This window comes from Euphorbia lathyris, chromosome 3, assembly GCF_963576675.1.
Source record: "Euphorbia lathyris chromosome 3, ddEupLath1.1, whole genome shotgun sequence".
NCBI lineage: Eukaryota > Viridiplantae > Streptophyta > Magnoliopsida > Malpighiales > Euphorbiaceae > Euphorbia > Euphorbia lathyris.
This window is the reverse complement of record NC_088912.1, coordinates 40,354,329-40,426,417: the sequence shown is the minus strand read 5'-3', so window position 1 is coordinate 40,426,417 and position 72,089 is coordinate 40,354,329. Positions and strand designations below refer to the sequence as shown.

Here is a 72,089-nt window from a genome sequence, read left to right as displayed (position 1 = left end):
AGCACTGATTGAAGAACATCCCCAGCAAAAACGATCACTTCTGACACGGAAGATGATAAGTAAGAAAGCTTAAAGTTTCTGTAAATAAAAGCAGCATTTTGAATATCAAAACAACTAATCCAACACTCAATGATATATAAGGAAAGTAAGACGGAATAACTAAAAAAACAAACAAATAAAAAGTGAGATTTCTAACACAACTTTCTTTTTAAAAAAAGGTAGAAAATCAAACTTGAGACCTTACTTAATGAGAAAGAGCATTAACAGCATGAACTCAGGGTAGCCAAAATTTTAAAAGTTTTAGGGCTGGCTATTTATTGTATTTGGCTCAATTCATACTAGTCATTCATGCTATCTCAACTTGAAATGTATTGTATTTGGGCCAGTTCATCAAAATGTAGTAAGCAAATATGCTTTTTGCTGCTATGGTTTGCAATATATAATCGTGTTCTAACTTGTGTAGGCATGAGGGAGTGGACTTGTGTAGGCATGAGGGAGTGGAGAAGCGGAAAAGGAGGAAACCGAAGAATAAAGGGAAACCCGGGTAATTTCTTGATGAACATCTTAATTCTCTTGTCTGCCATTAATATTAACTATCCATAATCATGGAACTGGAAATTCGGGTTCCGTCATGGCATTGGCCAAACAAAGACTGTCAATGTATAATAAAGATGTGTAATGACCTGCCCTATAAACAAATGAGAGAAAAAGTAGAAGAGCTAATTGTTATATTTTCTTATATTGTCTTATCCATTTGTATACTTTTGTTTTGGATTTGGTCTAGGGATTGTAATTTCTATAAGAGAAAACCATGATACTTTAGAATATCAACATTATGAGAAGTAATTGATTGAAAACAAATGAGTGGCTGTTCTAGCTGTTTCAGACTGGATAAAGTCCTACATTTTCTAGTAAAATACACACCACTCTTATGCTCAATAAATATGAAATATCCTCTCTACCCGAAATATGCTTTACTAGATTTTGGTTACTGTAATTTAATCAAACATCAGTAGTTTTAGATGTACAAAGCAATGGAAGAATTTTGGGTGCACATATCGAGGAAAGTAGCATTTATGCAAAGAACATTAACTTATTAAAAATCAATGCATAGGATATCATTTCTTTCTAAATTCACTTGGAGACTCGTCTGTTCAAATCTTCTTTTCATGATTTTTACAAATATTCTTCTACATCTATGGTGCAGTTTCCTGTGGATCGTTTGCACAGTCTGCAAATGGAAGGATTGGTGCAACCGCTGCTGTTTATACAGCAGTTATACTGTTTGAGTTGGCAATGAATGCAAGCAAGGATCTGAAGGTAATTTTTTGGAATTTAAACAAAGATATACCATTCTTGTTTAGCTAAATACACAAGGAACCCTCTGAACTTGACCTAAAAAACCGGTTGACCTCTAAACTTTTGAGATATTTTATTAGCCTTTTAAACTTGTATAAAGTCTAAGCAAATGATTAGTTGAATATTTAAGTTTTTATGGGAGACAAGTTGTGTTTGGAGGAAAATATAGTCTTAGACAGTATATTGAACTTGTTTAAAGTTGAAATTTAAAGGTCACCTATCAATTTATTAAATTATTCAAATGTTCATATGCCAAAGAACACAGAAAAGTTCAATATGTGCACACAGAAATAATATATTCTCAAACTACCAAGTACCAACCTAAAATAAGAAGTTATATATTCTCAAACTAGCAAGTACCAACAATTATCTGACGAGCCCCTCCTACTATCCTTTATTTTGCTCTATAACGTTAGTACCATTTTTGTATTCCTTTCAATGGGAATGTTAGAATGTTATGTTACAAGAAATTGATTTTGTTGGACTGTCGAGTTAATTACATTTTTATGCATTGAATAATTGAATGCAGGGACAATGATAACAAATCAATTTTTGTATATATATGTTAACAAAATAATTGACTAGTACTATTAATTTAACATTTTTAATTATTTAGTTTTAATATAATAAATATATTTAAATTAGTATAGAATTAAATTTTTTTACTTTCTCCTGATTTGTTTGTATTTTAGATTAACATATTTTAGTTCCTAATGGTCGGCTCTGATGACGCTTCTTAAATTTTAATGGTCGGCTTTGATGACGACTTTCTACTCAATAATGGTCGGCTCTGGTGACGCTTTCTTAAATTTTAATTACTTCTCAGTCCATTTTCAACTTGGAAATGTCTATCAGCCCACCGAGAAGAAGGTGCTCGGTTGTTGGCTTTCCCGTGTTCCAAGACAGCTGATTCTGAGAAGAAGGCATAGATTTTAGGGTAAATTTCAAATAAAACCCGTGTGGTTTTACTAATTTTTAGATAAAGGACTGTGGTTTACTTTTTGTCAAAGCGGTGATTGAGGTTTTCAATTTCAGCAAAATAAGGACTTTTTCAATTGATACTATTAAAATTACCATTGACGATTTCAAAAATGATATATTTTAAGAACTATTATTCTAAGCAACTTTAATTCTTTAACTTTTTTATTTTGAGATTATTTAGATGATGTTTGGTAAAGAGAGAGGAAGTTAATGTTTAGAGAGAGTTCAAAAAAAGATGAAGTTCCATAGAAAATATGACATTGAACAACTTTAATTCTTAGAAAAATTTCATTTTTAGGTCGTTAAAGATGGTTTTAATAGGATTAATCCAAGTGCAAAACCTCAATCCTCGTTTTGACAAAAAGTAAATCACATTCCTTTATCTGAAAATTAATGAAACCCACCCTAGATTTTAACCTCAATCATCCACTTTTGTGCCAAACCTTAGGCAGTCATTCGTTGTTCCACACCGTCATCCCATTGTCACAGATTAAGTTATTAGTCGATTTTGAACTCGATGCCACATTCCAAGGATAATAGTTTGCTCCTTGAGACACTGCAGTTGGTTTCTACATATAAATAAAGTAGCTAATTAATAATTGTTTATTAAAAGAAAAATTAAAATATACTTTATAAAAATTCTCCATAGTTCCTTGTGGATGGAAAGAGAATACCAGCATCTTTGATAATATATCAAAGCTTGCCATGGAAGAACAAGTTCCTTTCCTGTCAATTTCTCATGAAGCATGCTTCTAGGGTCTCGTAAGATGGAAAGATTCTTACCTATGAAGCACGGACACTTCCCCGGGGTTGCCGTGGCCGAGTCGGACTCGCCGGACTCGGGGACTTGACGGGGACACGGCGGGACACGGTCGGACACGGCGGTGACACGGTCGGAAAATTGGACACGGACGGGGACACGGCGGGACACGGATTGGGACTCGGCTGGGGTACAAAAATTTAAAATTTAGGGTTTTTTTTTAAAATTTTTAAAACATTTAAGGATTAATTATGCAATTTATAAAAATCCTAAATTATAATCTCAGTATATCACAGATTAGGAATTATGTCTTCTCACCTGCGCAAATCGCGATTCTTCCTTCTCCCCCTCGGATTGAAAATCGCTGGGTTCTTCTTTCTTTCTCTCCTTCCTGCGCCATTCTTCCTTCTCTACTTCCTGCTCAAATCCTGGGTTCATCTTTCTCTCCTTCCTGCGCAAATCCTGCGCAACATCACGATTCCGATTTCCTTCTCCTGGGATAATGACTTAATGACTTAACTTATTATGAATGTTTTTTTTATGGATTAGAGAATGATTTATTTGTGATTTAATAAGTTTTTTTTATATATTTTTATATCTAATATATATAATTAATTATATAAAATTTGCCGTGTCCCCGCCGCACCCGTGTCTCCTATTTTCTAAAAATGCCGTTTGCCGTGTCCGCACCCGTGTCTGCACCCGAGTCGGTGCTTCATAGATTCTTACAAGAATTTATACGACTGAAAATGTCGTCTGCAGATTCATATAGCAGCTGATCCAGCTCTGGCCCTTCATTAACTCGTATTTTTTCACCAAACATATTCTATCAGTTTTTTCTAGCACAAACATTTTTCCCTTGGGTTTTACGTGTGCTTGTATATTCTATAGAAATATTACCTCACTATCCAAAGCTTGTCAACCTAATTTATGTTAGGAGTTTGGGCGGAGTCAGTGGTGGTTGTTAGGGGTGCAACCGAGTCGAACTGAGCTGAACCCTAGGTAGACTCGGCATTGGCTCGTTAATATCTCGAGCCGAGCCCTCTCGAATCGAGCTTTGACCGAGCCGAGCTTTGATCGAATCTGACCGAGCTTTGACCGAACCGAGTTTTTATCGAGCTTCTAACGAGCTTTAATCAAATTCATCATACATGCATAGAATAAGTAGCATAAAAAAATAGAAAAGCCTTATAACATACTCCATATGAGTTTAAAATATTTATAAAAAAAAGCATGTTTTTGTTGAGATTATAAAACAGTATATGGTACTTGTGATCGGAAAACACAAGCTCGGAGAAAAATTTCAAACAATGACATATATATTAAACTTTGTAATGTATTTTATTCCTTATCAAAACCTAATTGTCTCCTAAAAGTCTCAAATTTCTAAGTTTTTTTGTATGGGTTAAATCTTATTTGATTTGTGATGAAAACTAATAATAACTAATGAAATATATATTAAATATATATAATGAAATATATATAGTAATTAAAAATAATCGAGCCTGCTTGCGAGCTTTCGAGCCGAACCCGAGGAAGTTCGGACTCAGCTCGTTAGTGCTCGAGCCGATCCCGAACTCGAGTCGAGCTATATCGAGCCGAGCTTTGATTGAGCTTTCACCGAGCCGAGATCGAATAGTTTACGAACTACCAAGGCTCGCTTGCACCCCTAGTGGTTGTTGCTGGAAGTAGACTTTTGCTTCCTTGCTCAATGAGTTTTGGATTAGACTCTCCGTTTATGGGGCTAATAATGGAGAAACATTGCACGTGAAAAACTATAATAACAATAGAAAACATAAAGAAGAATGCTAAAGAAAATACTATCTATGCCCTTGATGCATTAAGATCATTTGCAAAGCTCCACACTGCTACTGCTTTCTTCCCCACACGTCTCGTATAAGCTTTAAGTCCATTCGCAGCAGAAGTCTCAAACTCTTTCCAATTGCCATTGTGATTCACATGTTTTGGATGAAAGAAAAAGTGAAGACAAATCATACTAGAGGAGAAGATTAAAAATAGCTCTCTTTTAATTAGTTGTTCGGCAAAACAATAGTAACCGAATTTACGAGAATCAGCAAGCCTTACCTTGGCTGTTCGGGATCGTTTTCGCTGACGACATTCTGCAATTAGTGATAGAATATCAAGATCTGCTGGTGCATGGACATCTTGACATGAATTTTGTTCTGGTATATTATTTATAAGTGTTCTTTAGGTATATGTAGCAAGTGAAACTAGACTTGCTCTTTGGCTATTAAACTTTTCTAGACACGTTAATCGAGAAGATCCACTTGCGTTGGGAGCGGTCCCCTGTATATACTACGACGATCAAGTTAGTAAAGGGTGTATAGAGAAAGTCCAAGTGCTTGGTGAGACAAGAAGTTACCTTTGTCGATGCATTTATAGGTTTCCCTTTTGGCTGGCACTAGTCCGCATGCCCCGGGCCTCTAGATGGACATTCTCTAGAGGTAGAAACACTCGTCCGGGCCTGATGGGCGTCCGACGTAGAGGATGGAGATCGATAGCACATGAAGGAGGGATCTTCATTTGCTTCATCAAATATTATTTATAAAATTAAGATCATTAAAATTCTTAAAGTTAGATATTGATTTAATTTTTTAATATTAAATTTCAAAAATAAATATTAATAAATACTAAATGAATATTAAATAGAATATTTAAATTATTAATATATTTAACTCATTTAAATTGACGGCTAGTAGTAAATGATCGGTGCTTTGGCAACCAATGGATTCCAATGATATCTTGTTGTTAATGGTCATTATAAACAACTATTGTCAAAGCTCAATCAGACTTTTAAAAGACCCCAATTATATAAAAGATAAATAATAATTTGAATTTTAAAAATAAATATTTAAAATAATTTGTTAATAAATATTAAATAAAAATGCTAAAATACACAATCAATATCAAATCTCTTCTTTAAAAAGCCAGTCCTTACCTTTGTCCCCCACATGTTGAAGCTACACTTAAAATTACAATGAGAGACCTGCAAAGATTTTACAAATTCATTCATATTTATCAAATTAAAAACTCATGAAGTTATTATTATTAGTAGTAGTAGGGAGCATATATAATTAAGTACTATATATATAGTTTTCAAAAAAGTACTACGTATATTTATTTTTTTTTGGCTTAAATCACTGTTTGATCTTTAATTTATACAAAATTGTCATTAGATCCCTAATATATTAGGATATTATATAATTTGGCATAACTTTTATAATTGATTATATTTTAAAGGGTTAAGGTGCAAAAATACCCCTAACGTTTTGGGTCAGGAGTAATTTTACCCCTAACATCTAAAATGGTATAATTTTACCCCTAATGTTGGAAGCTAAGAGCAATTTTATCCCTAACGTTGATAAATTGTATCAATTTCAAACACTATTATAAAACACATAAATTTTTGTTTATTATTCTGCACCAATTACATAACAGTTCGTTCTAAAAAAAGGATTTCATGTTTTTGATAATTTAATAATAGAATTTGAGATTAATATTTATAAATTCGGTGAATTTTTTGATTTTTTTTTTTTTTTGCCTAATTCGTACAAAAAGACAGTATATTTTTTTTTTTTTTTTTTCACATCCCAACGAATGTTTGTGATTTGCTACTGAAAAATAACATACGTATGAAGTGTAGGTAACAAGATTCATGACCGAGAAGGCAGTTTGATGCATTATTTTCAAATTAACCTAATTTATTAACGTTAGGGGTAAAATTGGGCTTCCAACGTTAGGGGTAAAATTGCTCCATTTTAAACGTTAGGGATAAAATTGCTCATGGCCCTTGGCCCTTGGTCCAAAACGTTAGGGGTATTTTTGTACCCTAACCCTATTTTAAAAAAAAAAGAGGTCTATATATTCATCATAACCAAAACCTAACCCTAACCTAGCCCCCTCTCTTCTCTTCTTCTCTTCTCCTCTCCATCTCTTCCACACAGAAGCCTCACTCCTCTTCCATCTCTTCCACACAGAAGCCTCACTTGCGAATCGATGGACCAAGGTAGGTTTCAACTCCTTTTGTACTAATTCATGACTGTTTGTGAGTGATATGTTTTAGACTTGTAGCGGTAAATACCGCATATCATGCTGATTTTTCATATTCATCGTGGAATTTTTTTTTCTGTTTTAGACTGTTGTGATGAAATATGGGTTATCTTTCAGGGGAGAAGCAAGAGTTGTCTTTCATAAAGACATCAACTCTTTGGCAGTTGATCGAGTCGCTAGAAGCTTTCAAATTCCCGCCACAAGAACCACATTTCAGTCCTCTGTTGGAAATGGACGAGATACTTCGTGAAGGATGGGCCTTAGGTCATTCGGTGAACTTTGTTGGCTTGGTAGAGAAGGTGTCAGAGTTGACAATTGACAAGCCTAGAAGCGTTTTTGATAGTTATTTGGAATATCTTAGTACGCTTGAAAAGCATGGATTTGATGTTGAGGCAATGGTAGCCCGAATTAACAATTTATTGTCTCTCAAAATTGGGGAAGAATGAGCAATTTATTGTCTGGTGGAAGAAGAGAAATGTAGGTGGAGAAAAAAGGGACCAAAGTTTCTGAAAGTAATAAAACAAGAGTTTGTTTTGTGTGTTGTTGTTGTATTACATTTATTAATCCTCATATTAATAAAAATATATTATAAGGTTACTGAATTATGTTGCCATCAACAGTTTAGTCTTTCTATTTGTTTTAACATTTTTCTAATTTTTTTTATGTAAAAATATTGGTGAAACAATTAAGTAAAATGTTCAAAAGTGTTTTGTTATTTATTATGGACGATTTTGTTCTAATTGTATTATATTTAGATAGTTCCCCTATCCGTTGGAGCACAAATTGAAACAAATTTAATTTCAGCTTATGTTTCTTTTAAAGAGATGAGAATGAAAAACTCACATTAATAATGAGAATGGAGATAAAACCATGTTTCTTTTTTTTCCCAATATCTCCCCCATTAAGAAGATATGAAAAACATACCCACTAAAATATTCTGCTGGCTATATATTGCTTTAAAATAATGATCTTTGGTGTTCATTTACTGAGCTTGCACACTGCAGTTTAGAACTCCTGTGCATCAAAAAGAAAGAAAGAACACTTGAATTAAATAACAGCCATATTGCAAATATTGGCAAGTTTCTCTACCCAAATGAAACCAACCACCTCTCTCCCTTTTCAAGATTTCCATCAATTCCCAACCCATTATCATCATCAGAAAATACACATTGGCCATTTCTATACAAGTCCTTACAAAAAGTCCCACTTCATCTTCATTTTTTGACACAATCAACGAATCACATCAAGCCCAAAACTTGAAAATTTATATCAAGTAGAAAGTCTCTAATGTCGGAGAACCTAGAAAACCAAAACCAAGACCTTATGTTATGCATACAAAATATACTTGTGAACAATCATTCATATAACTCAATTTTATAGACATTTTCTCAAATGCCACTCCATTTTTGCATACTAAAATACAAATATACCCATTTTGTTAAGCCTTGGAAAACATCTAGAATGATTTATGAAGTGTCATGGAGTGAGTTTAACTTTTTATTTTTTAAACTTTAACAGAGGATTAAAGAAAATAGGTTGCAGATGCTATTTTCAGTCTTATGTTGTAAAGGCAAAACCAAAGTTAACACTTCAACTATCTATCAACTTTTAAAAGTTTCAAATCACCTTTCATTTTTATTTAATTGTATTCAATAATCTTTCTAATAAATTTTCAATAACTCTATTTTTGCCCAATTACATTCAATAACCCCAAAACTTCAACTGCCCAATGAACTTTCAAAAGTTTTTAATTATTTATTTAGTGACCTGCTATCTACCGCCCTCTAATTCCGGTTCACCGCACCCTGTTGACCATATTGCCCTTCTCATTATTTCAAACAAGGATTTTGAAATTTCCAAATCCTCTTTACTTTCTTTCTATTTTCAAAAAACCGAACTAAAACGACATGACACCAAAAGTAGGCAAGGGCAAAGGATACATGGGTATTGCGGTAAGTTTTTCCGTTCAAATAATTAACGAAATCATGATTTTTACCTACGAAATCGGAAGAAAAAATTCCAGAAATCGCACCAAACGGGTGCGATTTACTGGTTCCACCTACGGTGGAACCAGTATGCGCCACGCGTTCCACCCCGCACGCGTTTGGCCCTTTGGCCAGGTGGTGTAAGCCACCCGCCCAGGCCAAATACGGGCCAAATTTTGATTTTTTTTTAAACAACTGTACGGACCGGACGTAGGCAGACCCGAACACAAAAAAAAAACAAAAAAAAACGGTAAATTGAATGTAATAAATAAATAATATTACAGGATGAGGCGGGATCTGGCCGCAGACACACGTCTTCACGTGCTGTTACTGCCTCTGCTCGGCGGGAGCGGACGGAGCAGCAGCGGTTCATGGCGGACGCCCAGAGGGCACATGCAGCACAGGCGGAGCGTGACGAGGGACAGGATGAGGCGGCTGATGTAGAGATGGACGAGGATGACTCTATGCCTCGTCCTACTTCTGATACTATCCCCATACCTTGTGGCGTCGTGACGAGGGGTCGAGACGGACGATTTTCTTCTACCGCAGGATCGTCTTCTGGTAAGGGAAATTTCAAAATCTGCTTATTTTTATTTGTTTTAATTAGACCTGGGCATGGGCCGGGCTGGACTGGGCCCGGGCCGGACCTGTCGGGCTTTTAATAAAGCCTGATGAGCCCAAGCCCAGCCCAGCCCGCAGGAAATTTAATCGGGCTCGGGCTCGGCTAGGCTCGGACCTGAGATATGAATCCCAAGCCCGCCAAGCCCATCTATATATTTAAAAAAATATATAATTAAATTTAAAAAGCAATAGACCCAAAAATAACAACAGTTCAAAATTAAGCTCAAATTACATTACTATCATTCTCAATTCCTTTTTGGACCCAAAGTACTATCATTCTCAATTCTGTTTTTGGACCCAGAGTTAAACGCAGCAAACTGTTTTTTTTAATCATAAACACAGCAAACGTTAATTTTTTTTTGTTTATAAAATTATAATATAAAAATTATAATTTATATTTATATAATTATATAATATATTATAAAAATATATAGGTGATATCGGGCCGGGTCGGCCCGATGTAAAATATGTAAAGCCCAAGCCCGCGCATTTTTGACGGGCTTATACGGGCTTGGGCTGGGCCTGAATGCTTTTTTATGTGTCCAAGCCCGGCTAAATGGGCCTGGGCCTAGGCGGGCTCGTCGGCCCATGCCCAGGTCTAGTTTTAATCGTGATTATTGGAAAATATACCAAAAATTTAATGTAAACCGTTTACTGTAATTTCAGGTAGCAGCAAGCGCTCGAGGAGTTCTACAGAGGATGACTGGGTTGTGAAGGACCCCGTACCCGGGGGTCCATTTGATGGTGTTGTGATCCCGAGCTTTCTGGGACATGTTGCATGTGCTATCTGGGCCGATCAGGATTTGGGCGTCCTTAGGTGTCATACCAGATCAGGGTATTGCGCGAAGCTGAGATATTGGTACAGTTCTTCTTCCAGGACGATTCAGTCGCGTATCGAGTCATCTGGCATGTTCCATTTACCTGGTATTATGCATGGTCACATAGATGCTGCTCTGATCACGGCATTTGTAGAGCGGTGGCAGCCAAACACGTCATCATTTCACATGCCGTTCGGCGAGATGACCATTTTGATGCATGATGTGTGGGAGATATTGCGCATCCCCGTAGATGGTGCCATGGTGACTGCTGATGCGAGTATTGAGGAGCTTAAGGAGTGTGTGATGGATTTGTTTGGGATGACTCGGGTTGAGTTAGATGCCGGTCACTATTCCTCTGTTGGTATACGAGTCGCTTCCGTCATGGAGCGCTGTAGAGGTGATCGGATAGCCGAGACACAGGCTATCGCTTGGACGTGGCTGATGCTCGTTTCCACCTTGTTCGTAGACAAGAGTGGTGACTGCATTCGACCTTCTTGCCTGCTAGAGGTGCAGGACCCGGCAGCTGGAGCCGCTGGACTTTCTTGGGGATCGGCTGCACTAGCATATCTATACCGTCATCTTGGTATTGCTAGCAGAGAAGATTGCGGGCAGATGACGGGTTGTATGACATTGCTCCAGTCCTGGATTTACGAGTATTTTCCTTGCTTCAGGCCACATCGAGAGGCAGTTACAGTTGACCCGGATCTTCCTAGGGCTTCAATGTGGCCATCTATATCGATGGAGAAGAGCGATGAGCGGCTAAGAGCATTTCGTGCCCGGCTTGATGTGTTGACGGCAGATGAGGTAAATTGCTATATAATTCTAAATATTGTTCAATTAAAACAAATTTGTATTACTCGTATGTGTTAATATAATTTTATACATCCGTAGGTGATGTGGATGCCGTATAGCCCTGGTGCCGTTACGGGAACCCCGAGGACGTTATATGCTGGATGGATACGATATCGGGATGTGATTGAGCCGTACATGCCGGGGAGATGCCTTCGACAGCTTGGATATGAGCAGTGCATCCCTACACCGATATTGCGGCCTTCGAAGGCTGTGCGTCCCTGGGCCAGTTTGAAGTATAGAGTAGATGTGCCAACTGTGATGGTGCAGGATCTTTGGGACTCTTTTCCCCAGTCGGCCGTGCTTATATTGTCTGCATTCACTCCAGCACGTACTCCATCGGACTGTGAGGATCAGTACATGCATTGGTACACCCGTCACTCACACCCTCGTCTACTTCCAGAGATTGTTGCACCCGGTCCCGATTGTTTATACTCGCTCGAACAGTGAGATTGTAAGTCATTTTTTTTCTTTACTGATCTACGAATATGAAATGATATTTAATGAATTGTGAAGTGATATTAACTCTGGTTATTTGTTTTTTTTCTATTGACAGTGGGTTAGTCGTTTAGCTACCTGGGGTGAAACTGTTTTGGATCACATGAGTCATCTTGACGAGGATGCTGCGACTGGCTATAGACAGTTGTTGGAGCAGATTATGGGTTCTTGGCATTTGGCCAAGTGATTTATGACTGTATTTTAGTACTATTATTAGTTGTTGTACGATTTATATTTCGACGTATTTTAGTACTATTATCAGTTGTACGGATTTCAGAATTGGCTTTTTGGTATTTTTAATTGTAGTTGTACGCTTTATAAGGTTTGGTATTCTGGTATTTTTACATAACTTGTAAGGTTATGTAATGTTTACAGGTGAACTGTAAGGTTATGTAATGTTTACAGGTTAATCTGATGAATTCTGTAAGGTTCTGTAAACATTACAGAACCTTACAGAATTCATCAGAATTCACCTGTAAACATTATATAACCTTACAGAATTCATCAGAATTCACCTGTAAACATTACAGAACCTTACAGAATACCTGTAAACATTACAGAACCTTACAGAATTAATCACAATTCACATGTAAACATTACAGAACCTTACAGAATTCATTATAATTCACCTGTAAACATTACAGAACCTTACAGAATTCATCACAATTCACCTGTAAACATTACAGAACCTTACAGAATACCTGTAAACATTAAATAAATACTAATATCCCCTAAGTTTAGCCAATCTGGTCAACTGTGCCACTCTATCCTCATAAAAGCGCTCCCATCCTACAACGCTTTGACCTCGGTGCCGAAACCACCAGTATATTATAGGGGGCACCGGAAAGTTAGGCGATAAATTTAAACGTATGTAGTGATGGCAGTGAGTCCCTAAATGAGCTATACATATCTCACGTGCTGGTCTTGTAGCAGTGGATGCGGCATACAAGGGTAAGATAGTACCACACAACGCTAATGTGTCCCCACCCGAGAAGCCGAATAACATGAAAGCAGCATTATACATTGTAGCAACCGGCCACAAGTCATCCCAAACGAGCATCCAATAATCCGGTGTACAACCCGCACCGTCCCAACTTACCCTACGAATAGCTGCATCAACACTTTCAACAAACACTCTTTGATACAGACAACGGTTAGCAATTATTTCATTTCGAATGTGATGCCTAACTGTCTGCCACGCTTCTTCGCTACCAAAAATGTAACTTGCAACCGTACGGAAACCACAATTTCCATCACCTACAACGTCGTAGTATGATTCGACATATGGTTTAATTATGCCAACTATTTTATCGGCATGTACGAAGTCAGAACCATAATACGTTTTTCCATCTGCATTCATGTATATTAGTGTAAATGAACTATATATTGCAAAACATTTACAAAAAGAAGCTAGGTTTATAAAATAAACATTACCTGATGAGGCACCATTATGTACCGAGGATGAAGAGCTAATTCTGCCACTTCTACCACGACTCCTAGATGAACTATTAGAACGAGCCCGTCCACGACGAGTTTCATTGTATTCCCAAGAACTCGGCATACGTTTTGTGGATTGGCTCGTCTTAGGTCGTCCTCTGACGTGAATTTTGACATTGGGTTCAGTGTACTGAGCTTGATCTGGGTGTAGTTGATCATGGATAAGCATTGAAATATTACGCATTAGGGCTGGGTCGCCTTTCGAGACCTGGTCCACCAAGGACTTAAAATATCGCTGATCCTCGTTCAGATCATTACACCCTGCATTTTCGTCAGTGTGACCAGAATTGATTAAAAGTGTTCTCCAAAACACATGAACACTGATCATTTCGTCCAGAACACAAGCTCGTTTAAGCTCGCATGCACATGGTATCTGATGCGAGGTTCTCAATACACAACTGTAACGCACGTCCACTTCATGGCTCAACCCTCTCATGCGCTCTAACTCTTCATTCAGCAACTGCAGGCAGTAGTGAGAGACATTGAAAACCAGGTTGTTTAATGGCCGTCCGGTGAAAGTGACTGCTTGACGAAGCCGTGACTGCTCAAGCATGTACCTGAGATGAAGACAAAATTACTATTACTTAGTGAAATGATACAGCCATAAATGCAAATTCCTAAATTGCAGTAGAACAAACTGCAAATACCTTATATTAGTTGCTTGTGATTCAATCTGCTTGTGAACCTTCTGCCATACCGTGTCGAGGGAGCCAGTTGCCGTATTGAGCCATTGCTTTAGACTAGCATGTTCGCTCTCCACTCGATAAGAAGTTGTGTTGCCAAAATGTAGGAACTCCTTTGTCCAAGCAACAACAAACTTCTCCTTATGCACCAACCACGTCTCCTCAACATACGAGATAAGATTTTTGTACCTACTCATCTTATCCTTCATCATGCTAAGATTGGTCTCGTACTCCTCAGTGGTTAATGATTGTAATATTGTTCTTCATCTGCCATTCTTGAATTTAGAGGCAAGTCCTTTATCTCCCATGATTCTATACACCTGATCTTCCACATCCTTATTTATATGCCAAGTGCATATCAAGTGCGCTGCTTGTGGAAAAACTTCTTTGATCGACTTTAATAACCCAAGCTCCCTGTCACTAACAATAACGGTCGGGTTAAGATCAAAGCCAATCAAAATCTTCAGCCTTTGCAAAATCCAACGATAGCTCCCTTTCAGTCTCGTCTTTAACTATAGCATACGCTATCTTGAAGTTGTTATTGCATGGCGTCATCCCCACAATCTCAACAAATGGCATTTTGTACTTGTTTGTTTTGTACGTTGAATCAATGCCGATGTACCAGTGGTAAGTCTTGAACATATCAACTAACTCTGGATGTGCCATGAACACATGCATTATCACACCTGAATCAGCTTGTGTGTAATTGACATATTTGTTCTCCACAGCAATATGGTAGAATTGACTAGCCAAGTCTCTACCTTCAAACCCGTCCTTCCTCATTTTGTCCCTGTAATTATATATGTGTTTAATTACAGAGTTGTCTTCTGGGTGTTTTTCTTTAACTGTTGCTAAAATAGCACAGGGCTTTGCTTGAGCTGAAATCATATCACGCACAATTTGTTTAGATGCGATACTGAGTCCGCTCATCTGCCGACTTCCCTCTGGATACACACGCATTGTATGATTATGCATTCTAGTTAACCCAGCCTTAGCTTGTATCCCCCATCCAGAAAGGTCTGCACGTTGATTGGCTTTAATCTGAAATTTACAGCGGCACGCTTTAGTTTTACTTTTTCTTATTGCAGGATCTTCATCAATTCTCACAACACCTCTATAGCGTTCACCCCGTGAACATCGCAACAGCTTCTGTTTTACCCCCATGTTTGTGCGAAGATATTACAATCTCAAACCCATTCTGAATAGCTATCTTTTTTGCCCAATCAATAGCATCTTGACACGTAGGGAAAACGGTATCCGTTATGAAACGCGAACTATAATCAATGCTATCGGGTTTTCAATCTTCTAACGGTACCTGAATATACAAAAAATGCATATTAGGTTATCATAATTTACATTAAAAATAATGCAAAATATAGTTCGGGGCAATTTCTCCCCCGCAAAAAAATAATTCGGGCCAATTTCGGCCGAAATGGTCTGAACGGGCAGGCTGCCCGTTTCACCGTGGGTGGAAACGGGCAACGCGTACTGCCCGTTCCGTAGGTGGAACGGGCAGCGCGTACCACCCGTTCCATCGGTGGAACGGGTGGCGCATACCACCCGTTCCATGGGTGGAACGGGTGGCGCATACTGCCCGTTCCTTAGGCCGAACGGGTAGTTCATCCGTTCGGTCTAAGGAACGGGCAGTATGCGCCACCCGTTCAGGCAAAATTCAACGAAAAAAAAAATTTAAAACTCAAAATTAACGTTTTTAATAATCGTAATGTTACCTCGTGTTCGAAATCATTATCTTCGGGAATGCTTGGATCCATTTTTGTAAAATCCGAGATTTATGTTCGGGAGAAAAAGGGAGAGAGTTTTTAAGGTTTTAGAACAAAAATCATGAGAAGGGCAATATGGTCAACAAGGTGCGGTGAACCGGAATTAGGGGCGGTATATAACAATACCCTTTATTTACTTGACATTTTATTTTTGACATTTGAAAAGGTGTCCCATTTTTTTGCATTTAAAAATTCTATTAAGAAATAATGGGTTACTAAATGCAATAGAGAATCATTTGAACTTTTGAAAATTCGATGTTAAAGTTTCAACCTAAATATACGTTTTAGTGCATAATAGAAGAGGTGTATTAGTCCTTTTTATTACTTTCTAGTCGAGTAAGTGAATGAACACGCATTGGATACAACTATATGTAAAGTAGAAGAAGAGTTTGATATAATAAAAAAGAAAAGGTAAATCTATCATTAAGTGAAAGAAGTAGCATGCGCAAGCTAAGTACATAAGAGACTCATTGACATTGTACATGAAACCAACTATAAAATAGAGTAACATGTTTCCAAGAGTAATATATATATATAATCTTGATCAATAATATGATTTGGATTGTGATCAAGAAAATAATGTGGATTAAGGCTGCACCAATGAGGAGAGCAAGGCAGGGCAAAAAGATGAAAGAGCTCCCTCATTTCTGTAAAGTCTGGAACAAGTTACCCATTAGAAAGCAGCTGCTGCTGCTGCCACCAAAAGCACAATGTAATAGACTAACCCTAATTATTACAGTCATTGTATGCATCTAGCAACTCCATTTGCTTGTTTCGAAACATCCACCATTTCTTCTTCTTTTTCGTCTCATATATTGGCCAATCTACACCAAAACAGAAACAAAAAGGTCACAACTTTTCCAGTCTGCCAAAAACTCATATGATACAACAGGTTACATGTCGCATTCGAATACGAAAATTTCTTTCTAAAGCAAGCCCTAAAACAACAAAGCTTCTTTCCTTTTTATGAAATTCTCAGTATTCTTACGTTCTATAAGCATTCCAAGGGGGAACTATTTTGCTGTTTGGACCCCTATCATCCTCAGTTCTTATTTCACTCGTTTAATAAGTAATTTTAGCCCTTCATTTTCCACTTTTCAGTTTCACCGATGAGATTTATAAGGATATAGACAATAATATTATACAGTAGTAAATTGAAGGCATGTGGAACTGATACAATTCTAGATTTACCTCCTCGTGAAAATATGGAGTTGTAGTGCACCTCTGCCCAGAAGCTTAACAGAATTACTGCACAACAAATATTAACCAACAAAATTCATATCATATATCTGAAGAATCATTAAAAACAGTTGGAATATGAAATATAGAGATGCTTCAGGAACAAATTAAGAAAAGAATATTTGACCTATCATTACTAGTCATTTGAGCAGGTTATTCACCTCTTATGCAATAATATATTATCTCAATTTTACACATCCTGATCATTTCATACGGCAAATGGTGGATTTTCATACAATCTTCAAAGCAGTACCTCTTTTCTATTGAAAAAGACCCAGGATAATGACAAATGGGATCATTAATGGAATAGAAATCAGAGATAACATTAAGAACCAAACTAACTGCTAATTCAGTAATAATGACTTTTGGAGTTAAATACAAGTTGCAGCCATAGTTGTTAAAGGCCCACTAAGGCACTAAGGGGTCCTGGAGCCTAGATGCAAGGCTCAGGCGTGCGCCTGTCAATGGAAGGTGCAGAAAATGAAAAAAATATTAGATACAAAATCTAATTATAAATATTTGATAAGTACTCTAATAGTAGTTAAGGCACAAGTATGAGCTAAAAAACACACCTGTAACCACACAAACAAGACAACCAAATAAAAACATAATATTGAACGTCAAAGACACCAAGTGTTAACAACAGAGCCTAAGATACTAGTACTGCAGCAGACCTCTGTTGGTTTCTTGTGTCACACGGCAGAAGGAGCTCCTCTCCTTTACGTCTCTTAGTCTTCTTCCCTCCCTTCTATTTTTACATCTCTTCTTATTCTTTTTTACTTAGATCAACAGTTTAGATTTAACTTTACTAAATAGGATAAGTGGTTGAGATAATCAACTGGAAAAGTATAAAAATAATGCATGTGGTTTGCCCAATTTGCAAACAGAGACCCATGGTTTAAAATTTTGCAAGTAGAGGCTTGTGGTATGTTTTATTTACAAAATAAAGTATTTCAAATTAACGGTTAAGTTCTAATTACAACCAAGAACATATTTATCTTTAAAAAAATTATTCGCACATATCGGCAAAACACATGTCTCCCAAACACACAGCTCCCAAAATCGAAACCATAAATCATATGGTGGAATTTTTATGTTTTTTACTAATTTGACAGTTTATTAACTAAATTGATATTTAAGTTCATTTTACACGGAAACCAAATGTTTTTTGTTTTCCTTTGCCCTTAATTTTAATGAGAGCAGTAAAAAAATTAAGAACCTAATCATTAATCAAACGCTGAAGAGACGCGAGTGAGGAAAGCCCAGGTGAGGTGCAAAAGGCGAAATCCTTCTCAGCCAGAGCCTTGCCTAGGATTTATTAGGCGCATGACCTTGAGCCTCACTCAGGCACGCCTTTAACAACTATGGTCACAGCAAATCAAACTTTTATGAGCCATGGATATACCGGGAAGACAAGTAACTCAGTTCTAAAAGATAGATGAGTAAACAATTTATATGCAAGGACATCAAACAAAATAAATGGTCTTTCCTTAGCATTCTAAATAAAGAACATGGAGTCCATAGTGCAGAATCATAGGTTTTTGTACCAATTTCTTCCTACTTGATGGATCATAGGCAGAAAACCATCGAATATTATAAGAGTCCATGACAAGGAAACTAAATGCAATCTGATTGGTATGCCTTTCAAACTCAAATTATAATTTCGTTCAGAATGCTACTTTTAACAAAGTGCAATTGCTCCCGAAATTCTCTCCAAGTGAAAAATAAAATAAAATAAAAAAATCTTTAGAACAAAGTTGATTACTGTACCTCTTTTTGAACGTTGAACATTTGGAAGGATCTCAATGTAGCAAGTATCCTTGAAAGATGTAATAATGATTATCTTGACACCATACTGCATCAAATTAATGGCAAACGTTAAACAGGAATGTCCACAACAAAGCATCTGCGAGGTCTTAAGCCCTTAGAGAATTGTTGCCATATTTAGATCATCGGATCATAGTAAAAAATAACTCATCAAACTTCATAAACCTGTACAGTTTAGCAGTAATGTCCTTCATCTATCACTCTTGCATCCCAACCATTATCACTGATTTTTAGCTGTAATATCCTTCATTTATCACTACTACATCATTGGCCATTGATTTCAACATAGATCTTCACTTAAACAAGGGAGAACAGAGACCAATATGTTTATACATATAAACTAACAATCATCATCTTTTAAAATTGATTCGACTACTGCACAACATTTCTTTATGGAACAGTGAATCATAAAGTAGAAGTGAGTTGATCAATGTACCACACACATTCCCCCACAGAAATAATTATCCCTTAAAGCAAAGAACTAATGCATCAAATTAGTGCATCTCAACTAGGAATTGCAACTGAGTAGAGTACCCCTGAAAATAGCCCCTCCCATTCCCATGCCTGTTTAGCAAATGTACTACGCGTCCATCCAAAACTCGTTTAAAAATGCATCGTCAATTCCCTTTCTCGTCCCACTTAATTTACAAATAACAGTTAATTAACCAAACCCATCCTATTTACCTTATATATATAATGACAAAGACATCATTCCACAAATCTACATAAAAAATAACAGAAACTTTCAAATCCAAAAATTATATCTAAAGTTCTAAATAAATATAATAGATAATTCAATCACAACTAGGAATTAAACCCTTTAACACAACACTTGAAACCAGGTTTGAGTTGAGGGTACCCGAGGGGTATTACCCATATGCGTCTTGGGTTTTTCTTTTGCCAATATGAATCTTGTCTCATACCCCCTGCGATATAGGGTTCAAGTAGTCCCATTAGGGGTGGGTAGGAGAGAGTACCCAAAAATACCAGTCTAGTTGACATCCACAATCTCAAACACTCATCTTAGGTAGAAATTATCTGATAATTTAATGCTAGTAACTCGTTTTCCCTTTCAATGAGCAATATATACTTCTCATAGCCAGTTAAATATTATGAACGAAATAACAATTTTGCAGAAGCATGTAAGCCCTTAATTGCATAGCACTCAGAAGTTTATGAGGATGGTGATATAAAAGGGAACAAAGAAAATGTAACATTTTTCAAATGCTGGAATCCGACATTTGGAATGACAAATTGCAAGTCAAGGTACCTATAAGAACTACAAAATAAAATAGCATCGTAGAACAATTAGAAATTATGAGGAGAAAAGGTCTAAGACAAAGGTTTCTAAAGCATACCGAGTCCGCAGCAGCCTGCAAAGTGACATGATCACCCCATTCACCACTCCTATATTAAAAAACATTACAGCAAAACCAAGATCAATTTTTACTCCAAACAAAATTAACAAGTTAATAGAAAGGAACAGAGATATACATGGACATCTTCTCCAAATAGTCACCATAAGCCATGGGAACATAACCCTCGTATGTCTCAGGATACGACTTGAGCTGATAATTCATTGGAACACAAGCCCAAAAGCAATATCATTGGTGAAATTGTACCGAACCGACCAACGAATTTTCAGTAACAAGAATGGCTAACCTGATGTACAACTTGTTGTCTCACAAATTCATGGTGCTCCGGAGTTAGATAAAATTGGTCTGAGAGAGCACGAAACTGGAGACATCATTAAAAATATCAGATGTGAAAAGCATACAGTGACGCACAAAAGTATCTAGCAAGTACTCAAGCCACTTAGAGTTGAATCTCAAGCAGATAATAACTAAAGTAAAAGAAACATGATCAAGAGAAAATATGCACATACCAAAAGAGAGAGCAATTTTTTTTTATATCTTTCACAACTATGTAACTCGTTACCATTTAAAGCTCAACAGAGGCCATAATATCAAGCAACCAAATAAGGGGAAAAAAACTAGTTCGAGCATTTAATGGAATGAAACTGCTAGACGCAAAAGAATAAATGAAATATGGCATCAGCTTCAATTTATAGAAATGTTCTATTTTGTTTGGATGAAAGATTTCAAATGAAGAGATTTGGCTGCATAATTTTTATTTTGCAATTGAATTCTATATGATTAACCAGATTCATGAATTGACATTGATTTCATCAATGTGAATGACCAGTTATTGTAGGCTGACTAGAAATGACAGCTTCTTTCAGGCATTCAATTATAGACTTACAATTATCAAACCCTATCTTCATTTAGCATTCTTCTTCCCAACGTCAGCAATATAGGTTCCCACTACATTGATATGAGACTTTTTACTCGGATTTGATATCATATCATGGCAAAAACATGACAAGTGATGCACATAACCATCAAGCAACAAAAAAGAGGAAATCAAATAAATATTTTCCAAAATCTTTCAAAACCCATGGAAACATACACAAAACACAAAAATATGTATTGCCCTGTTATATATAATAATATTCTCTATCATACAGCCATCTAAAATGAGATGTTGCAGGTGGAATAGTGAAGTTTATGAAACAACCACATGTTCAGATAAACATCTCTTAGGCTGACCACTTCAAGCAAACACTATAGAACAGGCCACATTCATAAGTGAACTCCAAATTATTCTCGCAACAGGGATTAAATCCATATAGTTTTTCAGATATTCTATTACGTACAAGTTAGGAATTTACTAAGGAAGGAAACTAGCATCAGTACTAGTCCTGTAGGTTAGACGAGTATAATTATAAATACAAGGGGCTGTATGTTTTTGTATAACGAAACTAGAAGAACTCTTTTCTTCAAAGACTTCGTGATATTCAAGAGTGGTTCCAACTCAAACAACTAGGTTTTCTTTTTCTGGCCATTTTCTGTTTTTCCTAGCAGCACAAAAGATCATTATGTCTGAAATTTCTTCTTCCAATTCCACAGAAAACTCTTCACAACTTGCTAATAAGCCATAATTAGTACAAATTACCTCTACTCAACTAATGGAAATAACTTCCCGTGCTGATCCCAACCTATCCATATGTACAATCGTGGTTGTAGAAAAGACTGCACCTGATAAAAATGATGGAGAATATGCCACTTGGGAACGCGTACAGGTTAATTCTATGGAGGATGAAATGAGAGCAACTCAACCGCCAGAATACTTATCAGCATATACTCAGAAAAATCAAGAAAGAAAATGATATAGAGATCAAGATTTTCAATAACTTTTTCATCAAAAAAAAAAAAATATATTTTCAATAACTTTTTAATGGTTATAGTAGGACCTTGATTTGTTTAATGAGTACGACTAGGAAAATCTAGAAATGGAGCTCATTATCGACAGCTCCTTCATAAATTTTGTTTTCTTCCAAGTTTAGTGAAGGGTTACAAAAATTGTGCAGGGGCCACTTCCATCCATGAATTTGCCAAAGTAAGAGAGAAGAGAATAGGAGAAAGGCAATGCTGGGAAAAAAGGTGACCCATTCATTCAAATTTAGTTACAGAAGTAGTGGTTATAAGGTGAACATTTGCAAACTTGAGGACAAGCAGGATGCTTCTTGTGATTGTACACTTGAGCTCACAATCTCCGTTAAATTGCTGAGAACTTCATGGAAAACTAGAAATTTGGAACCTGAAAAATTAAGCTAAGAGCCTTCCATAACTGGAAAGAGATGATGTTTTACTTTTACAGATGACCATACCTGAATTTAATTATTTAATGCAACAAAAAAATGATGTTGAAAATTATGCAAGGATTTCCAGACAAGCTAAGAATCAACTTGAAAGTTAGATTGATATTCTAGGAACATAATGCGAAAGATTGTTTTATTGAGACTTTTTTTGACCAAAAAGGAATCAACATCAATCTTCTTCTAAAGACACCCTAACAAAACAGTCTAACTTAAAAAGAAAATTCCCAGCTTTCAGAAGTTAGTAGGGAATTAAATGTTCCTATCAATGTTCCAAAACAAGTTTAGGGGCAAACTGTTTCGGCAGCAGCATACTTGACAAGTAGAATCACTTCTTGTGTTCTAAATCAGGAAACACGCTCAAAATGTTTCACAAGTCTTCTTCCCAAAACAAACTTGTTTCAAATTTTACTTCTCAAAGTGTTTGGATGTACTGTGTTTCTCCATACACCTGAGACACATATCAGCCAAAGCTTGATAGTAGAGAGGAGTACAAAAAATTTTACTCATTAAGTATGCATCTAATCGTAAGGGTATTAATTGTTCTAATCCTGTCACATTAATAATAAACATATAGAATAAAAATCCATGTCAACATGAATATATAGTTTATTGAACAGTGAGCCCTCTTAAGTTTTAACCAAAATACATCTTGAGGGGAAGCACGTAAAGGCAAATGAAACAAATTCTAAAAATTCTGTACAACTAAATGTTAATCCGGTGCCAAAAGTATCTCAAAATTTACTGTGGAAATACATTAAAGGGCGGCCCGGTGCACTACGCGTCCCCGCTAAGCGAGGGTCCGGGGAGGGGTCCCACCACAAGGGTGTATTGTGGGCAAGCCTTCCCCTGCCCTTTTTTTTTTTTTTGGCAAGAGGCCGCTCCTATGACTCGAACCAGTGACCTCTCAGTCACACGACAACAACGTTTACCGTTGCACCAAGGCTCACCCTCACTGTGGAAATACATTACAAGGTGAAAATCCTATAATAGAGCTAAAGTATATACAAGAATGCTTCCTCATTGTAGAGAACAACCTCTCTTGGCACAAGATGAATCCCAACCCCAAAATCCTGATCCTGAACCCAATACTCTTCAACCATGTGGTTCTTTTTATCTTTCTTAGCCTATATTAAACTTTGCCATTCCAAAAGATGTTGGTAAGTCAGATAGTTTATGTTCCCATAGCCAATAGGAAAGGGATTCAACCATGTGCTACACATCCTATAGACAAATATCTGTCCTACAATAGGTTGTCAAGTAATTGTAACACCTTATCTCAAAAATTTCAAACTTATCTATCCCTAGAAACATCAAAGCACTTGAACTGATTGAAAAAAAAGTCATTATAATAGATGAGGTGCAGGCCCTTATGATTCTATTTTTTTTAAAGCATCAATTTACCAAGGAGGAGAAGACAGTTGGATAAAAACGGTCCTTCACTATTAAATGTAGGGCGAATGGTTTTCTAGTAAGATAAAGAGCTAGATTTGTTTCTAAAATGATTCACCAGACTTATGGTACTCCCTCCATTCCATTATATAAGTCATTCTAGGGTATTTCACACAAATTAAGAAATATATTGGTTAACTAAAAAAAATTCTCTCTCATGTCACTATTGGGCAATAAGCATTGGAATATTAAAAAACACATGTACCAATACAAAAAATAATTCTCTCTCATGTCACTATTGGACAATAAGCATTGGAATCCTAGAAAGACTTATATTTTGGAAAAAAACTCAATTGCTAGAATGACTTATAAAAAGGAATGGAGGGAGTAACAAATATCATGAGACTTTTGGTCCATTAACAAAGATTGATTCCACCTGGGTTCTACTCTCTCTGGCAGCAACTTTTAATTCACATATACATAAATTAGATGTAAAGAATGCTTTCTTCAATAACAACCTTGAAGAAGTTTTCACGGAACCTCCACTTGGGAATGAAATGGACTAAGCAGGCTGATGATGCCTATATCCATATATAGACTCAAATATTCTCCTAATGAATAACAATCTTGAATAAGTTTTTATGAAACCTCCACTTGGGAACTGAAAGAAACCAGGAAATGCTGAAGTATTCAGGCTGATAATGTTCTTATATGGACTTGAACAATATCCTTATGTGTGGTTTGAAAGATTTGGAATGATGTGAAGAAGTTGGGTACAACCAAAGCCAAGATATCAATACATTGTTCTTTAAGCATCCTCATGAAGGAAAAAAGGTTGTGCAGACTCTCTATGCAGATGATAATGTCCATTGGAGATGATAGTGAGAGCCAGAAAGATTTAAAAGAAAATTATAGTTAATATATTTGAATCAGAGACCTGGATGAATTGAAATATTTCAGGGAATGGAATTTGCAATCAAGAAAGGAACTTCTTGTTTCTGAAAGAGAATATGAGTTTGTTTGGAGAAACTGGAATTTAGGGTGTAAGTTGTAGAAACTCCATATAGTGAGCGAATTTGAACAAATGGTAGCTACAGAGCTAGATTTCTGTAGGCAATTTGATATATTTGGTTACACCAGACCTGATAATTCCTTTTTTTGTTAATATGGTGACTGAATTGATTCACTCTCCTAAATGAAAAACATTAGGATACTGTTTTGAGGATCTTCTTCAGGTACCTAACTGGAACTCTTGGGAGCGATAATTATCTGCCAAAATGAGTCATTTACAAGTGGAACTCTATGATGTGGATCAGGTAAGTAGCAAAATTGACAGGTGCTTAAGTTTTAGTCCCTTAGATTAGATGCTATAAAGGTAGGAAATCTTATAAGATGGTGGAGTTGAAACAAAGTGATGTAGCTCGAAATAGTGCAGAAGCAAAGTTCGGGAAAGCTACTCCTGAGATTTATGAGGTAATTTGATTTAAGAGGATATCGAAGATTAAAAAATACCAGTTATTCAAGTCCTAAAAGTTTGTGACGAAAAGGTTTGCTTCTGCACATAATCTCCTACATGATAAAACCAAATATGTGGAAGTAACTCATCAAACATAGTTATAAACTATACTAGTTTGTATGCCAAAACTTCCTACATCAAATCAAGTAGCAGTTTTGTTTACCAAGGGACTTCATAAAGAGGCAATTTTTTATAAGCTAATATACAAACCGCGCAAACCATATATATTCAAAGCCAGCTTGAGGGAAATGTAGGAATCAAAACCTGAAATTATTCTGGTAAGCTGTTAAAATCTTAGTCTATTTTTGTAAATATTTTGAGAGCTAGAAGCTAGGGATTTACTAGAGTTTAAAGAAAGCAATTGAGTTGAGGATATTAGATTTGTCAGTCTTGTAATTTAGCTAAAAGAGTGAATATAAATACTAAGTAGTTGTATTTTTGCTGTATCATAAAATAACGAAAAATCTATTTTTCAAATACTTAATAAACTTGAACTTCAAATGCTGCCAGGGGTCGATTTAACCTTCCACAAGAAGATAGAATTACTGGTCCCTTGTTCTGAATGACATATAGTGTCAATGATGGTATAATATGAGGAAAATTTCCAAGAATATATCACCAATGCTTCTATTATACAAGCAATCAGACATTACAAGAATAAGGACTGCTCCGAGATAACAAAGCTGACCTGACAATTACCATCTCCTTGAACTTTACGCTCAACCAAATCATACACCAGCAATCTGAAGAAAAATCCATTTCAAGGGTCATGACAATATGACGTTTATCACCAATGAATCTAAAAAACCAACAATTATATAAACAAAACATGAGAAGCCCATAAAACATTTGTCAAAGAATAAGTCACGATCTAAGAACCAATTTAGAGAGCAAGCACTATCCAAAATTAAAGAGGAACCACCTGTCTAATAGCCTTTGATGATCTAATGTTGCTTCATCAATTGAGGGAATTTCTCCATTGATTCGAGGAACATGCTGCACAAAGCTCAGATATCAAGCATAAAAAACAGCCTAATTAAGCAAACAAATTAAGAAGCCAATAGATATACAATTACATCTAGCAGAGAAGCATACATCTTTTTTTTTTTTTTTTTTTTTTTTTTTTGTGTAACTTATTTGTCAATCTTCAGGGGAAACATGACAGACATTTATTTATAGCAAACCAACTTTTTTGAAGTTTTGAATGGAGAAAAACAAAATCTAATAAGGTAATCATATCTCAGGAAGGTTAAGGTACACCATGCATCAAAATTCAAGCAGAAACCCTCAACACAGTAAGGGAAAAAAGATGACCGAGGACCAAATAAAATGTCATCACCAAGCGACATACACACACAGAACACACTAATTTGGAGGCAAGAAAGAGAGTGATTCATGCCATTGCCAACTAAATTCCAATCTCACATAGCCAGAAAAAAAAAATCATTACATTAAATAACTAAAAGAACATCGGGATGCCAACTCATAAAGCGAGATAAACTTAAAACAACTCAGAAAGGTTCAAACTAAAAGAACATAGTATTAAATCCTACAATATCGAACAAGTATACCGAAGATGCAATTGTAAATGTGCAAATGACCTTACACATTAACGAAGGTAAAGCACTGAAGATTCGAACCCATTACAACTATAGAGACCATTTGAAATAGAGGTATCAAAAGTGGCTTTATTTCGAAGTGGCACTCACAGGAATAGGGACCATCTCGTTCAACCATTTTCCTACTTCACCATCAAAAGCATACTCCTCTGCTAGCTCTATGGAATATGACCAGTCTTCCAAAGGGTAAGATATTTCCTCAGGACTAGAGCATGAACTAGAAGGCCCCATATCATCCATTTCTTCCTTATGACCCTCTTGCCCTACATATTATTGACAGAACAAGCATAATAGATTAAGGATATAGAACATCCTTATTCAACCAAACAAGTATTTAGATTTGCATTCTAATTTTTAACATCTACCATCACCATAATCCTCAATAGATTGGGCATGCCAATCTAGTTGGACTGAAGAACCTTGCAATTGATCATCCACTTCTTGTGGAGAATCCAGGGCTTCTGCAACTGAGAGTTGTGATAATTTTTCTTGAAGAGTGTGTGCAAGAAGCTCATCATCCTCTATATTGGAACATTTCGTGTCATAATACTCATCCTTGAAATGCTGCCCAGCATAATAATTTATATCATCTTGTGTATTAGTGCCACAATACACATAAGTAGAATAGGGATTGCTCTCAAACAACTGGAGACCCCACTGAACAACATCAGGATCTTGTTCATGAGTAATCATTTGCAACGCATAGAAACTCTAAAGTTAACAGGTGTTTGTTCTGCAGAAATAAATTAAACTCTATCTTTAGCCAATGTTGACATTGAACCCCAATACATTGTTGTCACTGCTTCCACCTGAAATATCACATCACAAATTTTCCCTAAGTGATTGAGAAATTTGCTTCAAAATGGTACAAATAAAATAAAACAAAATGATCAAATTCTTCAGCTTTACAATGACTGCCCTCAAACATCAAGGCAGGCCTAGATGCGTCAAAATCTGCAAGACTCACCCTAATACCCCGCTAAAACCTTCTGGTAATTAACATTTCAAAGAGAGCAGTCCAAAGAAGTAAGAGAGAGAGAGAGAGAGATATTACAGATATATATTCATCCAGACATAACTTAATTCTGATTATTATTTCTAGATAAAATATCTAAAACAATTCATGAAGGCCATAGAAGCCAGTAAACTGGCATTTCCCTCACACGCAGTCGTACTTTGCTCAATGTTTTGCAGCATTTTCACACGAACCAAACACAAAGTACACTTTACCAAGCAAAATCCTCAAACATTTATAAATCCAGACATTTTAACTTAATCACCAGCATTTGAGGTCATCAGATTTCACTAGTATGCAAAAATCAACCAAAAATTTGAAGAAGAAAAAAAAACATTGTAACGTAAGAAAGATAAAATTTCAGTTTCATCGTCTGAGTATAGATTCTTTTTGCTTTTCTAATTTGCCAAAGAATGCCATTCTTATTACGGTAATTAAATATTCCACATATCAATACCAAATTAAAATCATTGGAGAAAACGCTTTCGAGGCGCCACAGAAAATGAAATGTACTCACTTTGGTTAAAATGGCGGTAATGTGTGGAGGCTTTCTCTTTCAGAGATGCAGAGGCAGAGGTTTTAACACTCTTCAGTGACAGCGAGAGGAGGAATGGGAGTGAGAGCAGAAGGGAAAGAAATTGATTAATGAGTGGGAGGAAGAGACGTCAATTGACGGCGACGGATCTGAGAATATTTTGGCTCCAAAATTTGTCTTTGTTCATACAATTATTCTATTCCGGTGAGATCTTCTGTTTTCTATTTTGCATTTACCGCCGTTCACTTTTATTAATAATAATAATAATAATAATAATAATAATAATAATAATAATCTGATCAAAATAATAATAATAATAATAATAATAATAAGGTTTAATACATCAAGAGCCCGAGCAATTGGTAAGTTAAAATAATTCATTGAGGGTCCGTTTGATATGCCGTAATGCAATGTAATGTAATCAAAGTTGTAATATAATCAAATTTGTAATGGAATGTAATGGAATGATGATTCTATTACAATGTTTGGTTGACAAATAAAAACAAAATGATAGAATGTAATGACCATTACAATACTTATGTTTTCCTAATTAAATGTAATTATAAAATTTTATTTATATAATTATAATTATAATAAACGAACAACATGAAAACATGAAAATGAGAAAAACGTGAAAAGCATAAAACACGAAAAATGAAAAAAAAAATTGAATCGAAATCAAATACAAAATTATATAACTGAAATCAATAAATTAATGAGTTTTTCGTTTTTTAGTTTCCATTTTCACCGGTTTTTGTTTTTTTTCCGGTTTCCCATTATTTTTTCATTTTTTGCGTTTTTTTTTTGCGTTTTTAATTTTTCATGTTTTTCTCTTTTTGTGTTTTTAATAATGATAAGATGTGAGATTTGATAAATGAAAGGTTAGATTGAGCTTTAAAAATAGAAATTAGAATTACATGCTTTGGATGTAATGGGAATTCTAATCATTTTTCTATGTAATGGGAATTACAAAAGTTGTTGAACAAAATTTAACTAATGGTTTTCTCATTCCATTACAACAAATTTGCAACATGCAACCAAACATGGTGATGGGCCTTGAATGTAATGATCATTCCATTACGAAGCCCATTACATTTTACCAAACGGGGTCTAAGAGTCCAGGTCAACATTTAAAATATCATATTAATCTCTGAGGATTTGTTTGAGAGAAAGTGTAAAAGGAAAATAATGAAAAGTAAATATCACATAAATTACACAGAAATTCATTTGTTAAAAATTATTTACAATTATATTAAGTCATAATTTTGGATTAGGTTAAACTAGTAAAATCAGCACTTTTAATATATTTAAAGGATTAGAATTTATAAATTATAAATTACACAGAAATTTATTTTTTAAAAATTATTTATAACAATATAAGTCATAATTTTGGATTATGTCAAACTAGTAAAATCAATACTTTTAATATATTTTAAGGATTATAATTTATAAATTAAAAGTCTAGAATATACTTTATAAAGTTTATGATTTATGAATTGGAGTATAGAATTTTTAAATTATAATGTAAAATCATAATATATAGAGAATAATGATATATTAAGAATTAAGTTTGGTGATATGACTTAGTTGTAATTTTGTACTTAGTTATGATATTCATGTATTTAACTCTAATTTTATTTGAGAATTGTTTTTAGAGAGTTGATGAAGGTTAATGAAAGTTAAATGCTTCATTCATTTAGCTTCCAAACTCTATTTTTCAAGTTGGGACATTAATTTTTGTATCTTTGCCACGTAAATTTAACTTTCATTCTTCTCTATATTTAAACTCTCAAACGAAATTAAATTTATAACTTTTTAATTTCCATTATATCATTTAACTCTCACCTCCAAGCTCTCAAACAAAAGCTTAAATTTGCTTACAATGATTTATTTGAGTCATAAACTTATTTATAGTGATCTACATTTTGATTTGTCTAAATCTGTATAAATATGTAAAACTTAAAAAATAAAAATTTAATTTGTGATTCTAAATTTTTAAAACAAATTATCTTTCTATTTTATACATTTTTGTAGCGTTTTTATATCATAACGTAATAAACAAATTTAAAGGGTTAATGAGATAATATATAAATTCACAGAGTTAATTAAGCTTTTTGGACAAATTCCGTCTAATAATAAGATGGGGTAAGGTGCAAAAATACCTCTAACATTTATAGTCAGGAGCAATTTTATCCTTACTTTCAATATTGGTAGTCTAGAGCAATTTTATCCCTAATGTTGTCAAGTTGGGTCAATTTGAAAAATAATCATAAAACATGTATATTTTGTTCCTTATTCTGCACCAATTTCACATCATTTCATTTTAAAAAAAGATTTCATATTTTTTTATGATTTAATAATAGAACTGAAAATTAATATTTATAAATTACATGAATTTTTTTGAATTTTTTTTATCCAACTCATATAATAGACAGTATATTTCTTAAAATTTTCTAATAAAAAATTTAACATCTAATCATATATTTATAGTTTGTTACTAATTAGTGATAAAATGATTCAAATGTGAAGTGTAGATGGTGAGATTCATAACCGATAAGACATTTTGATTATTATTTCTTAAATTAATCCACATTGACAATATTATGAGTAAAATTGCTATTGGTTGTCAATGTTAGAGGTAAAATTGTACAATTTTAAACATTAGGAATAAAATTACTCTAAATTATGAACGCTACGAGTATTTTTTTGCATCTTATCCCAAATGGTTAGACTATGCTTACTTTGTTTTTAACAAATAAGCCTTACTTTGTGTGTTTTGACCAAGTAAGACTTACTTTGTCAAAAACAAAGTAACCATAGAAGACACCCCAAATAATATTGTTGATTGAGGGTTAGGCTATGCTTACTTTATTTTTGACAAAGTAAGCCTTGTTTTATTTTTTCCACCATTGGATAGTGATGAACTTTGACAAAGTAAGCTCATCCAATGGTACAAAAACAAAGTAATTTATCAAAAACAAAATAAGCATAAAAAACATCATTGATTAATTGGATTTTGCCCCAAAATGAAGCTCATAATGAAAATTATTCTTCATTAGGAGCATAATTAAACATTTTGTCTACTGTAGAGCTTATTTAATTAGGTTCGAAATCGGAGGCTAGCTTCCGGTTTCAATTTGTAAGGAAACCGGAAGCTAACAACTTTTTAGTTTTTTTATTTCCGGTTTCTATTTAAAATATTTTTTTTTACTTCAAAGCGGTGGCCTCTGCTTTTTCAAAATTTTTATTGTAAAATTTCAAAATAATCTCTCTATATTTTTTAAACTTTTAATTCAACTTCAACCTTCAACTATTTATTTTAAAATTCATTAATTAAATATTTTCTTACCAAATTAGTTAGTAGTAAATACCTAATTTGGTTAAAAATATTTTATTCTTTTAAGTTTGAAATTATATTTTTGATAGTTTAAATTACGGTTTTTACAGTTTCTTTATAGTCACATTACGGTTTGAAATATGATTTTTGCACTGCGAACATTTAATTGTCACTTCGAACAGTTTGAAATGGTTTAACCGTCACTTCGAACCGTAACTTTTCAGTGACGTTTGAAATTACGATTCGAAGTGGTTTAACTGTTATTTAATTGTCACTTTGAACTGTAATTTCAAACGTCACCAAAAAGTTACGGTTCAAAATGACAGTTAAACCATTTCAAACTGCAATTTAAATTGTTCGAAGTGACAGTTAAACCATTTCAAACTGGTATTTAAACTGTTCGAAGTGACAGTTAAATATTTGAAGTGAAAGTTAAATGTTCGCATTGCAAAAATCATATTTCAAACCGTAATGTGACTATAAAGAAACTGTAAAAACCGTAATTTAAATTATCAAAAATATAATTTCAAACTTACCTTTAAAAGAATAAAATATTTTTAACCGAATTAGGTATTTACTACTAACTAATTTGGTAAGAAAATGTTTAATTAATGAATTTTAAAATAAATAGTTGAAGATTGAAGTTAAATTAAAAATTTTAAAAATATAGAGGGACTATTTTAAAATTTTACAATAAAAATTTTGAAAAAGCGAAAGCCACCGCTTTGAAGTAAAAAAAATATATTTTAAATGAAAATAAAGTTGAGAAACCGGAAGACGAGTTTCGATTTCCTTGTAAATTGAAACTGGAAGCTAGCCTTTCGATTTCGAACCTAGTTAAACAAGTCTCATAATGGATAAAATGTTTAACTAGACTTCTAATGAAGAATAATCTTTATTATGAGCTCCATTTTAAAGCAAAATCTTGAACGAAATGAAAAAAATGCGATCTTTGTTGTCTAATAGAACAAACACTAATACCTTAATTGAGTCGGTCAAGATTAAATCTGTTTATCAATGATTAATTATAGTATTTGAGTTTTAAAAAATATAAATAATTAAAGAAATCCGAAACGAAAACGCATTCTGACGACCTCAGACTGACTCCCCTCAAACTCAGCTTTACTGTTTCTTCTTTTATTGCCTCCTTTAAATTATTAATTTTTTTGGTTGAAAACTCATCAATATTTTCCAAACTAATTAAATTTTGCTTTAAAAAATACTAATTAAATTTAAATTCTAAATATTTTTTTCTTTCTTTCAGAAACATCTTATTATTTTTCATTATTTTACTTGGATTTTCCGAATAATAAAGTAATAATGCTGGTTTTGAGAAAATATCTAAAGGTAATACACACACAAGTTTCCGATGTTTAATTGTATTAGATTAAAAATTATAAAATTGGATTAAATTATTCATTTACCTATTTGATCAATTACCCAATATATTATATATTTAAATTATTTGTGTGTGATTTTTCTAAAATATCCTAAAACATTTCATCTTCTTTTCTTCCAATCGTTTTATCTTCCTCTCTCTCTTCCCTTCTTTTTATTATGTAAACCGAAACTATTTTTCATTATTATTTCATTTTCATCTTTCTCTTTCTCTTTCTTTTTTTTTCTTTCTTCTTATGCAATCGAACGTATCGTTTTTCATCTTCCTATGCAAAAACATAAAAAAAATTGCAAACGGTAAAACATAAAAAAAATATAGAGACGTGAAAAGCTATGAAAACAGAAAAAAAACCCATGAAAACAAGAAAATGTAAAAAAAATCACAAAACATAAAAAACGTGAAATGGAAAACACGAAAATCATGAAAATCACGAAAAGTAAAAAATATATTAAAAACATGAAAAAGCGAAAAATATAAAAACACGAAAATGTTAAAACATGAAAACATGAAAACACAAAAAAAATGTAGAGACGTGAAAAGCTATGAAAACGTAAAAATAGAAAAAAAAAATCCATGAAAACAAGAAAATGAAAAAATAATAATCACAAAACATAAAAAAACGTGAAATGGAAAACACGAAAATCATGAAAATCACAAAAAGTAAAAAAAAAATATTAAAAACATGAAAAAGGTGGAAAAACTACAAAAATGTCAAAAAAGAGAAAAATATAAAAACACGAAAAAGTTAAAACATGAAAATGTGAAAAATGCATTTATAACGTTTTTTCATATTTTCATATTGTTTTTTACGTTTTTTCGTATTTTTCAAGTTTTCTTGTTTTTCGTGTTTGTTCCCATTTTCAGATTTTTCGCATTTTGTCATGTTTTCGTGTTATTCACGTTATTGTGTTTTTTTTTTGTTTTAGTTTTTCGTTTTTCCCTTTTTCACGTTTTTTTTCGCATTTTCGTTTTTTTTTATTTTTCGCATTTTGTTACCTTTTCGTGTTATTCACGTTTTTTCATGTTTTTTTTGTATTTTTCGCGTTTTGTCACATTTTTCGTATTTATTCACGTTATTGTGTTTTTTTGTTTTTTCGTGTTTTTGTATTTTTCACATTTTGTTACTTTTTTGTGTTATTCGCGTTTTTCTATGTTTTTCGTATTTTTTATGTTTTCGTGTTTTGTTTCATTTTCGCCTTTTTATGTTTATCATGTTTTTCACGCTTTCTGTTTTAGCATTTTTCGTGTATTTCTCATGTGTTGTATATTTCATACTTTATCACTTTTTCACGTTATTCATGTTTTGTGTTTTTCGTGTGTTTATTTTTTTTTTATTTTTTTTTGCATTTGTTCACGTTTTTTCGTGTGCCAAAATTTATAGGATTTGAGAAATTGGCTAGAGAGAAGATTGAGGATTTAATGGAGGATAATTTTGTAAATTACAAAATATAATATTAGGAATATGCTATTTCTTGGCTAAATTGAAGAATAGATATTCCATGAAAACAAAGAATAGAGATTACATGGAATAGCTATTCTTTCCAAAAAAATTCAACCAAATGTGGAAATATCTATTCTTTAGGAATAACTATTCTATTACCCATTTATTCCGTGAACCAAACTAGTAATTAGTGTATTTATATCTCTTTTGTATAGAATTTTTCCTCCTTTTATAATCTCCAAAATGTCTGTTGGAAAGATATGTTAGTTGGTGAAGAGTAGCCTCGATCCGAATGAAAAGATGTGTCGCTTGGATGAAGATAAGGATGGAAAAATGCATGAACTGCTCGCTGATGCGTACGAGATTCAAGAATCTCGATCGCAACACGTGAGGGAAAGGTGGAGAAAGGCGCGCGTTTCTGGCGAGATTATGGTAATCTCGCCAGCATGCCCAATTGGTGCATATTGTTTCAACTTCTCAGACGTGACTTCCAATTCTCAAATGTGATTTTACTTGAAAACTTGTTATCTTGCCCAATTTTAATCCATTTTTGCTCTGATTTAGCATTTTCCAAATAATTAATACCTTGCAAACAAAATTCAAATACCTACGTGAAATCTTTTTAAAATAAAATAAATAACACATACATTACATGAAATCAAACATAATTATACATGCTAAATTAAATGCATTTTGGACTTATCAAACCAAAAAATTAATTATTAATAATTAGTTGATTAATCGAATATACGCCGACAAGTTGATTAATTGGCAACTTCCAATTTCACATTTGTATATTTATTCAATTTTTGTAAAAATTCACTATATACTTCCTATTTATTAATTTTTATTTTCATAATCCAAATTGATGTACTTTTTTTTAATGAAAGAATGAATGGAATTAATGAATGGTAAGACTATTACAAAGGAAGAGAGGTGGGATTGAATACCACACACCCCAGTGGTCACTGTCTATAACATTCTTGGCAAGAATATGCGCTGAACTATTGGCAGAGCGCCTGGTAAAAACTAAAGAGCATCCCGAGAGGTTATCGAGAGCCTGCTTACAATCTTTGATTATGACAAAAAAGGCGAAACTACCTTCGATGCGTGGACCATTGACTGAGTTACTATTTGGGCATCAGACTCGATAATTACCTTACTCCAATTATTGTCTTTGATCCAGCTTAGGGCTTCGCGGATTGACAGAGCTTCGGCAAAAGTGGCATCCAGTGTGTGCGGTAGGAAGTCGTTACAAGCCGCAACAAACACGCCCTCATCATTGCGAACAACACAGCCGTAGCTTGCCTTGTTCGTTTCTGCCGACCACGCAGCATCAATGTTCAGTTTAAGGAAGCATGACGTTGGTTTGGACCACTTACTTGTCCCAGCAGGTGTAGTCGAAGGATTCTCGAATGCTGAAAGCCTGTTCTGAGCTTCCTTCCAAGCCTTCAAATATACTACAGCTCCTTCGTACACGATTGCTGCAGGTGCTAGTTTCTGTTGCCAAATAAGCTCGTTTCTGTTGAGCCAGATCTTCCAGCACAGCATTACCACCACCTCCAGCTGCTGTCTCGGTTTTGTAGACACCGCCAACCAAAAATCCATTACGTCCGCCCGTGATCTTCCGATTTCTCCAACAGAGGAACGAAGCCAGACCTGACGAACCTATAAACAACCAAATAACGCATGATGTATATCGCAGTTCAGCCATAACCGGAAGACAGTTAGTTAGAGCTCTCCACATCAGGTTTTTTGCTTTTGGAGGAAGATGAAGCACCCATAACAGGTTCCATACCTTAGCTTGCAAGGTTGACGACTTCTCTTTAACTCTTGCTGTCAGATGTTTTTAGCTGCTCTTTACAGTATAGATGTCGTTGCGCTCATCCGACCAGAACCACGAGTCAGCAGTCCGATTCCTGCTGAGAGGAATTTGCACAATTTGATTACTGTCCCGTTCGTTGAAGACACCTCGAATCAGATTAGTATCCCAAGTGACTGTTTCCACATCAATTAGGTCCGCCACCATGCTAATATCCAGATCAACCAGCCTCTCGCTTTCAATCATTGGATTTTCTTTGTCAAGAAGCCAAGGGTCCTCTCAGACGTGAATTGTAGAACCGTCTCCGACCAATTTCCGCACTCCTACTGTCAGTAGTTCTTTTGCTGCTATGACACTTCGCCAAATGAAGCTAGGCTGATCAGTGAGGTCCGCTTCAAGGAACGAACAATCCGGGAAATACCTTGCCTTGTACACATGGGCAATAAGAGAGTCCGAGCAAGCAAGGAAACACCAACCTTGTTTAGCGAGCAATGCAATGTTAAACTGATGGAGCTTTCTGAAGCCCATTCCTCCAAATTTCTTTGCTTCACACAAATGTTGTCGAGCTTTCCAGCGAATACCGCCTTTTCCTCCTTCATTCGAACCCCACCAAAAGGCATTCAGCTTTCTTTCCAACTCGTTACACATGCCTTCTGGTAACAAAAATAAACTCATAACATAGGAGGGCAACGCCTGAAGAACAAACTTTATCAGTATCTCCTTACCTGCACGTGACAGAAACTTAGATTTCCAGCTTCTCAGCCTTGAATCCACCATATCAGATATGTATGCAAAAACTTGTGCTTTATTCTGACCAATAACTGAAGGTAATCCCAGGTATTTGCCAGGCACATTTGAGATTGGAACTCCGAGAATGGAGCTTGTCAGATTTCAGCTGGCCTCCGGACATCTTCTACTAAAAGTAATGCAGGATTTATTAAAATTGATCTTCTGACCCGACACCTTCTCATACTCCTCCAGACAGAGTTTAATTGCAGTTGCTTCTGATCCGTTTGCTTTGAAGAACAAATAGCTGTCATCTGCAAACAGTAAATGGGTGATTGATGGAGCATTGCGAGCAATTTTACAACCATGGATTTGCCCATGTAGCTCAAGATTGTGTAGAGCTAGTGACAGTCCTTCTACACAGATAATAAAGAGATACGGAGAAATGGGGTCACCCTGACGAAGGCCCCTTTCGGGAATGATTTCCTCACTAGTCTGATTATCGTTAACCACAACATATTTGACTTTCCAGACACATTGCATAACCAGATTAACCCAATTCACAGAGAAACCCAAACGGAGCATCATCAATTCCAAAAAATTCCATTCAATACGATCATAAGCTTTAGACATATCAAGTTTGAGAGTAGCAATACCTGAGCGTCTATTCGACCTCTTATGGATGTAATGATTAATTTCATATACGAGCATAACATTGTTGTTAAGCCCAAAATATACCTAAAATATCATTAATATTTACATCAATATTGTTACGAATTTATGTTATTTATATCTATTTAGAGTACTTTTACTTTCAAATATCTTTCTTTATTGCAAGGTACCTAAATATTTGGTAAAATCCAAGTAGGAACGAAAAAGGATCTAAAACAAAAGAAAAACCCTTCAAAAGGAGTCAAAGACGACGTAAATCGAAAGCGCCAAGTCGAGGACACGAACGAAAGCAAGAAGTAAGAAAATTTACCGGGCCGCGATAGTGAATCTCGAACCCGCGGCCGCGACACGCGTGGTATAGCTATTTCTACCCTTCGTCCGAAGCTCAACTCAATGCTACGTCATTCACGGCCGAGGATCTCCATCCTCGGTAAGTGCAGAAAATTTACAAAGAGCATTTAAAACATGCTGAAATCCAAGAAACACGTTCGTTCAAGTGGATAAAGACGTCCTTTCACAACGGACATGACTCTTAACCAACGGATACATCACTTCAGTCACAACCATTCAACATCTATAAATAAAGAGTTGATATGGAGAGAAAGGTTGTTGTTTTTATGTTATGTAACATGTTATGTTATGTAATGTAATATTGAGAGAGTTAGATTAGAGCAAAGTTTATGTAGAAACTCTGACTCAGAAATGAGTCAGAGATTAGAGTTCGATTCTGTAAAAAGCAATATGGTGTACACACATTGTTTATAAGATAATTACAAACACAGTAGCGTTTAGATTCGGTCTTATTAGTTTACATTTTGGTAGAGGCCGTCCACATCCCTATAACGAAGATACAACGAGAAGATTGAGTAGAGGATCCGCCCCGGAGTCTGACAAACTCTAACGAAGCCCAAGGGAAGAATTGACAACCTTTCACTTGCAATCGTCAAAAGTTTCCATGCTTTATGTTCTCTGTAAACTTGTTTCAATTCATATTTCATCTAATAAAGTTGGTTCTCTTCAATTCATTTTTAAGTAGCACTTATGGTAACCAATCCACTAAAGTGAGTTCTGGTGTTTTCATTAAAATGTAGTTAAATTCAAAATCAAGGAAACTTTGTTGAACAACCTAAACGAGTTGGTACTTTTAATGTTAAAGATTAGTACCAGGTTGATTAGGGCACGATACTTTGGATTAAGATCGAAAGCAGTTCAAAGCCCAATACATTGAAGGAGCTTATGATATTACATTTTCATAATGTACAAAGTTTAAAGTTGACTTCTTTGCTTAATGTAAATGAATACATTTAATCGTTTTTCTAAAAAGAACTAAATGTTCCTGTTTTGTAAATTCATCCCTAAATCAGAAGACATTTCTAACACTCTACACATTCTACCCTAATTCTTGTTCAATCAATTTCAAAACCAAACCAATTTCAAATAACGTTTATTTATTTTATAAACCTTAAATTGTATTTAAACTGAATTAATATAAGTTTTCGTTAAAAAGCGTTCTCTGTGGGATCGATATCTTTTTATTACTACAAGCGAAACCGTGCACTTGTGGAAATTGCTCAACAAGTTTTTGGCGCCGTTGCCGGGGAACGCCAAATTTTTAACAAAAATTTATGTTTTTCGTGTTTTATTTCGAATTTTGGTTTATACATCTATTTATTTATTTTTATAGTTTTTATTTTGTTTTTGAGGATGGTCACTAGGACTAAATCCTCGTTGATATTTAACGTTTGCAATTAGATGTTTGCAGATATAAAAAATCCAAGTCTTTTCAACAATAAACTGGAGATTTGATCATCAATATATTCACAGAAGGAGTCTATAGAAAAGAAATTCGGCCTGTAGATACATCAGAGAGGAAAGAAAATTTTTGAAACAGGATGTCAGACGTGACATATGACTTTTCCAGATAATTTACCTTTTCCCAAACACCTTTACCTCTTTTCTATAAACTCAACCCTTCACCAAAAATCTTATCTCTTTGTTAAGAAATTTATTTAATTCCTACACTAAACCCAAATAATTTTCTTTTATCACTACCTTAAACTCCTACATCTTCGCAACAGAAATACCGGAAGTAGGAAGAAATTACCTTATCCTCCAGGAAGGAATTGTATACTTTTAATATAGTTTTGAAAGTTTCGGTTCATGTGCGTAGTTTTTTTTCATGCGCTGAACCAGAAGTTCGGACATTCAACCGAAATCATTAGATCCTTAAATTGAGAAGATGAAGGAAAAAAAAGAAAGCGCTAAAAAAGTAGAAAATGCTAAAAAAAAATAGAAAAACAAAAAGAAAAAAAATAATATAAAAATAATTTCAAAGTTTGGGATGCAATTCTACTTTTTGATTCCAAATTGAAATTATTTCCAGGTAAGTTTTCAAACCTTTTGTTGTTTATCCTTAATCTTGTTTGTTGTTTTATTTTTATCTTTACTTGTTTTAAATTTAATTTACATTTGTTTATGATTTTTAATTTTTAGTTTTTTCGAGTTTAAAATCAATAAAAATTTATTTAAGTCATGTTCTAAGTTTGTCCAAGCAAAAAGAAGAAAAATAAATTTCTGAACTTACTGAGAATGTGAATTCTCAGTTGAGAATTTTACTTTCAAAGCCTTGAAAATTTCTGAACTTATAGAGAATCTGAATTCTCAGTTGAGAATTTAGGATTTTAAAATTTCAAGGGAAAGGAAGAGAAAAGAAAAATTTCTGAACTTACCGAGGATCAGAATTCTTGGTAACTTCAGCGATTCAAAAAAAAAAAAAAATTAAAATTAGCGTGCCGCGACCGCGGCTCCTGAATTCTCGGTCGCGGTACGGGTGTATCAGACCTGTACCTTAAAAATTCATGCACCATTGTTGAAAGTTTTGAAAAATTAAGTTTCTTCATATCCAAATGGTGTGAATTTACACCTTTTTAATCCCAACAGACACATTGATTTGTCTTGGATTGATTATAAATAATTGGAAAATATCAGATTTTTTTTGTTACTTACATTTTCTATTCATCTTTATCAAACAAAATCTGATTTCTTCTCAGTTATCACACATTTAAAAATTAAGTTACAGAAACTTTTTCTTCCTTTCAAAACCAACAACAGACATTTTAATCCTTCCTAACATCATTATAAATAATTAGAGAAAATCAGATTCCATACTTTTCATCTCTTTCAAACCATTCTGATTTCTTCTCAATTATTCAAACCTTTCAAAAAGTTCCAGAGACTTTTTCCTATTTCCAACACATAACTACCAAGCATAAATCTTCCAAGAAGATTACTGCTGCACGCAACAAGCGTCCTGATTTATCAGAATGCTATGGTGCACCGTTTTCCATTCATACACATGATGAAGAACGAAGAAATTATAAACCTATTTGTTATATTTCGTTTGTATATAGGTTTGTTTTTGTGTTTGTTCTTTCTGTAACTAGTTTATATGTCTTCTAATTTTAATAAAATTATCAAGTTTGTGCTTAAATATACATTAACCAATCAAGTTATACGAATACATCCGAATTTAAGTTTAAATGAAACAATATAATTTTTAACATGCATTTGCAATTATTTTTAATGAATCTGTATTCATTTCAGAACTGTTTCTGAAAATCTGACTTTTCATATATATTACATACTAATACAGTATACTCACTAATAAATATTGAACAAATTCATTAACATTCATTTGATATGATAATTCTAATTTTTGTTTTATACATATATTTTTCAATTTTGATAGCATACAACTTTGATTCTTTGGTTATTTTTGATTAGTATATGTTAACTATGCAAGTTATTAGAATGGATCTGTATATAATATTAAAATGAGTCAGTATAACCTTCAAGCATGAATGTGTATGTGATGTTAAAATGACTCTGTATATCATTTCATTCATCTACATAAGTTTCAAAGTTTCAGATTTAATATAAATAAGTGATTAATAATTTGATTTGTTTCATTTTCATTTGTTTGTTTTTGTATGTAGGTTTGTTTTTAATCTTTCTTGTACATATGTTTTTGTTCATTTATGTACACATGTGTTATGCAATACAACTTCATTTCATTTCATATATCAAAATTTTTCATTCTGATTTATGCCTATTCAGATTTTACACTGATAACACCTGAATCTGTATGAATCACTTTAATGCTAATAAATTATGATTATTATCAATTATTGCACATGCTAATAAATTTTCATTTTCATGCAATCATTGAGTTTAAATTTAATTATGAAATCATGAACTTATATTGTGTTGATTATTGCATATATCAGTATGAACTTATTAAAATAAAACATACAAATTTTTCATATAAACCTGTATCAATTAGAATAAGGTTAATGCCTACGGTTAAATGTTTCATTATTTAAATGATGGTTTATTTTGTATAAGGTTCATATTTTAAGCATGAATAAATATCTATATGAATTTACATTCATTATATTTTAGAAGATTAATTTACCTTATGTGAATTAATGAACATTGATTCTACATTAACTCTGTTAAGGCATTTATTTGTTTCATTTCTCCAATTTCCTAAGGATAAACCTTTGGTTTACCTTGAATTTAATGTTTTCATTTGTGCTTTTAAGTTTCAGGTATACATGTTTTCATTTATAGGACATATTTACTCAAAAAATTGCACAAACAGAGTTTTGTTCGCGTATTTCAGCGATCGAGAGTCATGAATCTCGGTCACGACACACGATCTGTAGGACGGAATTAGGATCCGATTTTGCACAATTTTTCAACTTTTTCCTGTTCCTTCAATAACTCCTAAACACCTATATTTCATCCCTATATGTACCTATCCCTTACACAAACCTAACATCACCTTCCATTTTACCCAAATTACACACTCCATACTCTTCCCCGTACAATTAAATCCACCTCATATCACCTTTACTTTTACCAAATTTTTACCTACCCAATATACTTCTTTCCCAACCACACCTTTAAAAGTTTTCCACACCATGCCTAAACATAAGAAGGTTACTCATTAGGATTCCTTTACCTCTAATAATTTGTTGCATGTTGAATATGGATCCATTCAGCATCATTTCAGATTCGGAAGGGCAGCAGTTCCAATTTATGCAGTTGGGGATGAAGAGATTCGTATTAAAGAGGATGGTAATGAGCAAACCCATTTTGGTGGGGATGACGATATGCATTATGATGATGGAAATGTAGAGGATGCAAAGCACAAGGGCATGTTGTTTCCTACAAACAAGCACAAAAGTATGGTTAGATGATATCGTTACAAGCATTCCAAAGATGGTCCGTGGTGGGCACCAATATCATATTTTAAGGAGAGAACACACGTCAACCCGACGCCGGTTATTATCATTTTTCCGTCGTCAAGGCGTAGTGACCACACCGTCTCCACCAGATTCACGATCACGTAATCAGGTTATATCTAATCTTTTCTTTACTCATTTATTTTGATTTGTTACAATACTCCTATTTTATATTATGTTTGGTACACTTTTAATATCTTAATTTGGATACTTTAATTTCATACTTTTTCTTTCTTCATTCGTATGACTTATTTTCGTACCATTTTTCGTGTTTTATCAAATTTTGCACCAATGAGGACATGGTCCAATTTAAGTGTGGGAGGAGATATTGCATATATCATTTTATTTCAGTACGAATAAATGCAACGAATAAGAATAATTTATAAATGCAACACTTCTTTTATGCAAATGCAACATATATTGCAACACAATTTATTTAACATTTTTCTTATGATTATTTTTAGGTTATCATTATCTATAGAAATAATATTTCTATACGGGTAATATTTTTCAAATTTTTCACAAATCTTCGACACGATTTTAAGTGAAAATTGTCTCGAGTGAATGTATTTAAGTAAAAAATTCTTTATTTTTAATCTCTATTTCATATCATGCAATTCATGATACAATAAATCTTATTTTAAATTTTCAATTAGGTTTATAGGCATTAAATTAAACTAACAAATTTTAGCCCGGTTTTGATTTTGTCTTACATTAACACCAATTGAAGTTTTTAAGGAAACTTTAGCCATAATACATGTTGAATTTTAAGTCAATATAGGATGAATGTGCTATCTTTCTTTTTCCCAATTTATAATTCATATCAAATAAATCATATTCTTAACTTTTGGCCACGATTGAGACCAACCTTATCACAGTCGAGGTATGAAAGGGAAGAAAAAAATTAAGTAAGCGTACTTTTGGCCACGGTTGCGACCACCCTTATCACAATCGAGGTATGAAAGGAACGTTTAAACAAAAAAAAATTAAGCGTGTTTAAAGTTTAAAGTAACGATTGCGTCCACCCATGGCATGGTCGGTACCTCTTAAGCGAACACAAAACAAATGCATATAAAGTTACGATCGAGACCACCCTTATCACGGGCGTAACTAAGCAAATAAATTAAAACTTAATAATTCAAGTTTGGGAAAGGAAATTTGGTGCTTTGAAATGCCTTGAGATGAAAAACTCAATAACGTGCGTGCTTATATCGTCCCGAATACTTCAATTTAAAAATTGGAATACAAGACGAATGATATATCGTATTTATACTAAGTTAGTTTGATATTTTGCGTATAAATGTGCCATGCGAAGTTAGTCTTTTCGGCTTAACTAATTTAAAAAGTAAACACAAAGATATATGTTTTATTTTCAAAAAGAGATTAGTTAAGGAATAAATTCAGTGAAATTTTGCTCGGGACTAGCAAAAGATTAAGTGTGGAGATTTGTTAAGCCCAAAATATACCTAAAATATCATTAATATTTACATCAATATTGTTACGAATTTATGTTATTTATATCTATTTAGAGTACTTTTACTTTCAAATATCTTTCTTTATTGCAAGGTACCTAAATATTTGGTAAAATCCAAATAGGAACGAAAAAGGATCTAAAACAAAAGAAAAACCCTTCAAAAGGAGTCAAAGACGACGTAAATCGAAAGCGCCAAGTCGAGGACACGAACGAAAGCAAGAAGTAAGAAAACTTACCGGGCCGCGACAGAGAATCTCGAACCCGCAGCCGCGACACGCATGGTATAGCTATTTCTACCCTTCGTCCGAAGCTCAACTCAATGCTACGTCATTCACGCCATCCTCGGTAAGTGCAGAAAATTTACAAAGAGCATTTAACACATGCTGAAATCCAAGAAACACATTCGTTCAAGTGGATAAAGACGTCCTTTCACAACGGACACGACTCTTAACCAACGGATACATCACTTCAGTCACAACCCTTCAACATCTATAAATAAAGAGTTGATATGGAGAGAAAGGTTGTTGTTTTTATGTTATGTAACATGTTATGTTATGTAATGTAATATTGAGAGAGTTAGATTAGAGCAAAGTTTATGTAGAAACTCTGACTCAGAAATGAGTCAGAGATTAGAGTTCGATTCTGTAAAAAGCAATATGGTGTACACACATTGTTTATAAGATAATTACAAACACAGTAGCGTTTAGATTCGGTCTTATTAGTTTACATTTTGGTAGAGGCCGTCCGCATCCCTATAACGAAGATACAACGAGAAGATTGAGTAGAGGATCCGCCCCGGAGTCTGACAAACTCTAACGAAGCCCAAGGGAAGAATTGACAACCTTTCACTTGTAATCGTCAAAAGTTTCCATGCTTTCTGTTCTCTGTAAACTTGTTTCAATTCATATTTCATCTAATAAAGTTGGTTCTCTTCAATTCATTTTTAAGTAGCACTTATGGTAACCAATCCACTAAAGTGAGTTCTGGTGTTTTCATTAAAACGTAGTTAAATTCAAAATCATTACAAGGAAACTTTGTTGAACAACCTAAACGAGTTGGTACTTTTAATGTTAAAGATTAGTACCAGGTTGATTAGGGCACGATACTTTGGATTAAGATCGAAAGCAGTTCAAAGCCCAATACATTGAAGGAGCTTATGATATTACATTTTCATAATGTACAAAGTTTAAAGTTGACTTCTTTGCTTAATGTAAATGAATACATTTAATCGTTTTTCTAAAAAGAACTAAATGTTCCTGTTTTGTAAATTCATCCCTAAATCAGTAGACATTTCTAACACTCTACACATTCTACCCTAATTCTTGTTCAATCAATTTCAAAACCAAACCAATTTCAAATAACGTTTATTTATTTTATAAACCTTAAATTATATTTAAACTGAATTAATATAAGTTTTCGTTAAAAAGCGTTCTCTGTGGGATCGATATCTTTTTATTACTACAAGCGAAACCGTGCACTTGCGGAAATCGCTCAACAATTGTCAGAAATTAGTCTATCCGGAATAAAGGCACTTTGAGATGGAGAGATGATAAGATGCAACACTTTTTTCAACCGGTTCGCTAGTACCTTTGACAAGATTTTATATATGATATTACACAACGCAATAGGGCGTAAGTCTAAAGCATATTCTGGAATTGACTTCTTTGGAATCAGAACAATATTAGTCAAATTAATGTCACCCGGAATCACCCCCAAATTCAACCAGTGTATACAATAGGAAGTTACCTGAGGTCCCACGATGTCCCAATGTTTCTGGTAGAAGCCAGGGTTGAAACCGTCAGGCCCCGGGCTCTTGTCAGGGTGCATCGAAAATAGTGTAGATTTAACCTCCGCCTCGTCAAATTCACTCATTAGTTCAGAATTGATCTCTGCGCTGATCTTAGATACAACATTTGGAAGAATGCACGTTTCATCACAGCCTGTTGATTTGAATACTGTCTGGAATAAGAGTGGATAACTGAACCCAAACCCGTCTCCCATGTACACCATTGCCTATTATCATCCTTCAACCTTTCAATTCTGTTCTTTTTTCGTCTTGCTGAAGCAGCTTTATGGAAATAGCTAAAATTCTGATCTCCTCCATGTAGCCATAGTTTTTTGGATCGTTGGCACCAATAGGCCTCCTGTTGCGCAAGTAACATATCTAGCCGCCCCCTAAGGGCCAAAGTACGCTGCTGTGAATTTTGATCTCCCCTTCCTTTCAATCGTACAATTTCAGCTCGACATTCCGCCATATCGCCACGGAAACGCCTGCGCAGCTCTTCTCCCCAACCCATCAACTGTCTACCATATTTTTCTAATCGCAGAACCAACTCCTCATTGTTACCTGATTCCCAAGCTTCGATTACTTTCTGTTTACATCCATCCTCTCGCAACCAGGAATTCTCAAAGCGGAATCTTCTCCTCCAGGCATAGCTTGTCTGTTTTAGGGCAAGATGCAGAGCCATGTGATCGGAGCAATGAGCTTCGCCATTGATGAGCTTTACCTCGGGGAATAGAGATAGCCAGTTTGAGGATGCAAAAGCCCAATCCAGTCTTTCTTCAACAAAACTCCTTGAGCCTCGACTCTTTTCCCAAGTGAACACGTAGCCCTGCATTTTAATTTCAAAGAGGTTACAAGAAGAGATAGTGTTAGCAAAACTACTGAGCAGTCCAAGAGGATGGTGCCGACCACCCCGTTTATCAAGAGCTGACATCATATCATTGAAATCTTCGATGATAACCCAAGGGAGAGTAGAGGCACTGGTGAGATGTTTAAGCAGATCCCAAGATTGAGAACGGCGGGCACCCTCAGGGAACCCGTAGAAACCGGTTAATCGATACTCCGGAAAACCTTGAATAGTCACTTTGATATCAATAAAATTTCTGGAGAAACCCAGTAAACTAGCCACCCCATTATTTTTCCAAAGTAAAGCGAGACCACCACCAAGCTGAAAAGGATCAACAAAAAACATACCATGATAAGAGAGCTTTCTTTTCACCAAATCAATCTTTGCACGACATCAATTCACCTCCATTAAAAAGATAAAATCGGGTTTTAATTTATCCACCAGGGCAACTAACATACGAACTGTACGGGCGTTGCCAATCCCTCTACAGTTCCAGCTTAGGGTGCTCATTGATCCTGGCGGGTCTGAGGTTCAGATCCCGCTAATTTTTCTGTTCCTTCCTTGTCCATTCCATCGGTTTTTTAGAGTTCACCCCTGAGTTTTCCTTAGATGCTAAACCCTGGTGTTCCTGCCTCCTGCGTTTCACATCTGAGATGCGGATTTCATCCTCTGGGCTATGAGTATTAACACTGTAGATTACATTTTGTTCTAACACATTTATCCTTAATGAGACAGAGGTTCCAAAAGGAACCTTAGAGACAAGGGGCTGCTGTGTAGTGACGGATGGTGTATCGCCCGGGGGAATGTTTTCCTTCATCAGAGGACCCGCCGATGAGGAGCCAGTTAGTGGCGGCCCATCTAGCAGCCAGCGGGATTGGGGTTGAGCAATCACTCTCCTTGTGGGTGCTCTAAGCATGGTACGATATGGCCTCTCCGCGCTATCCGGTTGCGGGTGATCAAGCAGGGTATAACAGTATTTGTCTGCGTGGCCTATAAGATCATAGAAGAAATAGAAGGTGGGTAACCGTTCATATTTAAAGAATATCCATGTAAAATCACCCCCTGCCTTGGCAATCTTCATTTTTATTTTCAGTGGTTGCAGGACATTCATCGAAACTCTAATTCGCATAAACAATCTGCTGGCTCCCGAGAAGTTGTTTGGATCAGATTCTATAAAGATGCCCAAGAAATTACCAATGCTAACTGCTACTCGCTCAGACATGAAGCCAATAGGAAGTTCATGTACCTGAACCCAAAAGTTGGCAAATGATAGGATGTCGTCCTTGTGTTGCTCATCTTCTAGTTTCCTGGTCAGTAGCAGGTTCTGTTCGAAGGTCCAGGGGCCTCCTCGGATGACTCGGTCCCTCTCCACATGATGGAAGAAATCAAATCGGAATAGATTCAGTTCCAATACAGCAATACATAAGCCCCTGATCAGTCTCCAGAGGTCGGCAAACGTGTTTTTCATTATCTGAATTTTGATGTTGCGATCAGTCAGTAGTCGACCTAGAAGGCTCCATTTGGTTGGTTCTTGTCGTTCTAGCACATCGTCCGCCTGCAGAACCAGCCCCGTTTCAATTTTGGCGGCGAGGGTAATCACCTCCGTGTCATCTAGAGTGGTGGTCATTGGGAAAGGTGGTGATCGGACTTAGGGTTCAGGGTGAAGGGGCGGCGATAACAGAGGAAAACAGGGGAAAAAACTCGTCAAAAGTGAGACAATCTTACAAATTTATGTACTTATTTCATCAAATTTCCGATTCGAATTGTTGTATATAATCCATCTCATTTTTTTATTAAATTATATATATATATATATATATATATATATATATATATATATAGAGGAGAGATCAGGTGTGACACATCTCTTATGGTGTGACAAGCCTTATTTTGTGACAAGGACCAATTTTATAATTAACCAAAAGGAGGTGGCAAATTTGTAAATAAATGGAAAGAGAAAATTGTTTTATTTTTTTTAAATGCATTTTTCTGACTTTTCCAACTTTGTTTTTCAAAAGCTTTTATACCGTTGGACTCGTCTTAATTAGACGGTCATTTTAAGATCCCAGAAGCTCGGGTAAAAAAAATTCCGGTGAACGGAATCCGGCGATCTATTTTTATTTGAGAAAAAAATATCCAGAAAATTTTGAAAAAATTTCAGAAAATGTAAAACATCATTCTGAGAAACTTTAATTCTTGACTCAAAATGATATTCCTTACGGTTTAGTCCCAAATCAACGGAATCCGGCGATTAGATGAGCGTTTTCCGGTGAGAAACCCGAAAGTGCCTAGAAAATTCTCAAAATATTCTAGAAAATGTAAACTATTATTTTGAGAAACTTTAATTCTTGAGTCGAAGTAGGATGTCTTACGGTTTAGTCCCAATAAATTATTGAAGCATGTAAAATTGATAAAATTAAGGAACAAGTTTTATTGGGACTAAACCGTAAGAAATCCCACTTCGACCCAAGAATTAAAGTTTCTTAGACTAATGTTTTACATTTTCTAGAATTGTTTGAGAATTTTTTGCGCACTTTTGTTCTCACCAAAAAACGTCCATCCGGGTTCCGTTCACCGGAATTTTTTTTACTTGAGTTTCAGGCATCTTAAAATGACCGTCTAATTTAGACGAGTATAATAGTATAAATTTTTTCGAAAAACGATGTTAGAAATGTCGAGAAAATGTATTTTAAATAAAAGAAATAAAACAATTTTCTATTGAAACAATATAAGTATTATGTTGGAACAAATGGTACACTGCTTTGGAACAAATGGTACACTGATTTGGAACAATTTCGTACACTGTCGGAACAAGTTTTATTGGGACTAAACCGTAAGAAATCCCGCTTCGACCCAAGAATTAAAGTTTTTTAGGATAATATTTTACATTTTCTGAAATGTTTTGAGAATTTTTTGGGCACTTTATTTCTCGTGAGAAAACGTCCACCCGGATTCCATTCACCGGAATTTTTTTTACTTGAGATTCAGGGATCTTAAAATGACCGTTTAATTTAGACGAGTCTAATAGTATAAAAATTTTCGAAAACGAGGTTAGAAATGTCGGGAAAATGTATTTTAAAGAAAAGAAATAAAACAATTTTCTGTTGGGACAATATAAGTATTATGTTGGAACAAATGGTACACTGATTTGGAACAATTTCGTACACTGTCGGAACAATGTAAGTAGGACAAAAAATGTACCCAGAAAATTATCAAAAAATTTCAAAACATGTAAAACATCATTTTACGAAACTTTAATTCTTGGCTCAAAACGAGATTCCTTACGGTTTTGACCCAACAAATTGTTGAAGCATGTAAAATGGATAAAATTAAGGAACAAGTTTTATTGGGACTAAAACGTAAGAAATCTCGCATCGTCCAAAGAATTAAAGTTTCTCAGAATAATATTTTATATTTTCTGAAATGTTTTGAGAATTTTCTGGGCATTTTTTTTCGCCAGAAAACGCCCACTCGGATTCCGTTCACTAGAATGTTTTTTACTTGAGCTTCATGGATCTTAAAATGACCGTCTAATTTAAACGAGTCTAATATTATAAAATTTTTCGAAAAACGAGGTTAGAAATGTCGGGAAAATGTATTTTAAAGAAAATAAATAAAACAATTTTCTCTATTCTCACTTTCCTTTTATTTACAAATTTGTCATCTTGCCCTTTTCAATTATTATCAAAACTACGTAGTTTTGTTATGTCACATAATAAGCTCATTGTCACACCTTAATCCTTTGTCACACTGGATCTCACCCATATATAAAAACGAGAATTAATCTGAGATTTTATTTCATATTTAACTAACATTTTATGCATGTAAATAAATTTGTAGAAAATTTCTTTCAGATTTTCATGCGTACATACCATGTACGCAAATTAAAATAGCGTGTACATGTGATAAACACATTCAAATTAATTTGAGGAAATTGCTTGACTATTTCATAATACATTTAAAATACTCGTGATTAAAATTGGTTTCTCATTTCCATATACACGATATATGGGAAAATAAAACAAAATTTAAATTAATATGTATATGATTATGTATACTTGTGAGCGTTTGATCCTTTATTTGGAAATTTTTCGTTTTTACAATACACTGTCACTTAACGTTTTTAAGGACGACACATGGTGTGCCCCTTCTAGTGTATGTATTATTAGCCTTTTATCATGTTTTCAAGCTAATTCGATATGTCAAAGTCACAACTCATGATTAATATCCAGGAACATAAAATTAGATGTAATATGGGCTCACACTATGTCATGTCTTTAGAGTTAGGTCTGTGAATTAAACGATTAAAGAGTTTGACTTGTTTGATTAATAAATTTGTAGACTTGAGTTCTGTTAGAATATCATTTATAATCTAATTCATTTTTAATTTATAATCATTCATCACACGAAAGCGATAATAAATACCAAATAATAAATTACATTTCAACATTGCACAAATGCCTATACAACCAGTCTAGCCCTAGGAATTAAAGCTATTAAATCTGTAAGATAGATAAATGTTAGTTGCAGGACGTTCGGACCCGTTTTTGAGATTTCTACGATGCCGGACTCGATCAATTAGAACTCATTTAGATCCTATTATCTAATCACATCAGCATGCATTTCGATATGTGATTTATATCTACCTATTCTAGCAGATTTAATATTTATTCTAGAAATACCTCTAACCCGCAATTAATTGCATTTTACGTGTTTGAACATTTATTCGACCATTTAAGCTACTAGAATTTAAATTACCAAATTCAGGAAATTACGGACTCAACCTTACGAAACGGGACGAAGGCAAAATCTCGCACTTCTACATTTTACGAGTTCTTATAAGTACCGGGTCTTCCATGTCACTCGGAGGACCTCCAATTCACATTTGGACATGTGTATTGTGACCCCACGTAATAATTAAAATAGTGGGGCCTCTTATAATATATGAGGGTCCATGTTACACATGTCGAAATATGTATGGGAGGTCCTCCGAGTGACATGGAAAACCGGGTGCTTATAATAATTTGCCACATTTTACATCCAAAATCACAGCAACCCGAAACGAATATAAATCAAATTGCACAATAAAGGTAAGGATTTAAAACCCTTCAGATTGTTACCTTTGGTGTTATAATCCAGCTTTGCATAGAGGTAGACTCACGAACATAGGCGAATAGGACCACAATCGAAACCTGAAGAATCAGTAAGAGAATTCAAGGATTTCGTTCATTTCAAATCGTTTCTCTCTCTAAAAACTCCTTCAATGACCTTAATTCACTCAATTTTGATCTTTAATGGTGTTTAGAATGGTTTGGACTCAAATTTAGGTGTTTTGATTAAAGAAGAAGAAGGCTTAATTCTACCCTTTCTCTCTCTAGAATCCATTTCTATGTTCTGTAATTCTTTTAAAGCTCTCAAAATATGGCCCCCTGGTTTCTGAGCATTTTTTTGTGTGTTTTAATTCATATTACAACTTGTGAGATCAATTGCCAAGTTAGTGGGCAAGTTAAAGGGGAGTTACGGGGAAAATCTACTATAACTACAACAGGTGGTCGATCAACCACCACCTAATTTGGGGCAGATTTGCCAATTTGCATAAACAGGGCCAAGATTGTTCCGAGGCCCAAAAATACCCTTCTTGACCTCCAATTTGGATTATTCTTATACCATTCGAATCATCTCGACAAGACGAATACTTTCGTCTCATGGAGCATGGCTAGAAATGTTCCAATTTAAGGTTATTTCCCTAATTTCGTGCCAGGTTTTCATTTAGAAACTTCGGATGGTCATAATAATAAAATGGCAAATATAAAAGCAGAAAATATCATCCATAGTAAAAATTTATCGGGCGGGGTAAGGTGAGACTTTGTCTTTTCCCTGCACATAACCGAAAAATGTATCTGAATCTCTTTGCAATCCATCCTTACTAGAAATGAACACAGAGTCAATCCATAAAACTGGGTGACCAATCGCGCGCTACCCATATTATGATTGGGGGCCAATCCAAACACACAAAGACCAACCCCGACGTCATAAAAGGGCAAAACAATAACCATAGACGAAGCTAGCCAACCCCGAAAGTGGGGCCTATATGTGGGTTAAGAGAAGGGGCCGAGCGACGCCACACGCCCCACCCGAGCGCCAAGACGCGACAATTGGAGATTACAAAATTTATCAAGATAATCTTTACTGTCATCCATTTGATCAAGAGATGCCTCTATAAATAAAACAAGACCATTAACAACAAAACATGGGAGATGGTTAGCCCTCTTTGTGAAATTTTAATAGGTTTCCACTTCTGTTACTACACATCAACATTAATAAAATGAGAAAGACATTTCATACATAAAACAAAGATACAAGAGGAAAGATAGTCTATCTACCTAATGCCTATAGAAGGAGCAAACTGTTCAAGTTGTTTCCCATTCTAGATAACAAACGTTTTGGCAGGTGTGATATAGCTCATAAAGTTATTTGTCCAAGTATCATCACACTCAGCTTCTTTAAGAGTCTCCTATTTAAAGGATCAAGCTATCGTAAGCATTTTCCAAATCAATTTTGATAATCATATATCCCTTACCAATGCTTTCAGCTATTCATTATATGAACAACTTTTTGGAGGATGACAACGTTATAGGTAAGCGGCCCGAGTTAAAGCTGTTATAAGAGAGTAAAATGATCTCCGTGAGGATGCTTTTTCGTTCTATTTAACTAAAGACTTGATTAAAACTTTGTGGCAACATTGTAGAGGCTAATGAGTAAATTGTTTGATAGTCTGAACATTGTGAACTTTAAAAATTAAGCATATAATAATATCATTAATCTTGCCAGGAATGCTCTTAGAATTCCTAAAATCGTTGAACAAGTTGAAAATGGATTCTCCTATCCACTCCAAACGTTTTTAGTAGAAACCCGTGTTGAAACTGTCAAGACCTACTACTTTGGACAAGACTATATCAAAAAGAGCTTATTTCATCTCATCCACAAGAACTTCTACTGTATGCCGCGTGTAATACACTTGACCAATAAAAAGAGAAATGAATATTAATTCATAGAAGATGATTAGTATTAAGAAATAAACATCTACAAATGACCACTCTTAATTGATCGGATATATTACACTAGAATTACATTAGAATTTCTCTCCATCCACCATAAAGGGAGATTGCAATTGAATCTTGCCGGTTATTCCAGCACAACACCAACATACAACCTTACTATATCAATCCATCCAATTTCCCAACATAAAAAAAACCCCTCAATTCTAGGATGTCAACCAACTAATTTTGTAGAAAAAAACTATTAAATCCTTTAATATCACATAGATTTTTGAAATATATAAGTTACCTATAAACTATATTTAACTAATTACTAAATATATAACGTACATTGTTGTTATAGTGTATTTTTTTAAAATTAAGTATAATTAATAGCTGTTAAAGACAAATTAAACCATAATAGCTTTTGTAATAAAACTTGAATTGAAGAAGAGAAGAATATAAATATTGAATATCTCATCTTTTAAAAACATCTCCTTCCTTGTATTTAGCCAACACTTTCTCTCTGCCATTTCTTCTTCCGAAAAATCTCCATTCACCATTTCCCTCCATTTTCATAATCTCCTTCCTTCTTCTTCATCATCTTACCAAAATTTTCAACTTCTTTTCCTTGCATTTTCCTATGTTTAATTATCACATAATTTACATATTACGTAAAAACATTTGAATCATAAACATTTTCGGATAGATCAAATAGAAATGGGCAGAGAGAAGCATAAAGGACGAAATTGTTTTCTCTCTGTGCCCATCTTTCATGTTCTCTTTGCTTTCAGTGTTGTATTGAAACCCATTTCCTGTCAAAATGTTACGAATCCAGCTGCACAACAGGCTTTATCGAAGCTTGTTTACAAAAGTTTCGACAATTTTACCAGCATCTTCAAGAAAGATCTCGCCAAAGAATTTGCTTTTTGCGTAGCCGACGTGTATGTATTAATGCCTGCCTACAATCTATCTGTGATAATAAGGAAGGTCTTTGTTTCTTTTAATGTTTTTGCTATTGGTTTTTCAGGGATGCAGATTGGGATATGGCATTCAATTTCTCCAGTAATCCAACATTCATAACCAATTGTGCTAAGACAACCAAAGGTTTTATATATTCATTTTACTAGTATGCATGCTTATATGTTCTTGAGATTATTTTATGGAAATTAATATGAATACCTGTGTTTGTTTTTATAGCAAATGGAATAGTTTTAAATAGGGCAAAGGATGATGGGATTGGATGATCATTAGGCTTTTTTTTTCTTTCTCCTGAATCTAATTTCCCAAAGCTCAATCTTTGCATTATTCATATATTTAATGTGTTGGTATATTTGGTGGGATTAGGAGATATGACACAACGGATATGCACAGCAGCAGAAATGAAGTTCTACTTCGATAGTTTCTTTTCAACAGCAGCATCGAAGAGCACAAACTATTTGAAACCAAATAAGAACTGTAATTTGAGCTCCTGGAATGCTGGATGTGAGCCAGGATGGGCTTGTAGTGTTGGAGGTCAAAAGGTTAACCTCAAAGAGTCTAAAGTAATACCTGATAGAACTACTAATTGTGCTCCTTGCTGTGAGGGTTTTTTCTGTCCTCATGGTCTTACCTGCATGATACGTGAGTTTCCATATCCGTTTTCAAATTGACTAAATTGATACCCAAAATTGTTTTTTTTTTTTGCAATCAAAGTTAAACATGAAATTGACCCTTTGTTTATGTATGCTGGCACTTCAGCATGCCCACTTGGTGCATATTGTCCCCTTTCACAACTGAATAAAACCACTGGTATATGTGACCCGTAAGTTCATTCTTGTGTTCTTGTTCTTTGCTATATATAAGTTTCAGCATCCAAATACATTAATACTTAAAATAGCAGATATCTGTTGCAGATACAATTACCAACTTCCTCCTGGAAAGCTCAATCATACTTGTGGAGGAGCTGATATTTGGGCTGATATTTTGAGCAGTAGAGAATTATTCTGTCCGCCTGGATCATATTGCCCTTCCACTATCCAGAAAAATCCATGCAGTAGTGGGTATTGATAACTATCCTTAAACTCACAATTTACTTATGCTTAATGGTACAATAATTTCACTTAATTTCACTTCTCGGTTGTTATTTCAGATTTTACTGCAGGACTGGTTCTACAGACCAAGCAAGTAGGTCTTTTGAAAATATGATTACAATTTTTTTTTATCATATTAGCAACTATTCAGGATGTGAAAACATCTCTTTTTTCCATTCTCAGAGTGTTTCAGGATGGCATCTTGTGAACCAAACTCATCAAATCAAAACATCTCTGCATATGGTATCTTGACTTTTGTGAGTGATCAGTTTCCACTTCTATATATTATGCTTTGAATTGATGTTTTAATTACTGGGTTGCAAAAAAATTCATGTGTTCTCTTTCTGATCTACATGTAATGATGATGTTCAGTAGACTAATTGAATTAGAATGATCATTGATTCAGGTTGGTTTGAGTTTTCTGTTAATCGTTATCTATAACTGTTCGGATCAAGTTCTTGCAACTCGAGAGAAAAGACAAGCACAAACTAGGGAGAAGGCAGTGCAAAGTGTGAGAGAAACAGCACAAGCTCGTGAGAAATGGAAATCTGCAAAAGACATTGCTAAGAAGCATGCAGTTGGACTCCAAAGTCAATTATCAAGAACATTTTCTCGAACGGTATCTAAGAGAGATGCTAAAACAAGTGGTCAACTTAAGGGAGGAGGAGGAGGAGGCCCCTCTATACCAATAGGGACTTCATCTAAATCCAAAGGAAAGAAGGAAAAATCTAATAACCTTACACAAATGATGCATGAAATTGAGAATAATCCAGATAGTCATGAAGGCTTCAATCTAGAAATTGGAGATAAAAATATAAAAAAACATGCACCAAGGGGCAAGGATTTGCACACTCAGAGCCAAATGTTCAGGTATGCATACGGACAGATCGAGAAGGAAAAAGCTTTGCAAGAGCAGAATAAGAATTTGACTTTCTCAGGGGTAATTTCAATGGCTAGTGATATTGAAATCTTGAAGAGACCTACAATGGAGATTGCCTTTAAAGACCTAACTCTTACTTTGAAACATAAAAACAAACATCTTCTAAGATGTGTGACTGGGAAATTATCGCCTGGGCGAGTTTCTGCTGTTATGGGTCCTTCTGGGGCTGGAAAGACAACCTTCCTTTCTGCTTTGACAGGTAAATCACCAGGTTGCCACGTTACAGGTCTGGTTCTTGTTAATGGTAAGCCAGAACCAATCCAAGCATATAAAAAGATTATTGGTTTTGTGCCTCAAGATGATATTGTGCACGGAAACTTGACCGTTGAGGAGAATCTCTGGTTCAGTGCAAGATGCAGGTATGCAATACTAAATTCTATGATGCAGTAAAAGATAGATATTAGCAACTTCCACTTTGTACTAACCGGATTTTCATTATTGTAGACTCTCTGCTGATCTGCCAAAAGCAGAAAAGGTTCTAGTTGTTGAAAGAGTGATAGAATCCTTAGGATTGCAAGCGATAAGGGACTCTTTAGTAGGGACTGTGGAAAAGAGAGGAATTTCTGGAGGTCAAAGGAAACGAGTAAACGTTGGGCTTGAAATGGTTATGGAACCTTCACTTCTTATATTAGACGAACCTACGTCTGGTTTGGACAGCTCATCATCCCTTTTACTACTTCGGGCTCTTCGACGTGAAGCTCTAGAAGGAGTTAACATTTGTATGGTTGTACACCAGCCTAGGTAATGATTGTTCATAATGGCTTGTACTAAATGTACATAATCTACATGAAAACGAAAAAATGAATACTAATTCATAATATCTGTTTCAGCTACACATTGTTCAGGATGTTTGATGATTTGATACTTCTAGCCAAGGGGGGTTTAACTGTATATCATGGATCAGTAAAGAAAGTGGAGGAGTATTTTGCAGCCCTAGGGATAATTGTACCAGAGCGGGCGAATCCACCGGATTACTTCATTGACATTTTAGAAGGAATAGTAAAACCAAGCACAGGGGTGAACTACAAACAGCTTCCAATTAGATGGATGCTTCATAATAGCTACCCTGTTCCTATGGATATGCTTCAAAGTGCTGAGGGATTAGGAGCATCAACAAGTGATTCTGCTGCTACCCCGAGTGAACCTGGATCAGAATCTCAATCTTTTGCTGGAGAGTTTTGGCAGGATATGAAGACTCATGTTGAAGTCAAGAAAGATAAACTTAATAGCAATTTTTCTAATTCAGATGATTTATCCCAACGTACAACTCCCGGAATCATTTACCAATACAAATACTTTCTAGGGAGGTATGTCTGATCTTTGCTCTTTTCTATTCATATGACCTTTGGAGTTGCTAAAATGTTCTTTCTTCTACTTGTGCAGGCTTGGTAAGCAACGTCTACGAGAATCAAGGACACAGGCTGTAGATTTTTTGATTTTATTACTGGCTGGAATATGCTTAGGAACGGTGGCTAAAGTCAGCGACGAAACATTTGGTGTGCTTGGTTACACATACACTGTCATTGCAGTTTGTAAGTTATAATCAATCTATTCTAGTATAAAAGTAAATAACTTATGCAGTAGGAACCTTTCATAAATTGAATTCCTGATGGATTTCAGCTCTCCTGTGCAAGATCGCGGCTTTGAGATCATTTTCGTTGGATAAGCTGCATTATTGGAGAGAACGTTCGTCAGGTATGAGCAGCTTGGCTTATTTTCTAGCAAAGGATACAGTGGATCATTTCAACACAATAGTGAAACCACTTGTTTACTTGTCAATGTTCTACTTCTTCAACAATCCAAGATCAACTGTGGGAGATAACTATATAGTTTTAATCTGTCTGGTTTATTGTGTTACTGGGATAGCTTATATATTAGCCATTTTCCTAGATCCTGGTCCAGCTCAATTGGTGAGTGTAATTTTCTTCATTAAAATAGTTTTCCATCTATCTAACTCTCCCAAGTAAATGAACAAGAAACTGTCTTGTGTCGTGCAGTGGTCCGTGCTTCTTCCTGTCGTTTTGACCCTTATAGCAACCCGTGGCCAAGACAGCAAGTTTGTTAACCAGATATCAGACTTATGTTACACTAAGTGGGCACTTGAAGCATTTGTTATATCTAATGCTAAAAGGTTAGTTAATAAGACTATGCTTTTACCAAATTTTAATCCCGAAATTTTATTATATGCCTGGCGCAAGACGCCATCCGTGCTAATTAATTTAGTTGATTTAACTTTCAGATATTATGGTGTATGGCTGATAACGCGGTGTGGTTCACTCATGGAAAACGGGTATAATCTGGACCATTGGTACCGTTGTTTAGTGTTGCTTGTTGCTTTCGGGTTTGGTAGCCGTATTTTGGCCTTCATTCTTATGATTACCAATAGGCGTTTATGAGAAGTAAAATGCAGGATGCCTAGGCTATGTACAAAATAGAAAAGATGAATGCCCCATACGCTTGCTCTTGGGCTCTTGTGATGATTTGTATAATGATTTGTATGAAAAGGCAACCTTTTTCTCTTCTGTACTGTACTGTACTATGTTATATAGTCAAATATTAAACTTTTAGGAGTAGGAATTTAATGAAAAGGTCAATCTTTGTTTATAAAGGTATATGATGTTTGTTTTTCCATTATCAAATTCTGAGGTAAGGCTTTAAGGAAAACAACATCAATCAGATGAATTATAAACAGTCAATGAGATGAAAATTCAAACTACAATTCTGAATCTCACATCTTTGACTGAAATATTTGAAGAAGAAAAAAATACAAAGAAAATTAATGAGTTCAAGGTGCATGTATGTATGTCAAAAAAAAAAAATATATATCTTAAGAATAATAATCGAATTCCATACATGACGCGGCAGGAATAAACATGGTTATTCCGAATATTAAATCGCACACGATTTCTAATTGAAACCTTCAAAATTCAATTAAAAAAAACTTTAGAAAAACAAAATAAATTCTTATTCAATGCTATAATTGTCTAATACATCAGAAGCAATGGTTATATAATAAACTCTACAACCTAATCCTAAATACAAAAGAAAGAAAATAAAAAAAAGGGTAAATTCTAAAAAAAACCCCTGTGGTTTGATGTTGTTCCAAATAAACCCTTGTGGTTTGGTTTTACAAAAAAAAAGGACCGTGGTTTCGCCGTTACCCGAAAAACGGAAATTGACTTAACACCGTTAAAAATGCTGACGTGGCAAGGGGCAGAGTTGGAAATTCGATTTTTTTTTTCTTTTTCTTTTTCTTTTCCTCTCCCTTCTTCTTCCTTCTCTCCTCCTCCTTCTTCCTTCTCTTCTTCTTCTTCTTCTTTTTTTTTTTAAATTTCTGAAATTTTATTTTTATTTTTTTTAATTTTTCTTTTTCTTTTTTCTTTTTCTTTCTCTTTCCCTTCTTCTTCATTCTCTCCTCCTCCTTCTTCCTTCTCTCCTCCTCCTTCTTCTTCTTCCTTCTTCTTCCTTTTTCTTCTTCCTCCTTCTTCTTCTTCTTCTTTTTTTCTATTCTTTTTTTTAAATTCCCTTACTCGAAGAAATTTGGAATTTTCCCGAAATCTGGAATTTCCAGATTTCGGAAAAATTCCAGATTTCTTCGGAAATCTGGAAATTTCCGAAACTTAAAAAAAAAATAAAGGAAGAAGAAGAGGGATGAAGAAGAAGAAGAATGGAGGAGGGGAGAAAAAGGAAGAAGAAGAAGAAGAAGAAGGGAAGAAAGAGGAGGAGAAGGAGGAGGAGGAGGAGGAGGAGGAGAAGAAGAAGAAGGAGGAAAAGGAAAAGAAAAATTAAAAAAAAATTAAATTTCAGAAATTTAAAAAAAGAAGAAGAAGAAGAAGAAGAAGAAGCAGAAGGTTAATTCATCCGGAAGACAAAGATCAAACCAAATCAGGGAAGATCAACGTTGACCCTAGACACTGACATTGCACCTCTATGTTGGGAAAGAAGTACAAGCAACAAGTTGCTTGTCCCCCAAGACAATTTGGAATCTTTACCCCATTTGTGCAAACTGTCAGACTGCTTCTGGCAGAACTCAGAGGCATGCTATCTCCTGAAGACAGAAGGAAAAGAGAAGTTCAATGGTAGGCTTTTTGTACTGATACTGAGGATGAAAGCGACGGAAGGAGCATTTCCCTCCAACGATCTTTTTGAATTTCGAAAAGATCCCTCCTCAAGTGTCACTATAAAAGCCTCAACAAATGCTTCATTTGGACTTGATCATCAACGTTGAAATTAAGAGAGAATCATCTTTGAAGTTCCAAAAGCAAAAAGCTCATACACGCTCATAGTTCTTCATTCATGTAATAGCTTATAGATTTACATTGTGTTCTAAATTAGGACAACTTTATCAATAAGTAAAAAGATCAGAAGCTCTTCTGTTCACTTCGGTTATAAGTGAATAGGTTGAGAGGTAGATATATTGCTGAGTGTAGTGTGCAAAGGACGGTACTTTGCAATGCCTCTGAATCTATTGTAAAGGTTTATGCTCTACCTGTTGAAAGAGTTCACTAGTGGATTAAAATCCAGAAGAAGGTATTCTGGGGACTGGATGTAGGCATGAGACTGAACCAGTATAAATCACTGAGTAACTTTTCCTTAACCCTTTACTTTACTTATTCTGATATTTGCTTGCTTCTGTGTTAAATCATTTAAAATGCGCTTCCAACTATTGTATTTAATAGATCGTTTAATCTTAAGTCACAACAGAGGCTCTTCTAGTTAAGTTGTTTTTTGTTTAAAGAAGGTCAGAAGCAGAATCAAGCTTCGTTTACTTGATCAACGCTGTAAATAAAGATTGCCTCTGATTCTGAACGTGCCTTTAGTCTTGTGCTATTGAAGTAATTTGTGAGAAATTTATTAAGAGCCAAATTGTTTTCCTAACCTGAGACTTATTTTTGGCAATGATTCAACCTAGACTACCTCAAGAACCATGGAAGTGGTGGATAAGAAGTTAGAAGACTTCAAGAGGGAGCTAATGGAGATGCTACAGAAGAAAAATTGGATCATAACCGAGAGTAGAAAGGTATATGGATGAACAAATGAGGGAGATGAAGACCTTAATGGAAAACTTCAAGTTTGAAGTGTGGGATATGATTCCACAACCCACCGGAGGCATGAGGAGATTCTTATACCCTAACCACAACGGCAACCAACACCACCACATCACCACCATTGAGAAGGAATATAGCACAACTACAACCACACCAAGCGGGCCCTAAAGCTCCCGATGTAAGAAGACTGAATTATGTTATCATTCATAATGGGGATAATGATAGCGATGGCTTTCATGATGGTGAGCATGCTAGACTTGGTAGGAATGTAGAAAATGTTAATGTTAGTGTAATTGGCAATATACATGTGGAATTTGTTGGAGGAAATCTGTATCTTGATAATGTCCATACTAGGTGCGAATATGTTAGGAATTATGATAAGATGACGCCTTCAAACTGAAAATTGACTTGCCTTGGGGGTGAGTTGGATATCGAGGGTTTCCTAGATTGGTTATCCGAAGTAAAGAGATTCTTTAAGTATGCGGGTATTCCGGATGAGAGGAAAGTCTAATTGGTAGCTTATCGGTTGAAGGGAGGAGCATCGGTTTGGTGGGATCAGGTAAGAGAAGAGAGAAGAGGAAGAGGGGACAGGGAGGCGATTAGATATTGGCTTCAGATGAAAGCGATGTTGAGGGAGAGGTTTCTACCATCGGACTATGAGCAATATATATATAGTTCGTACCATGGGTGCTCTCATGGTGTTAAGAGTGTCCATAAATATACTTTGGAGTTCTTAAGACTTTCGGTAAGGGCCAACTTGTCGAAAACCAAAGGTCAAAAGACTTCTAGGTATCTCGAGGGCTTAAGGTACAACATCCAAGACCAAATTGGTACACAAATGGTTATCCGAGTGCAAGATGCTCAAAATCTAGCTCTTAAAGTCGAATCACAGTTGAGTGTAAGGGATTGGGACAATTATCGGAAGTCCAATAATGATGGTTCGTTTGGGGGAAGATAAAATTCAAAGGTGAATGACAAGGGCAAGAACGTTGCTAGTACAAGTGGGAAAAATGCAACATCATCATTGACAATGGGATCCAAAAGAACAACATTAGTGACATTGCGGCTTAGAAGTATGGTTTGAGTATGGAGGTGCACCCTAAACCTGTTCATGAGCCCATTGGCTCGTCCAAGCCCGCCATTCATGAAATGAGCTTGGACATATATATTTAACATTTGGCCCAGCCTGGTCCGAACCAATGTAAAATAGTTTGGACTTGAGATTTGTCTCAAAACCCAGACCCAATCCGGTCCGGCCCGTCCTTATAAAAAATGCTATATTTATCATTTTACTTTGCACTTTAATATTTTTTCTAATTGTTTATTTCAAATTATTCAGGTTAGTAGTAAATTGATAACTCGATCTACTGAGTTAGAATTTAATAGTGCGTAAACAATTTTTCTTTTTATTGTTTATTTTAATATTTTATGCTATTTGATCATAATAAATAATTAAAATTTAATGCTCTTGTATATACTTCTATTTTTAAGTGAGAGAGTTTTCTCCTTCTTTCATTAGAGAAGTTTTCTCCTTCTCATGGGAGCTATGGTTTTCTCCTTCTCGTGGGAGCTACGGCTTGTGGTTTGGTTATTTTGAGGTTTGTTTTCTCTCTCTCAGAACTGTCTTCTCTCTCTCAGATCTATCTTCATTCTATCTTGGATCTATTCTCTCTCTCAGATCGATCTTCTCTCTCTCAGATCTGTCTTCATTCGATCTCAGATCTATTTTCTCTTTCAGATCTGTCTTCTCTTTCTTAGATCTGTCTTCTCTCTCTCTCAGATTCGTCTTCTCTGTCTCAGATCTGTCTTCATTCGATCTCATATATGTTTTCTCTTTCTCAGATCTATCTTATCTCTCTCAGATCTGTCTTCTCTCTCGCAGATATGATGGCGAAAGACAGAGAGAGACCTAGGGTTAGGCGGACCTTGGAGGGGGGCGGTGATGGCGGCAATTCCGATCTTGGTGAGGCGGATCGGGCGGCTGGGGTAGGGCGGGCGTCGGATCTAGTGCAGGATGGAGTATCGGCTGGTGGCATTGTGGCTTCGGCAGGGGATGCAAGGGAGAAGAGGGGGCATGGCGAGCGGGTGAGGGACCGCTCCCAGGAGCGGGGTCGGGGGGGCTTGGCAAGGGTCCGATGGGTTAGATCCGGCAGGATGCGGCGCCAGTTTAGGGGTTTGGGGGGCTGGAGGGGCCTGGGATCATGGGGACAAGGGCGTGGCGCCTGGATCGGTTGCCTTGCTTGCGGATTCGGCTGGGACGCAGGCGGCGCCGCTGGAGGGGGATTCATCGGTAGGGAGGTTGGACGAGCGGTGCCTTGTGCCTGGGGCAGTGGTTGCAGGATGTTTGGGGGGTGGGCGCATGGGATCGGGTGACGCGGTTGCCCGCCCCTTGCTCCCCGCGATCCCGGATGGACGGGTGGGTAAGTTGCCGCCTGCGGACTGTGCGGCGCCTATCCTCCCTACCGATGGCGCCGGGCACCGCAGGGGGCCTGTCGATGCTGGGGCTAGGCATTGGCCTGGTTTTTCCGGCAATGTGCCTGGCATTGATTGTCCTATTTTGGTCAGTGCTGGGCAGGCTGAGGCTGCATTTGGGGGGCAGGTTGCCTCAAGTCAGAGCCCTTTTGAGGCTGGGCATGATATTCAGGGACAGGGGAACATAGCCTCCCCCAGGACTGCAGTTGGCAATAACGGGATAGGTAAAGGGTCTTGGAAAGACACTGTTATGGGAGTGGTTGAGGAGGAGCTCTGCTTTGAGGAAGTGGAGATGGTAGGGGATTCTGCGGATCTTTTCTCTGATTCGGACGAGGAGGATGGTGTCCAGGATGATCCTCTTTGTCCGATTATTAGACTGTCTTCGGAAGAGAAGAGGGAACTCAGAGAGAAGTGGAAGGTGTCTTTGATAGTTAAGGTGTTGGGGAAGAGGATCAGCTTTAATTATTTTGCCCAAAGGATTCAAGCCCAGTGGGCTAGGAAAGGGAAAGTCAGTATTACTGACCTTGAAAATGACTTCTATGTCATCAAGTTTACTAGAGTTGAGGATTACAATACTGTGATCAAGGGGGGCCCATATATTATTTCCAACCACGTTCTGGCTTTACGGCCTAGGGTTCCTAATTTTAATCCCCATGATTCTACTGTTAACAGGATTTTGACTTGGGTTAGGTTTCCGGGCCTTCCCATTGAGTATTACAGTGAGAAATTCCTAAGCAAAATAGGAGGCATGGTTGGGAAGGTCCACCATGTGGATAAGACTACTATTGGTGCCATTAGGGGCAAGTTTGCTAGGGTTTGGGTGGATGTGGATCTTGCGAAACCCTTATTATCTAAGTTTTGTGTTCAGAACAAGGTGTTCTTTATCGAATATGAAGGCTTACATAACATTTGTTATGATTGTGGCATTTATGGTCATTCTCAGGAAGGTTGCCCCAAAAGGGAGAGTGTTTTGAAGGAGACTGTTATGGAGAGTGGGAGTATTTCTGTAGGTAACCAAGGGAATGAAGGAAACTTCGGTCCTTGGATGGTAGCTAAACGGACTACTCGTCATAGAACTCAGCCTCCTATTATGCAGAATCTTCCTCCTGATATTATCAAGAAGGGGATTTCCGCTCCTTCTAAGCCTATGGCTGCCCCTAGTGTGAAGGAGAAGCCTATCCCCAAGGCTAGGGAGGAGGCTGGTACCAGCTTAGCTCTTAGGTCTGGCTCTAGGTTTGGTGCCCTATCTATTGAAGACGTTCATGAGCCTGTCCAGGGAGATGAGCTTATGGAACACAGTTTGCCGGGTCTGGAGTCTGTTGTGTCTTCTGAGCTAGTGGTTGATTCTGTTAATCCCCTCTTTGCTTCCAAGAATGAAGCTCAGGGGGGGCCCCTGGTTCAGGAGGCCCGAAAGATGAAGGAAACTAATGAGGGTAGTTCTTCTATTCTTACTGGTGGACCTGGAATTGGGAATCCAATGGGGGTTATTAAACCTGGCTTGAAAAAGCCAAAGGGCAAACAAAAAAGCATCCAGAATTCCTTGGCTTTTTCAGAGAAGAGGGGACCTGCGGGTACCTCGATGAGGCTCTCAGGAGCCCCTAGTAAATACCTGGCTTAGGTAGGTTGGTGCGGTCAGTCTCCTCCTTTCTATGGACTTGTTGTGCTGGAATGTTAGGGGTGCGGCTAGCAAGGCTACCCGTATCCATATTAATGACCTAATTAAACAGTTTAACCCCTCGTGTTTTGCTTTACTGGAAACTAAGATTAGTGGAGAGAAAGCAGATGAGGTGGTTAATAAGTTTAAGAACTGGAGGTGTGTTAGATCGGAGGCTACTGGCCGAGCTGGTGGGATCTGGCTTTTCTGGAGGCCAGATCGGATTCATTTTGATGTTATTAGTATCGATAAGCAGTTCATTCACTGTAAAGTGAGCATTTCTGGTATTACTCCCTTTTTGACTACCCTTGTGTATGTTGATCCGATCTTAGTTAATCGCAAACGGCTGTGGGAGATCCTCTTTTCGATGAGTGGCAGCATCTTTGAGCCCTAGTTTATTGCGGGAGACTTTAATGATATCGGCCTTATGAGTGACCAGAGAGGAGGTTCCAATCATTATGTTAATCGCTGTCTTCACCATAAAAATAATATGGATTTATGTGGGCTTTCCGACTTAGGGGCTTCGGGTCATAGATTCACTTGGAAACGCAATAGTACCTTTGTTCGTTTGGACAAGGTCTATGCTAATGTGGCTGCCCTGACTTCTTTCCCTGAGTGTTCTGTTTTAAATCTTCCGTTCCGTCATTCGGACCATTGCCCTATTTTGTTTAGACTTTTGAGAGACAACCGGACTAGGGGGAAGAGACCGTTCCGGTACCAGCTGGCGTGGGAGTCCCATCCTAAGTTTAAGGAGTTCGTCCAAGATAATTGGAAACCTCATTCGAATGTCCTGCAAGCTTCTGAAGGGTTCAGGAAGAAGGTGCTTGGTTGGAATAAGAATGTCTTTGGGCACATTATTAGAAGAAAGAATAAGTTGTTAAAAAGGATGGAGGGCGTTCAGCGTAGGTTGGATGTGAGGTTTGATCACAGTTTAGATGGCCTCCTTAGAACCCTTCAGAAGGAGCTGGAAGCTGTGCTTAGGCAGGAGGAGCTTCTCTGGTTCCAGAAGTCTAGGAAATCCTGGATTAGGGATGGGGATTGTAATACCAGGTACTTCCATCTGTCTACTATGATCAGGCGGTAGAGGAATAGAATTGAGGCTATCAAAGATTCTGATGGGGAGTGGGTGTATGAAGATGAGGTGATTCAGAATTTGGCTCTGGAGTTCTATAAGGAGCTTTTCAAAGAGGATCATGTTCAGCTGGAGAGGGCTCACTCTATTGCTACCTTTCCTTTGATCAGTGAGGATATCAGTCAGAGTGCCTTTCTTCCTATTTCCCGAAAAGAGATTGACCATGCCATCTTCAGCATTGGGGCGTCTAAAGCGCCTGGTATTGATGGTCTTCCAGCTGGCTTCTACCACAAGCACTGGGGTGTTGTGAAGGAGGGTATCTATGAGTTTATCATAGGTGTGTTCAATGGGTCTAAGGATATTGAGCTGGTTAATAGAACTCTCCTTGTCCTTATTCCTAAAATTGATAAGCCTTCTTCCTTTTTGCATATGAGACCCATCAGTCTTTGTAATGTTCTTTACAAGACGATTACAAAAATTGTGGCTAATAGAATCCGTGGCATTCTTCCGAAGATCATTTGTCAGAATCAGGGTAGTTTTGTACCCGGTAGACAAATGATGGATAATGTGGTGATTGCCCAAGAAATGGTGCACACTATGAAGATTAGGAAAGGGAAGAAAGGCATTGTGGCTCTTCAGCTGGATTTGGAGAAGGCCTATGATCGCATCAACTGGAACTTCCTGATGGAGAGTCTGGAGAGAGCTAGGATCCCGGACAGTTGGAGAAATCTTATTAAGGTTTGTATTACTTCTCCTGTGTTTCAGGTTATGGTGAATGGGGATATGTCGGAGGAGTTCTCCCCGGGTCGAGGCATCCGTCAGGGTGATCCTATGAGTCCCTTCCTTTTCGTTATTGCTATGGAGAGGCTGTCCCACCTTATTCAAGATGCCATTGATATTGGTAGTTTCCACCCGGTGGCCATCAACAGTTTCTGTCCCCAGGTGACCCACTTATTCTTTGCGGACGATATCCTTATCTTTCTTGAAGGTAATGAGGAGCAGTTGAGTGTCATTATGGATATTCTGGATTGTTTTTGTTCGGCCTCTGGTCAGAGACTTAATATCCAGAAATCTAGGATGATGTGCTCTAAGAATATGAATCCGAGAATTTGTAAAAGATTAAGTGATTTGTCTGGTACTCCTCTTACTAATTCTCTTGGGAAGTATCTGGGGATTCCTCTCCATAGTGAGAGAGTGTCTAAAGTTTATTTTAAAGATACTTTGGACAAAGCCAATACGAGGTGTGCCACGTGGAAAGCCAAGACTCTCTCCCTCGCTAGCCGTCTGACTTTAATTCAATCTATGAATTCCGCTGCTCCCAACCACATCATGCAGGCTTGTCAGCTTCCGAATCCTGTGCTTAATGATCTTGATAAGATTAACCGAAGGTTCCTGTGGGGGGAAGCTGCGGAGGGAAGAAAGATCCACCTGGTGCCTTGGAGTGAGGTTTGTCAACCCAAAGATTCAGGGGGTTTGGGCATTAGGAGAGCTAAGGATAATAATAAAGTTTTATTAATGAAACTCCTTTGGCGTATGTGGCAATGCCCCTCCTCTCTCTGGGTTCGCCTTCTTTGTGGTAAGTATCGAAAAGATAAGATCTTTGGGTGCCCGAAAGAGAGAGTTATCAATTGTTCCTTCCTCTGGAAAGGGCTTAGCGCCGTTTTTGCTGAGTTTTGCTCAGGGGTTGGTCTGGATGTGGGTAATGGTAAGTCCATAAGCTTCTGGTTTGATACCTGGATTAGGGATAAACCTTTAGTGGATGTGTGCACTTCCCCCCTGCCTAGTGATATCCAAAACTGGAGGTTAGCCGATGTGGTAGACTCTGAAGGGGACTGGGCTTGGCCTAAATTTGATTCTTTCTTTAGCCTTGAGACTCTCCTTAGAATTAGAGGAGTGAAGGTGAATAATCAAGAGGAAGACATGAATAAGCATTGTTGGGCGCTGACTAACAATGGAGTCTATTCTTGCAAATCTGCCTTTGAAGCGTTTTCCCTTAACAGGACTGATAATCCCCCGGATATTTGGAAGACCATTTGGTCCCTTAAAATCCCCTACTGCATGAGGAGCTTCCTGTGGCTGGGCGTTAAAGACAGATTACTTACTAACTCAGATAGATACAGAAGGCATTTGGCGACCTCTGGAGCTTGCGGTAGATGTAGAGGCCATGTTGAATCGTTGTGCCACGCTCTTAGGGATTGCCCTAAGAGTGAAGAGGTTTGGAAGAAAATTCTCCCTCATCATACTTTCTCTTCCTTCATGTCCCATTCTGTGAACGACTGGTTCTCAGATGGTATTAGGGGAAAGTTATTATCTTATATGGAGCATGGGGACATTTTCTTTGCCATTATCTGTCATCAAGTGTGGAAATGGAGGAACGAGGAGATTTTTGATAATAAAGTTGTGCTTTTGCCTAACTTAGCTGAGTTCTTCTTGAAGAAACTCTCTTCTATTATTGATAGTTTCAAAGGTGAGTCCCTTGCCAGATCTTCCCCGAGTAGTGATGTCCACCTCGTGAGCTGGAGCAGGCCGAGAGAGGGGGTTGTGAAGCTGAATACTGATGGTTCCTGCCTCAGTAATGGTAAGATTGCTGCCGGAGGTGTTCTTAGGGATGCGGGAGGCGCCTGGCTTTCTGGGTTTATCTAGAATTTGGGTTTGGGTTCTTCCTTCTCTGCGGAGCTCTAGGGCATTCTCTCTGGGATCCAGCTGGCGATTATGCTGGGTGTTAAGAGGCTTTCTATGGAGTCTGATAACTTGGAGGCCATCAATATGATTTTGGGTAGTCATGTCATGGGTCTTCATAGCCGCAACCTTATTAAAGCTATTAAGAGGCTTAGCTCCTCATTTGATATCCTTGAGTTCAGCCACATTTTTCGGGAGCAGAACCGTGTTGCAGATCACTTGGCGGCGGCAGGCCATGAGAGGGTGTTAGTGTTTATACCCTTACCGTTCCCCCCTATCGCTCTTTATCCTCTTCTTTTAGAGGATAGGATTGGGGTTAGCTTTCCTAGGCTAATCCCGGTGTAGTTGCTTGTTTTGCTTTGCTTTCTTTTCCTTTTCTAAAAAAAAAAAAAAAAATTAATGCTCTTGTTGCGTCTAATTTATTCTTTTTATACAAATCAAGGCTTAATTAGTCCTGTTAACTCATTTTTACCTCTATAACAACTCATTCTATTTTGTAAATAAATTGGTCTAAATCTCATTTTCTTTCCTATTTAATGACTTATTTGTTTATAGATTAAATTTTATTATTTCGTTAATTGTTTTTTGCTTATAAAAAGCATGTCCATTGTGTGCTGTTAATTTTTTTTTTACATCCATTGAATGTTATTGAATCAGTTAACTAAATTTTATTTTATTATATTTTTCTTATTTATAATCATATTTTTTAATTTTAGTTTAATCTATTTTTTAATATAAATATATTAGTTGGACGGGCCGGGTTGGGTTTGGGAATTAGTTTTTGTAGCTTGGTCCAGTCCGGCCTGAGCCCGATGTAAATATAATGTGGGCTAGGTTGGGCTTGGACAATGTAGTTAAGTGTCAAACCCGCTTAAGCCCGGTCCGAGCCGGCCCGGCCCAACCCATGAACATGTCTAATTCTTATAGTGTGGGGTGGATCAAGAATATGGGAGAGTTGAGAGTAATCCAACGTTGCAAGGTGCCTATTAGTATCAGAGAGTATCAAGATGAAGTTTATTGCGATATAGTGGATATGGATACTTGTCATTTACTATTGGGAAGACCATGGGAATTTGATCGGGATGCAACCCATGCCGGCAGTGGCGGATGTGGGGGGGTCAAAGGGGGCATCCCCCCTAAAAAAAAAAAATTGGTCCAAAAAGAAGGGTTAAGGTGCAAAAATACCCCTAACGTTTTAGGTCAGGAGCAATTTTACCCCTACGTCTAAATTAGTGCAATTTTATCCCTAATGTTGGAAGCCAAAAGCAGTTTTACCCCTAACGTTGATAAATTGGGTCAATTTGAGAAATAATTCATCAAACTGTCTTCTCGGTAATGAATCTTGTCATCTACACTTCACATGTGCATTATTTTATCAGTAACAAATCACAAACATATGTTGGGATGTGAAAAAAATAAAAAAAATATATTAACAATATACTGTCTTTTGTACGAATTAGACAAAAAAAATTCAAAAAATTCACCGAATTTGTAAATATTAATCTCCAATTTTATTATTAAATTACAAAAAACATTATATC

The 72,089-nt window shown here is 35.9% G+C and overlaps 3 protein-coding genes across 7 annotated transcripts in view; 2 read left to right on the top strand and 1 right to left on the bottom strand.

Annotated features, from left to right (window-relative positions):
* The window catches only part of LOC136222157 (uncharacterized), a 9,764-nt gene extending 1,882 nt beyond the window's left edge, over positions 1-7,882 (top strand). For 2 of the 5 annotated variants that reach the window (XM_066009665.1, XM_066009666.1), the window contains exons 5-8: positions 464-544; positions 1,208-1,320; positions 7,066-7,127; positions 7,289-7,882. In XM_066009665.1, coding sequence (XP_065865737.1) covers positions 466-544; positions 1,208-1,320; positions 7,066-7,127; positions 7,289-7,421 — 387 coding nt within the window. In that variant the 5' untranslated portion in view covers positions 464-465 and the 3' untranslated portion in view covers positions 7,422-7,882. The remainder of the gene's footprint in view (positions 1-463; positions 545-1,207; positions 1,321-7,065; positions 7,128-7,288) is intronic. The other 3 variants (XM_066009667.1, XM_066009664.1, XM_066009669.1) reach the window with 2 other exon arrangements.
* An 8,393-nt stretch (positions 7,883-16,275) lies between these two features.
* On the bottom strand, positions 16,276-28,970 carry LOC136223996 (OVARIAN TUMOR DOMAIN-containing deubiquitinating enzyme 12-like). Its single transcript, XM_066012197.1, has 12 exons — positions 28,747-28,970; positions 27,580-28,023; positions 27,305-27,477; positions 26,518-26,591; positions 26,284-26,338; positions 20,632-20,706; positions 20,464-20,537; positions 20,328-20,376; positions 18,913-18,997; positions 17,095-17,151; positions 16,629-16,727; positions 16,276-16,559 (listed from the first exon to the last, which is right to left on the bottom strand). Exons 2-11 carry the CDS (start codon positions 27,905-27,907, stop codon positions 16,630-16,632), a joined length of 1,068 nt encoding a protein of 355 aa, XP_065868269.1. The 5' UTR covers positions 27,908-28,023; positions 28,747-28,970; the 3' UTR covers positions 16,276-16,559; position 16,629.
* A 26,333-nt stretch (positions 28,971-55,303) lies between these two features.
* Positions 55,304-60,084, top strand: LOC136223786 (ABC transporter G family member 28-like). The gene is made up of 14 exons (XM_066011954.1): positions 55,304-55,555; positions 55,642-55,718; positions 55,959-56,234; positions 56,352-56,415; positions 56,507-56,653; positions 56,743-56,777; positions 56,867-56,940; positions 57,090-57,982; positions 58,068-58,364; positions 58,454-58,930; positions 59,007-59,155; positions 59,244-59,533; positions 59,621-59,754; positions 59,863-60,084. Exons 1-14 carry the CDS (start codon positions 55,332-55,334, stop codon positions 60,017-60,019), a joined length of 3,294 nt encoding a protein of 1,097 aa, XP_065868026.1. The 5' UTR covers positions 55,304-55,331; the 3' UTR covers positions 60,020-60,084.
* Positions 60,085-72,089: the final 12,005 nt, after the last annotated feature.

Bases quoted from the DNA above. Each gene is read 5' to 3' on its own strand.
- LOC136223996 (XM_066012197.1), bottom strand. From the start codon at position 27,907: ATGATTACTCATGAACAAGATCCTGATGTTGTTCAGTGGGGTCTCCAG. The intron at 27,478-27,579 runs GTAGATGTTAAA...AATAATATGTAG, and splicing joins TATTGAGGATTATGGTGATG to GGCAAGAGGGTCATAAGGAA. The intron at 16,728-17,094 runs GTAAATCTAGAA...GTTTTGGTGTAG, and splicing joins CTCCATATTTTCACGAGGAG to ATTGGCCAATATATGAGACG.
- LOC136223786 (XM_066011954.1), top strand. From the start codon at position 55,332: ATGGGCAGAGAGAAGCATAAAGGACGAAATTGTTTTCTCTCTGTGCCC. The intron at 55,719-55,958 runs GTTTTATATATT...TGGTGGGATTAG, and splicing joins TTGTGCTAAGACAACCAAAG to GAGATATGACACAACGGATA. The intron at 58,931-59,006 runs GTATGTCTGATC...CTACTTGTGCAG, and splicing joins TACAAATACTTTCTAGGGAG to GCTTGGTAAGCAACGTCTAC.